Below are 72,089 nucleotides of genomic sequence, written 5' to 3'. Positions count from 1 at the left end.
ACTTTTCACACACAGAGCTATCATGCAGCTGCATTGCTCTGGGTTCCCTCTTTGGGCTGTTGTTTACACACATTCTGAGAGGTTCCCATGCTGTTGTTCATGAATGAACCACTGATGGCCTGCTTGTTTGTGGAGTGTATAGAAAAACTTTTTTCCAGCTGGTTCTATAGGTATTTGTCTGCTTAAAGAACAAGCCTGGGGCCTGTAGAAGTACTGCTGCTCTGGACTCACTAATGACAACAGCTGGGAAGGTGATGGCACCTTGTGACAAATTCTTGACAGTAATGTGTGTAGTCCCTGTTAATCATCTCTGCTTATTATGTCAATAATACCTTTTCACGGAAGAGCTTTCTTGGTATGTTACCAGCCTACATCCCCTGAATCTGTCAAATTCATCTCCTGTTTCTTGCTAACTTTGATAATGTCGTATCTTTTTCTAGTTGGTATTTTAATCTGAATACATCTAACAAGTAATATCCTTGAAATGAACAGAAGCTCGGTCAGTCAGGAGTAAGTGGCTTCACTTCCACTAACTTAGATGAGCTTGGTTGAGTGAAAGTGTTGGTTAAATATTTCTTTAGCACTGAATACAAAAAATGTAACCATCCATATGTGGGCAGAGAACACCCAGTTTGAAATTCTCAGGCAAAACTTTCTGGTTTTTTTTTTAACAGCATGCTTTTCAACAATCCAGACACGATCAATGTTTCAAAGTGATGAATCAGTTTGCAAAATGTGAGCCATAAAAACCTCATTTCCCAAAGAGCAGCAGAAAACTAATCAGAAAAAATATTTCTAAAAATTAGTATTTTCAAAGAACTGGCTAATATTTGCAATTGAAGGTTTTAGCCTAAATGTTGTGACATGTTTTCTTGTCTGTGTCTGTGCATGTGTTTTATCCTCATCCAACAACTGTTTTGATGCTATTAGGAATCTAAAAGAAATTAAGCTGTCCAGTCACTAAACCACACGTCCTCGCCACAGAAACATGAAGTCTTATGACTTAAAGTCTGAAAATTTACCTAGCCATGTTAGTATCTAAATCAGTGTTGGGCATCTCTTCCTTTTCCCAACCAGCTTTTCCTCAAACCCACAGAAAGTTTTCTATTCACTTAGGTAGGCACTGGATCAAGCCATGTCATGATTCCTGGTGTATGATAGTGCTGTCAGACAGGACTGAGTACTGTTGATATTGGATCTGAATCAATTCCCTAATTTCTAGTGGTTTAAAACCAGGTGGTAATTTTTTTATATAGCAGGAATGTGACCCTCTATGTAGGAATTTGGGATGAGATTTTAGAAACTTTTATTACAAGGACAGCTCTCTGAAAAATTTCTCATGGACCTACAGATCTCTTTCTTTTCATTGTATTAAGGCAGGGTGCACAAATGGGGTTTACAGAGGGTCACCAACAGTTGATTTTATGTGGTATATATGTACTTCTAGTGGCCATAGCTACTAGATGGGGCAAGCAAAGGTATTATGACTGTCCCATGCATGTAATTGCAACCACAAATTAGTTTTATGTGCCAGCATGACTCGCTTGTAGACAACAATATAATTGAGCTGATGACACATGTATTTCCAAATTCCACTCTTTGGCTTTTACCTCTTTCTTAAAATAATGGCAAGTCAGACATTCTGAATAGGGCAGAAGTCTTCAAAACAGAGCTTAGAAAAACTAGGCTTTATTTCAAAGTTAATATCCTGGCGAGACTTAAGGGAAGGCTTGACAGGGTTTGTGTGTCAGCTCAGCCAGCTCATGCTTCCAGATGGAAATTCTGTGAGATTGTTTTTGGTTTTATTTGATGACCTCGGACAGGTCAGTAGATAGTTTATCCATGTTTCACACTGTGTTCTGGTTTTACTCAAGCATGAGGCTGTCAAAGGCAGCAGATCTATGTAAAAAGAAAACAGAAGTACAGATATCTACAAACTGAGCCACCTTTATTGTCAAAATTCATGTATAAAGCTTGAAGAAATCAGCCCAAAATGTGGTAAAGACTGAACAGCCACAGCTCCATTTACTGCTCATCTTTTTACTGTACTTGTGACTACTGCAGCTGGGCATTACTAAGTACAAACAAGCGGAATGGATCTGTTCCAGTGTAATACTGGGAATTGAATCACTTGATCTGGGACATTTGTAACTTTACGGACATCATTTCCCCAGGAAGGTGACAGGATTTCAAACACAAATCTCAATATGTATTCCATGTCCTGGAGTGGATCATCCCGCTGTGGTGTGTTTTCAAGTAAGGAAATTAGGCCTTGGTAAAAAAGCAGGTTCCAGCTGCCATCATTCAGACTCTTATCCTTTAGATCTTTTCTTCTGCTTCCAGTTCCTCTTATATTAGAATGCTTTCTCAGTGGCAACTTAATAGTGCTTTTGGTTTTATTGATGAACAGTATCTCACTATTCATCTGGGACTATGGGAGGAGGATGGCATTTGACAAATTCTGAAATGAATAGCAACTCTGGCTCATGCATGTGTCGCACAGAGGACAATGACATTATCAGCAGCTACAGAAATAGAAAGAGACTTACTGGGGAAAACTTCTTGTTTTAGCCCAGAGTATAGGGTGAACCCACAAACTAGTGAATATCATTGTAATGTATCATAGAATCCTACGATTGTTTGGAAGAGATGATGTCATTCCAGCCTCCCTGGTATGGGCAGGGACAGCTTCCACTAGGCCAGGCTGGTCAGACCAGGTCACAGCCAACCTGGCCTTGAGCACTTCCAGGGATGGGGCATCCACAGCTTCTCTAGGAAACCTGTGCCACTGCCTCACCGCCCTCACAGGGAAGAGTTTCTTCCCAAAATCTAATTGAAACCTACCCTCTTTCACTTCAAAGCCATTACCTGGTGATTATCATCACTAGGACAAGGGGTAAGAAGTTTGTCTCCAGCTCTCTCGTAGCCCTGTCAGGCAGTAGAAGGCTTTTCTAAGGTCCCCCTGAAATCTTCTCTTCTCCCTGCTGAACAACCCCAACTCAGTCATATATTTTGTTTTGATGGGAAAATTCTGTGTATTTTCCTTAGAAGAGAGTATGAGAATTACTAAAATACACTGGGTTTTTAAACCACAAAAAAAATCCAGCACAAAAATGTGTTTAAATGAAAAAATAAAGTCCTATAAATCCACATGAAAGGGAAATGATGGCATATTTGGACCAGTGTAAAAAAATAGATCATGTGTAAAGAAACAATGTTCAAATTGCAGAGGTAGTAGCTGAGATATGAGAATTTTTCAGTTTTCCTAAGTCTTGATCCACTGACAGTCCTGCAGTGGAATGCTTCTCATTGCAAGAGACTCCTGATTTTTTCACAGATAAAGTGTCTTCTGTCATGTGAGCAAACTCTGCTTTCCTATCACACACTTTCTACAGATTCCCAGATTATACCATTTTTCTTTTTCTTTTTAAATCAGCAATTCCTTTTCTTTCTGAAAGGGTTGGGATAACCATGAGCATGGCTTGCCTGTTTACCTAACCTTATTTCCTTTCGCTTTTACGCAACAGTAAACTTCAAGGCTAATAGAATATTTTTGTATCTTCTCTCTCCTTGAATAAACAGTGAGCCCTTTTATAAAAATGTCCCACCTCTTCTCTCTTTCTCAAAAGGAATCTCCCTCGGTGTTTGTTCTTCTGTTTCCCTTTCCTACAAACTCTGTGGTTAGCTCTGCTCTGCCTTTGTTTGTGCCTCAGTTTGTGCAACTGGGGTTGCACAGTGTCAGATCCTGTATCTCCCCCATGTATTGGTTATTGGACTGGTTACATGGCCAGTTTAGTTTATTGGCTCTGTGATTTCCAGGGTCTGGGAGCAAAAGACACTGAATATGGAAATGTACAGCATAACAGAACTATGCAGAAAAACTGACAACAGCCTGGTATAATCAGCACAGGGTAGTCCTTAGAAGATACCTTTAACAATGAGTCTTCAAAAAGAGCCAATTTCAATCATCTGCTTGAAAAGCAACTGAACCGGGTATTAAAGGAGTTTTATACTGAGAGAAAGAAGAATATATGGACCGAAAGCAACAGATGTGCCTGACGCATGCATCAGTCTAATTCAGATTATCTTCAGGCATAGAAAGACGTCTTTTTTTAATTTGTAATTCTTCCTCAGGTAACACTTTTACTGAAGGAGACAGTAATACAATCTTTGAATGACTAAGAAGAAAACTCTTAGGCTGCAGATAGGTCTCCTGCTTACTATGATGCTTAAGCATTACTGCTTTTTACTTCCGTACCAGGGGAATAATCGCTTTGTAGCCTCAGAGCAATATTAGCTGAATCTGAAGCAGAATTGCCAGTCTGTAAGCAGCTCTTTGATTCCAGCTTGTTCTTTACACTTTTATTCACCTAGCGGGAAAACATCACTTTGATTTTGCTTTAATCCTATTTTTAGTAGGCCTGAGGATAGAAGAAGTGTTACCTATATTTGAATTGGAAAGAAAAAAAGATAGGAGACTCATGCCAGGTCTTCAACATTTTAATTAAGTTATGGTTGGTTTCTCTCTTTCTTTAAATTGTGTGCATTCGTCTGACCCCAGCAAGTGGTGTGACGTGCTTTCACCACACAACTTCTTAAACTAACAGTTGTCTTTGGCAGATAGCATAACTGCTCAGGCTCTTTTATATGTCTGGGGTTCTTACTGTGGTCAGCACTTCAAGTATAGCCCAACCTAAATGATCCGAGGAGAAAACATGGAAATGAAATTATTTTTTCCAGTTGTGAATGAATGGCCTTAGAAATTATTAATGTTTTACAAGCATTTAAGGCTTTTGTTTGAGCTTTGAAGCAGACCTGCTTGTTAATTGTTGATGTTTCCATTGTAAAAAAAAAATAGCCTTTAGAGTTTACTATTTGGCTCCTTGTAACCATATTCAAGTCCAAGCTCATTTCACATTTCATGTCTCTTGTAAAACTGTTCTATATATATTTTTACAGTGGCATTTGGGAATGATCTCAGAGTCTTTTGTTCCTACTGAAACTACATAACATTCATTTCAATTTTTGAAATATTAATCTTTGACGTATTTTAAAAATAGTTTTCTTTTTTTTAGTAAATGATTAGTTTATTTGTAACCAAAACACTGTAAAGCTTTTTATCCTGGCATTTTGGACAATGACATTAACTCCTTTTGAACTTCCTGCTATCATAAAGCCTGAAAGACAACCTTAGCCCTGGTGTATAATCTGGTTTTGTGAGTGCTGAGGATACTTAAAAACTTTCTCCAGGCCGTAAGTACACACTAAACACTTCTGATCAAACTACTGGATGTCCTTTACAGAGCAAAGCACATTACCATTAGCACTAGTGTCTTTGTCATGTAGCAGGAATGCACAGGCATGGTCTACCAGGTATCTTCCTGGTTTATTAAGTACAACTTCTCTTTCTGTGAACCTTGCAATGATCACTGCTAAGACTGGAAGTTTTTTTACTTCGTTTTCAAAATCCACATGAGACTTCTGTGAGAAGAGGAAGGAGAAACACCACAGGCTTAGCTGTCTCAGTGCCTGACCTTTCTGTCCGGCCAGCTCTGGCCACAGCAACAAGAGTGGGCTGCCCACAGAAAGCAAGGCAGACTAGAATGCAGCTTGCTCAGGAGCCGTGGGCTGGGGCACAATGCTCTGTGGTTTGCAGAGATAGGCTAGCACCGAGGACTAGAGTAAAAGAAAAGGAGGGGTCTTTGGTATGAAGTCCATAGGGTTTATTCTCTAGACGAGTCAGGGACCAAAAGACAAAATATTCAGGGCTACAGCAACTTATATACAGGGGAAGAGCAAATCATCAACCAATAGCAGGAACAAGGGGAGGGGTTTACAACACAGGGAGCAACCAGTGTGAGGGGGGTGGAGAGGATCACTCATATAGGCCAATGGGGCCTCGAGGGTCAGGAGATGGACAGGGAAGGGTCTAGAACAAAAGGCAGGGTTTACAATGAAGGACAACCAGGAACCTGGGGTGATTGGACAAGGGAGGGATTGACCTGGACCCTTCTGGAAATTAGGGAAGGGTCTTGGGGTGAGTGACACAGGAGAAAGGTGGGGAAAACTTAGGAGGAAACCACTCCATTTTGGGGTGTGGGGGGGAATATTCGGGGGCAACCATTGGCATAAACAAACAGTTAACAATAAAAGCACACCACCACACTCAGCTACCAACAACAGAATGATATCACCCTACTCTTTATCTTGTCCTTTGCTCATGTAATTATGTCAAATGCATCAGCAAAGGGCAGGGAATAGCCCTTCAGATGACTGTCTCAAGCGAGTTGAAAGCAACGCTTGGGAAGGTAAAAACACTTAGTGCTGTTTCCAATGTGCCTTGGGGCATTCAGCCTGCTACAGCCCAAAGCTTTTGCAGCGCCCTTCCCGACAAGTCTGGGTGACTGCCTTTCTCTGACCTTCTGCCTGAAGCTTTGTTCAGCGTGCAGGCCTGGCCACGGCAGCCACACTCACTGCGGGGCCTGTTCTGCATCAGCTGCGATGCTGATCCCGGGTTCAGGGGTAACGCGGCTCCTCACCTCTGGCTCTGCTGCTCTGACAGCCCCTTGTTTGCACCGTACTCACGCTCACAGCTGGGTCCTGCCTCGCTGGTGATGCCACTGCAAGCTTTTGGCTCTAATTCCAGTGACAATGGACAAAGTCTTACATCCTGAACTGCTTTCAGCCATTGCAGCAACTGCTTCTGTTAAAGCAATGCAGACCAAACTGAGGAGGAAGCTTGTGAAATTGGGAACAAATGTTCTGTGATATTCTAATTGGTAGATAATCCCTTCAAGCCTCAGCCAAGTACAGTGTTGATTGAGCTCACAAAATATCTTAATATCTTCATGTGTCTGTAAAGTCTTCACTACAAATACATGTGGGTTTGTTTGTTTGTTTGTATGACGACAAAAGTAAGGACTTGGAAACACAAAATGTTTTATTAAAACTGCTACTGCTGGTAAAGAAGTTAGAAAAGCTTATGGGTGGATCATCTTTCCTTCAGGCTCATTACTGAATGTTTTTATTTATTTTTCTCTTGCATTAGTTACTCATCATAAATTATCTTCTCATTGTGTTCAACCACACTTCTTGTTCCAAAAATGTGCCTGATTTTCACACCTCCCAACCTAACCTGCCTCAATTTACCTTCATTCCCAGTAGAAATGTTGCTAGTGTAACTCCTTTTCTTGTGCTGACACTTTTACCAGGTAGTTTAGTATTTCTTTTAGTTCTTTAATATTTTATTAGTTTTCCTTTAATAGGTATTGTTTTGAAAATGGCTTGCATAATTGGTGAGTTTTTAACCAGGAGCACTTATATTTCTTTCTTGATTTTAAAGGAAAAAGTTTCATAAAAAGAGATTTTTATTTAAGACTACTCTGAAATTTTTCACTTTCCAGATATTTAGATATGCATCTAAAAACATCTGAAACATAATATCAAAACACCCAGAAAACTGGTCAATGCAGCAGTTCCAATTTGTATTATAACGATAATGTATAATATATAATTGTAACCCAGTTCTGACCTGTGACTAGACTATGAAGAGATTTAGAAAAAGTTGTATGAGAGGGAATTCTCTGGCTACTTTAGAAACTAAAGTATGTATTTTTATTCGCTTTTAGAATGAAAAATATGAGAAAATCTGTAGCAAGACATAGGTTGAGGGGGCCTTAACCTCACAGAATCCCTGCAGAACCCTGTGGAGAATAATACAGTTTCCCAAGTGATTTATTTGGAGATCAAATTCTCTATTTAGTTATTTGCACAGATGAATGTGAGGCCATGAATTTAAGGGCAGAATTGTCTTGCAGAAACATTATCGCTCTTGATGAGTCACAAACAAGAAGTTAGCTTGATCTTTAGATCAGCTTGCATGAGAAGGGGCAATACTTAGAGAAGCCATCTTTTTGCTAAGACTAATACGTGACTCTGAGCCAAACTAAGCATGAATGTATAAAACCATGTTAAAGATCAAGAGGCAGTCACACTAAAGAGGTTTGGGGTTTTTTTTGACAGATACACTAAGAGGAAACTGTGACTACTCTAAGATTAATGAATTTATTTGAAATTTTGTAGAAATCACTGCCCTGTCCATACCAGATTCATATTTAACTCACTGCTTTCATGCAAAGGCCCCAAACCTGGCTTAATTCATTCTAAATCATGCTACTCTAAAGCAGAAAAATGAAGACATAACATGATTCAGTTTAATAACACTTCTGTCTTCCCAAATGTACTCATTTCTGTAGTCAAATGTGTAATAAGAGACCTGGCTGAGCTCCCAGGCTTGCTGAGCACCACAAGAACATGATACAAATCAGTCAATGCCATAACAAAGAAATGTATAATGATGCAGTGAATACCCTACAAACCTCCCACGGAGAACTTTTGCTTTGACTTAACTGAATTCCCAAACAAACGAAATACAGATCTTCAGAGGAAAAGCAGAGCCAAGTATCTCTGTGCAGTGTCTCCATCTCATCAACAGAATGACTCTGAGACAATTTCACTTAGAGTGCTTTTTAATATTTGGATTACTTTATTTAAATCAACAGGAAAAACTTCCATTATAAAGACCACACAGTGGTGTACATTGCCCTTCTCAAAGCATAAAATCCTGATGCAGAGGCTCAGGATCAGAGTCAAATTGTTTCCCTCTGCCATATTACTGAGCAGCTACCCCAGGTAAGTTTATATAATGGTTTTAGAAAGGTGTGTGTCAACCTAAGATTCATATTTCTTCATATCAGACATGAGAGGTGAGATAACATTTTTGAAAAGAAGAAAGAAAAAAAATTCTGTCAATTTGAGGGGGAAGGGGGTGCTTTCAGACTGAAAGTCTGAAAAAGCATTTAGGAGTCTAGTGTCTTAGGTATCTAAACTGAATGAGCGGATCCTAGGTCCCTAATTAAACACAAGGACCACTTGTTTACCACCAGTGAACTTAATCACCCAGTGTATTTCTCCTTGACTTACCCTAAGATGTTGTTGGTTAGTAGTGCCTAAATTATACTCAAAAGTGCACACTTGGATTTCCCAAAGAAGGCTATCCCTCAAGAAAGTTTTGTGAGTGATCTGACAGCAGGACTAGGCTGTTATCATGGCTCCTGCTTATCCACTGTTCACCAATGGCAACTCCCCACACCTTATCTGAAAACCTAAAACTAGTGAAGCTGGTTCCACCAGTCTTTGTGCTCTAAAACTTCATCTCACAACGCTCATTCAGGAACAGCATCATGTGGTTCAGCAATGCTCTGGATGTACTGCATATTTCCCATGAAAACCAAAATTTGTGGGCCCACTGTTTGCCAAAATGCAAATTAACTTTCTCCTAAGTGTAATAACAGTTCCAGGGAGTGTAGCCAATTGCAGGAAGTTATTTATGGACATTTTCGGATGCTTAGCACTGAGACTAGGACTCATGTTTCCTGCACATATACTCTCACTACTAGGCCATTACAAAAATGTAGCAGTACAGGACCTCTCCCCATCTTTTAAAAGAATAGTGTAACCAGGGTCCCACACCAAATGGAAAACTTAAGTCAGATATGGGTTTGAGACCGTTACCCACATTTTTATTCAAACATCTGATGTGGTGTTGCAGACAGTGCCCAGATAGCAGAATTCAACAGAATTCAACAGAATGACTACATTGGAAAAGACCTCCAAGACCATCGAGTCCAATCCATGCCCTAACACTTCAACTAGACCACGGCACAGGGTGCCACATCCAGTCTATTTTAAATACATCCAGGGATGATAACTCCACCATGACCCCAGGCAAACCATTCCAGTACTTTATAATTCTTTCCATGAAAAACCTTTTCCTAATATCCAACCTGTATTTCCCTTGGCACAGACTGTGTCCTCTCATTCTCTCAATTGTTGCCTGGAGAAAGAGACCAACTCCACCCGTCCACACCCACCTCTCAGGAGGTTGTAGAGAGTGATAAGGTCACCTCTGAGTCTCCTTTTCTCCAGGCTAAACAACCCCAGCTCCCTCAGTTGTTCCTCACAGGGTTTGTGTTCCAAGTCCCTCACCAGCCTCGTTGCTTCCTCTGGACGTGCTCAAGCGTCTCAACGTCCTTACTGAACTGAGGGGCCAGAACTGGACACAGAACTCAAGGTGCAGCCTCAGCCATGCTAAGTACAGGGGGAGAATGACCTCCCTGCTCCTGCTGGCCATGCTATTTCTGATCCAGGCCAGGATGCCCTTGGCCTTCTTGGCCACCAGAGCACACTGCTGGCTCATGTTCAGCCAGCTGTCACCAGTACCCACCCCCAGGTCCCTTTCCACCTAGGCACTGTCCAGCCATACCATCCCTAGACTACAGTGTTGCAGGGGGTTATTGTGGCCAAAATGCAGAACCTGGCACTTGGACTTATTAAACGTCATCCTAGGTCTAGAAGGAACGTGGCTCTTCTGACGTCTCTGTCCATCACTGCTCCTGCTGGCCTGTTCTTCTCTGTGAACACTGTCATTGTAACTCACAGAGGTTTTGATGTACTCTGCAATTAAAGGCTTCAAAGTCTGATTCCACCTAATTAAGTCACTTCAACCATAGATCAGCTGTTAAGTGCACAATAAAGGTCCCATGGTCATTACTAACTTTTGGCTTAATATTTTTGTCGTTTGGTGGTGGAAGATTTCTTTAGTCACCATTTCCAGGGACATGTGCTACTCTGGATGGTTGGGGTCCATCAGCTGTTACAAGGTGGGTCTAGAGAAGCACACAGTAACTTACCTAAATGCCCTGAATCTCTGACCTTAAATGCAGATCTGAAAGTCCCTGGAGAGTAGATGAGCACTAGAGAAGTCCAACTAATGGTGCTTTTTTGTTTAACAGGAAATACTGAAAGAATGAACTTTCTGTAAGAGTGGTTATGTATAATTCAGCTGCAAACAAGAGGATAATGTCAGGGAAATGAAAAATTGAAAGCAAACAGTAAAGTTTTCTTAATAAAGAAAATAGGGGGACTGGTCATACTTTCAGCAGTCCAAGGCAAATGTGTATTCTTTATTTAAACATCAAAGAATATATAAAATTTATCTACTATAAATGCTACTAAAGGTATTAAATGCTCTTTTTAAAAGAATGCTTCAGAATTCCTTTTCAGGTGTAACACTTGAGAGCGTAACATTCCTTTCTGTGGGACTACTCTGCTTAATTCTTTAAACATGTTTTAGACCAGCTATGATGCTGCTGCAAATGTGAACACAGCTGTGGGTGGTAAATGGTAGAGTTTTTTTCAGTTTATTGAAATATTTGACACTTTTTGTTAGCCTTGGGCCTCAACCCCCCAAAAGTGAGTGAAATGGATGATCTTAGTGTTTCTGACTCATATTTTCTATCCTCACCATAATAAAACAGAGTAAGAGCAAATATGGAGAAATTAAGAAATAACTTGGGACCAATTATAAACTGGGGTGCCTTCAAGAAAAACAATGATGTTAAAAAAGAAATAATTGTTTCATTTTAGAGTCTGCCTAGAGGGTGATTTTGAAAAGTCTTTCTCCTTAAGCCTAGCAGCCAATAAGAAGGTACCAGCTGGAGTATTTCTGAATAAATACTTTTAAGGGAATATAGACTCTTTAATCCTTGGGAAAGTAGTGCCTGCATCAGTGGGCAAAACACAATTTGTAAAAAAACACAATAAAATTGTATTGTTATGGGGATTATGAGGCCTGCCTTCTTTACGGAAAGACAGAGCACACTTCATAAGACACCATTCGTTACAGGCATTTGCTCAACACCTCGGAAGGGAGTGAAGCATGGAAGCACAGATCTGTATTAAAGTGCTTTTCCACTGCTTTCCAACTTCTGATGCTATCAGTAGTCATCTTCCAGGGAGGACTCTACATCAAAGCTAATCAAGTGATGCAGCTGATTTTCTGTGTTGAGAACCTCCCAGGATGGACATTCCAACTTTTCTCTGAGTACCCGTTGCAGAACTGTAATGCTGTCCCATAGATAAGTTTTTCTAATCTCCAGTGTGAACCCCTTAGAACTTAACCTGTGGCTGGCATCTTTGTTCTGAACCTTCCACTACACAAGAGAGAGTTCATCTCCATTACCTCTGTAACTTCTTTAAGTCATAATGGGCAGAAAGCATTTTACCTTCATTTTGGAAATCAGAATGAACAGATGATTTAGTCACTCTGGAACAACAAATGAAAAATGTCCCTTGAAGGTCCTTGAGCCTATTCTCTATGTTCATAGGTTCATCTATGTTATGAACCTAGAAGCAAGAAAAGACGAAGTGAAATATTTTGTTGTATTATCCCAGGAACAAGACCTAAAAATTAAAAGTTATGATGGATTTTTACTTCCTGCCTTGTGTGTCTAAAATGCATTTTCAGAGTAAGGACTGCTCTCAGTGATGCAACCAAATCTGTCTCTACAGACACCACAGAAGCACAAAGATACTGTGACATATTAGGATATCAGCAGTGCACAGCAATGCAGTACTTGAATCTGAGAACAATTTTGTCTCTCATACACTTTTTGATTATTTCCACTTGGCAGTTGTCATGGTTTAACTCCTGTCAGCAAATCCACACCACCACTCACTTATTTGCAAGGTGGGACATGGGAGAGATTTGGAAAGGTAAAACTGAGAAAACTCGTGGGTTGAGATAAAAACTGTTTAGTAGGTAAAGTGAAATCTATGCATGCAGCACTTCCCATGGGCAGGCAGGTGTTCAGCCATTCCTGGGACACCAGAGCTCCATCACAGATGGAATGGTGACTTGGAAAGACAACTTCCATCACTCCAAACATGCCCCTTTCCTCAGTCTTCCACCAGCTTTTTATGCTGACCACAGTGCCCTATAGTAAGCAATATCCCTTTGGTCAGCTGGGCCAGCTGTCCTGGCTGTGTCCTTCCCTAGCTTGTGGTGCACCCCCAGGCCCCTCACTGGTGGGTGGGGTGAGGAGCAGAAAAGGCCTTGGCTGTGTGAGCACTGCTCAACAGTAACTAAAATGTCTCTGTGTTATCAATGCTGTTTTCAGCACAAATCCAAAGCACAGCTCCTATACCTGCTACTGTGAAGAAAATTAACTCTATTCAGCCAAAACCAGCACAGGAATGGAACAGAATAATATCAGTTTCCATCCCACCAAGCGTAAATACATTGACTTTCAACTCAAACTGCAGAGTATGTAATTCTTCCTACCACTTTTTGGAAAGGGGTTCTGTTACACTGAGTGATGAGAGAATCCCAGCTTGAGGCAAAAGGTTTTGTGTTTTGGACATTGCTCCAGCTGTATGTATGCTGTTTATGTGTGCACATTTTCAAGAGAATAACCTTTGAGAAGGCATTTTAAGGGCTGTAAGACATTGTTGTAGTAGGGCCCATATACTGAATAGCAGCTCTGTGTACTCCAGGGAACTGTCATCTCCTCTTTACAAACCCATTACAGTCCATCTGCTAACACTGGCTCCTCTAAGATGTAAGGGAACAATTGACTCACTGAAAGGTCTATCCAACAAACCCCTAGCTGCACACACTGCATACAACAGACATCCCTCTGGGGCTAGCCATAAACTCTGTATCGTGTGGGCTGTGATATTCATGTTTATTCTGCTGCTCCCTCAGCCAATCTCTCATGTGCTCTTCACCAAACAATGCCTGATATCCCTCTTCCCCCCTGAAAGTATGATCCTGCAGAGAAAGGAAAACATAGTGAGAATTCATTCCCATCAAGCTTTCTATGATGATAATGAAGGCACAGGACAAAAAGCCTTTTCCTATTTGAAACATTTTTTCCAGTTTTAGTTGGGAGAGAATTCAGCAACCATCAAGGGAAGCAGACAGAATCCTTAGTGCCAAAGTGAAGTGTCTGTGTTCTCAAGATCTTAACACTCCTGAAGAGAGATGTGGAATAAGTCTTCTGGAGATGTCAGCAAGACCACAAATAGCTTGAGAAGAATTAAGTAAAATTAAAAAATAATAGACTACAGGTGGCCTGTGGAAAGACCCCCAGTACACAAGGAATATGTGCTTGGCTTATACCAAGAAGCCTTGCAGCTGTGTTTTCAATATAAGCTGAAGTCTGGGATGTAACAAAATTTAGTTAGATGGCATGTAAAATTGAATGATAGCAGTCACAGCATATAATTGTATGATTAATTCAGCAAACCTAGCTGCATTAGACACTTTTCCCCCACTGCACTGTTAATTCTCTGTAAGTAATGTAAGTCTAAACTTATAATATAATATCTATATTATGGGAAAAGGGTCATCTGAAATAGAGGAAGGATCAGATACCAAAACAGAGTAAAATGACAGATAATTTTAATCTCTGAATCCTAATTTTCAAAAGTTAAGATAATATGAAACTGAATTACAAGGGCTGAATATAATCAGTATATTTTATACAAACTGTCATATTTGATTCCAGTCTTCAGGAACAAGTAACACAAGCAAGGATTTCAAGTTTGGCAGCTGTGTGCTTTGTATTGATCCCCACAGGCCCCAGAAGGATAATTCTTAAACCTACAAACTGTCTCGTGCAGCCTTTTTTTTTTTTTTTTTTTTTTTTTCTGCCTCTAAGACTATCCAATTACTTAGTGCTGTGCTGGGAGTACCTGAGGAAATAGTAAAAGGAAATACAACTGAGAGCCACTGTGGTTTGACTCCTCTCCAGATACTTTGAAAGTATTTTGGCAAAAACAAGATTTTAAGTAAAACTGTTTCCTTTGGTAACATACCGAGGACTGCAGGTTTTACATTTTTGTACTTAGTGTGGAGGGCCAAAAAAAAAAAACCAACCCCTTGTGTGAGAAGGTTGTACACGTAGGAGTAATATTAGTGGAGAAGAAGGAAAGAGGAAAGCAGGGGTGAAGGAGGTGGGGAATTTGAACAAGATGCAGAAAGAGGATAAGGAGACAACAATACAAGTATCTTACTTTCTACTGATAAAACAAACTGCACAGTGCTGCAAGAAGGAAAATATCTCGGGTACTTGAGACTTTTAATGAGTGACATTGTGATGGTTTGTTCATCCAGGGATGACTGTAATGAAAGAGACAAACCCCATGATTTCCTCTACCTTGTTTGGTAATGCAGCAGTATTAATGAGGGAGCTCTTAAACTGGAAAGTGTAAGTTGTATTTCCTTTTCTAAAAGGAGATTCCTTGGAGTACTTACTCCTTTTTCTTTCTGAAGTTTTTATTAAGAATCAAAAGAAGTGCTGTGAAAAGCTTTCTAAAGGCACTGTCCATACCGAATTCTCTAAAGCCAAGTCCATCCCAGGCTGCATCCAGAGCCCCGTGGGCAGCAGGGGAGGGAGGGGATTCTGCCCCTCTGCTCTGCTCTGCTGAGACCCAGCTGGAGCATCCAGAGCTGGGGTCCCTGCACAGGAGGGACAGGGACCTGCTGGAGCCAGCACAGAGGAGGTCACTGGTGTGATGGAGCACATCTCCTGTGAAGACAGACTGAGAGAGTTGGGACTGTTCAGCCTAAAGAAGAGAGGGGTGACCAAGTTGTGGCCTTCCAGTAGCTGAGGGAGCTTGGAAGAATGGTAGAGAGGAAATATTTACAAGAGCATGGAGAGACACGACAAGGGGGAATGGCTTCAAACTGAAAGAGGGTGGGCTTAGATGAGATGTTAGGAAGAAATTCTTTACTGTGAAGGTGGTAAGTAACTGGGACAGGTTGCCCAGAGAAGCTGTGGATGCCCCATCTCTGGATGTGTCCAAGGCCAGACTGGATGTATCTCTGAGCTTGGTCTAGTGAAATGTGTCCCTGCCCACAAATGAGCTTTCCAAACCATATTTAAGAGGTCTGTGAACATTTTCAGAAATGTTTGTTTGGCTGCCACTGATGACAACATGCCCAAATCCCAGGTCTCTCACACTTGCTTCCATGCTGTCCTGCTCTGTACACATCACTCACATAACAACTGACATTCAAGAGAACAGCACTAAGTCATTCTTATTATTCATCAGCAAAATGCATAATTGTCATGGTAATGTAAACGCTTCTCTTCAGTTGTTCATTTCCAAATACAAAACATTACAACTCCTTATCACGGTCTTCAGGCAGATATATATTTATCTGTTTCTTTCAATTTTTTTGTTAAACTTATGAGAGGGTTTTTTAAGGCTGAATTGGTGTTTTTTTTCTGGTAGAAATGTTCACCTTGTCACAATGGGTCAAATTCTTTCTACTTTGGATGGAAATGCAGTGGGTTAATACCTTTTCACATCACAGCTTTTCCTCAGAGAAGTACTTTTTTTATTCCTTTGTCCTGAAGCCACTTATTACTGGGAAGGGCTGAAGGAAGGCATTCTTTAAAAATAGCTGTAGGATGGAAGTCATCTTCATTGGGATTACACAGGTGCTGACTTACATTTTTGCCAGCTGTACTGAAGTGGAAGTATTTTCTTCTAAGTTACCAAGCATATGAGGTGTGAGCTCAGAAGTTGTCAGAAGACAAGGCTGCAAATCCAAAAGAAAAGAGGAAGAAGGTGTAAGTAATGAGGGCATGGAGATGATGAGGATTGGACAGAATTGAGTTATTTCGGGGAGCAAGTCTCTGGAAAGGTTGTGTTAAGCAAGAGGTAGAAGGAGTACACTAATACAAGGCTTTAAAGATTTGTAATGGAGCTGAGTTTTGATACTTGAAAAGAAAGGGGAAAGGACCTATTAATTTCATGAATGCATTTGAAATCATTGATGTGATTTCTGCCTGAACAAAGAGTTTGGATTGATTTTTATTTAGCTGAACCAGTCATAACTACTACAAAATTAAATCTGAGGTGCTTTTCAGGGGGAGAAAAAAACAACAATGCATAATGTCCAGTAACTGGCAGCTTGCCTCTTTCCTGTACCGTGCTAAATCATTTTTCTCAGATGCTGAGCTTCATTGTTCTTTGTACCTTGTTAAATTCCTAAGTTATTACACACTGAAATCTAGTGTGTTTAACCATGTCTGTGTAGGCTACTAACAGTTCCGTAATATGCCGATTATAAACAAGTCTTTCTGCTATTTTAATCTCTTCAGCCTAAGTGCCTTCTTTTTTTCTGTTGTTTGTTTGCTTGTTTGTTTATAGCTCATTCCCCTGGGAACCCTGAACATGCTGTTAGAGACAAACTGTGTTTGTGAGGGGATATTAACCTCACATAAGTGACAGCACAGTAACATCTACTGGCACCATGCCCCTGGAGTGCAGTGCAGACTTTTCCTTTGGTAATCAGTGGAAGGAAGAAGGTTTTTGACATAATTATTCTGTGAAGGCTATCTTACATGAAACTAGGTGGACATCTTCTTCAGGTGTTTAGAAGTGAAATCCCCCTTCACACAGGTGTCTTTCAGGATGAAGTTACAAAACAGCCTCAAACTTTGAGCTGGCATTCTGTTTTCTGTTTCTGAGGCACTTGGACATGGACTAAGGCAAGTTGATTTTGTTGACAAGTACCTGAAGGAAAAAAATATACCCATTTGGTAGAGCAGCTCAGGGAATAGCACTAGTTCAAACAGAGAAGAGTTAATGTGTGAGAAAACACTGTGTTTTCAAAAATCCAGTACATGTGGGTCAGTTGTTCCATAAACGATGAGTGTGTTCCATTAAAGTGTTATGCCAGGAAGCTTTAATTTCTACACCTAATTCTTTCATGATCTGAAGCCAATTTTTAAAATGTTCATGTAGTGTCTTCAAAAACAAAGCTTTGATGGAGAAATTCTCTGAATTATTTCTGTAGTGATCTGTTCTAGTGGTTTGCAGCATGCTGTGGGGAACTGAGGGAATTCTTCCTGGAATTCCTTGAAGAAGTGTTTTTTTGTCATTTGTGTAACTAATCTGAAATTAAATGAGACTTGTAGCTCTTGTTATTGTAACTTAGATTACCTATCTCTTTGGAATTGTTCTAGAGGTACTTACAGTTATCATTCAGAGCAACAGTCTTTGTGTCCATTGAGGCTTCAGGTTGTCCTGGGGACTGGGCTCCTTCTCTACAGTGGCACTAAACTTTGAAAGTGAGACTCATGTCCTCACTGATGTTAGATCTGTGTGGTCACAGCACACAGTAAGTTATCCTCAGCTCAGTACCACACAGGGCATTCGCTAGAGCTGTGTTCTCCAAGTTACAGCTAATTTACTTCCATGACTTTTATTTTCTTTCTATCATGACCTTTTTTTCTTCCTATCCTCTTCGGCTTTGTCCCTTACCTTTTTTATCAAAAATATGAGCTATTTGGCCTCTGTTTATACAAATTTACGTCTATGAAGCTCTAGGCTTACCTTCATCATTCTAGCAGATACCCTCAGCTGATGGAAACTTTTCAACCACGGGCAATTTCAACATCTTGTCTGTGGAATCTCTTCAGCATCAGCCAATATCTCAAGATCAGTGACCTTCAACTCCTGCAGGCTGGCAGGTGTCCTCCATGAGGAAAGAGCTGAACTCACATTCACTCCCACTCACATTTGCCCTCAGACATCTTTTTAGCCCCCTAGAATGAGGAAATAGAGCAATGTATTAAATCCTTCACCATGCCTTCTTTCTACTTATTTTTCTGCTTACCTTCACTGCTTACTCCTCTTTTGCTTGTGTTCATTGTCTCTAGAGTTCCCTGCCCTCTGAGCTGTCCCAGTCACTGTCACCTGAGGAGTGACAGAAATGAAACTACTCAGAGAAGTTCATTATCCCTTTTCAGCCTCCCCACGGGGCACCTGCAGCTGTGACAGTGATGGGTCACTGTCGGTTGCACCTTTTTGAACCCAAAGGATTCCACGACTCCATGATTCCAGCTATGGGGTTCTCAATGCAAGAAAGATGTTAACCTGCTGGAATTGGGTCCAAAGGAGGGCCACAAACATGATCCAAGGGCTGGAACAACTAATGAAGGTAGGCTGAGAGAGCTGGAAGTAAAGAAGGCTCCAGGGAAATCTCACTGTCGCCATCCAGTACTTTAAGGGGGCTTAAAAAAGAAGGAGAGTGACTTTTTACATAAGCAGATAGCGACAGGACAAAGAAGAACAATTTTAAACTAAAAGAGGAGTTACTTAGATATTATAAAAAGAAGTATTTATGCTATTGGTTAGTAGAATCTTTTATTTCAGGCATTTTTCTTAAGGATTAGGACTAGACGGAAAAGTATTTTCATTCTGGTCATAATTCTGATAATTCTGATATTATTTCTTTTTCTTTGAATGAAAAAGTGCATTAAGATTATATGAAATTCAGAGCCACTGTTATTGTAGGTTTTTTCTTCTTTTGTGTCAACTCTGTTTTTCCTTATATCAATAATTGTGATGTGCTTCTGATTAATTACTGCTTAATCTGTTACATTAGTTCATAAATACCATGTAGACATTCAGGATGAAGATGCAGTAAATAATGTTGAATTAGTTACTGTAGTTTGACTGTCACATTAAAAAAAATCTTGTTTTACATTTTAAAATAATCTAGACAAACAAGATTCTTTGAATTTTTTTCAAAATCACTTGGACGTAGACATAGATTAGCAGGTGCAATGAAAAATGCTGGGCACCCTTTCACAGCAGTGTTCAAAGGGGGATTTTTGATCAGGGGAAAGAGGGAGAAGCTGACAGAGAGACATCTGCCGGTAACACAGGAGAGCAGTACTGAGTATTTGGGCTTCTGAGCTGAGCCTTTCCACCCTGATTAATGTATTTTATTTGACTTGGTGGTGCTCTTACTGCCCGGTGCGAGAAGCATAAAAAAAATAGTAAAAATTCATATGAAAATTGAAACATTCTCCACTCCAACACTGGACAACTTTTGTCTCAGTTTCAAAATAACAGAATTAAAACAGAATGTGTTACATTTCTTTAATGTAGGAATATGTGAGTAATTTCAAAACAAAAGTGAGAATAGTCCTAAAGTTAAGGAATCATTTTCACACTCGTGCATATCAACCCAGCTTTAGTTATACCAAGAAACAAGCTGAAATCTCTTGCAGTCTTCAGAGCACAGACACAAAGTAGTGAATGGTTCAAGCACCTTCTTGATACATAGCACTTCATTACTACAAGGAGTTTTATAAAAAAGAATATGCCATTTATGAAAAAAAAAGTTATATTTTGTGAATGTTAATGAGTAGCAGAAAATGGAGGCTAGTAACTGAGTTAATGGGATGTCTGGCTATGAAACAGTAATGCTTGAAACTTATTTGCTCTGACTCAGGCTGAAAAGGAAGTTCTTCAGACTAGGTACAGATTTATTTTAAGGGGTGGCACCTTGGTTAATCTGAGTCATGCTCAGTCTCAGTGGCTGGATAGACTCCCTCTTGTTATGAAAAAAACCTGATTTTTGTCTTGATAATATAATATTAATTTGGATTTGCCATTTTTACAGCAGAGGAGTACAAAAATTAAACTGACAGTGGGATACTCTGTCTGGGACTCTAAATGTGCATTGACTGTCAGAAATAATTGCTGGCAGACACTTCTGCTCCCACCAGCACTCTCTGTCCTATCTTATTTCCTTTTCACCTCACCTATTAAAGTCCACATGGGAGATGAAGTATCACGTCTACAATGTGCACAGGAATTATGACACACACTATCATGTCCTAGAGTATTGCTTTATTGATTTACTCCATTATTTTCATTCTCTACCTACTTGCAATCATGATAATCTCAAGACAAGTCAAGACAAAATGCAAATCAAAGTATCACTCGTGGTAGACAAAATAGCCAGCATCATTTAAAGTGCTTTAAGGACACAGCTGAAGAAATGGAAGAAAATCTGCAGCTGACCTACAAAGAAAGGCCTCTCCTACTAGCATCTGTCTGGCTGGTACCCTTCCATCTAGCTGGTATGTAAAGTTTCAGGCTATGCACATGCATTCCCTCTTCTTATTATGGAGTGTGCTCAGGGCTCCAGCTGGTCTTGCCTTTGCAGTTTACTACCTCTACAAATGTTTAATCCTTCTCCCTAAAATTCATTCTGCTCCCTCAGTAAGAGATAGTATGACCAATATCCTAAAAGTGTCCTTCACTGTAATAGATGTTCTCTGTTTGTTTATTAGAAATATGCATTGTGCAGTTGTTTAAAAAGGACAATTATGAAGTGTTCTAACTCCCAAATCACAGGTTTTATTAGCCAAAATTGTAGCACCCAAACACCTCATCTCCACAGTAAATTAACTTTTATGCCCATGTACTATCACCCACAATCCACTTCCTTTACAAGGAGGAACTCTTTCTCACTGTAAAGTCCCAGAAGTACCTAAAAGCCTGAAATGCTTTCTAAGCATATGTGTGCAGAGAATTATGTTCGTATTTTACCTGCAGGATTCATAGAAAATTAAGGTCTCTGAAGAAACAATTTTAAAAGCATAGTGATTATTCTGTCTTATGAACACTATAGAAAAATCTACACCTACACCCCTATTTTTTGGAAGAGTTATTTTAAATCTCAAAAAATAAATTCTGTTGCCAAAATTTGGAAGAAAATGTTTTAGCTCTTTGTTTTCCGAACTCAGTATACAAATGCTCCATTTTTTCCCTCTGATGATATCAATTTAAACTATAATTTTCTTACTGGATTTTGATTCATCTTTATCTATTTTTCAGTTTTCAAGGAACAGTAACTCAGAGCATCTTGATAAGCCATTTCCTATTTCAGTTGAGAGATGGCTTGTAAATAGGGATAAACCATGTAAGAATTGCCATGCTATCATGTCTGGGACAGAAAGCAGCAGTGAATTAGGAGGAATTTTTTCATAGAAAGGGTGATTAAACACTACTAGGAATGGGCTACCTAGGAGGGTGGTGGAGTCACTGTACCTGGAAGTGTTTAAGGAAAGACTGGACATGCCATGGTCTCAGTGAGATGGTTGTGTTCAGTCATAGGTTGGACTAGATGAAGTCTTTTGCAGTATCACTGATTTTGAGATTCTGAGAGTGTAAGAATAGTCTGCATAGACTGATCTTCCCTGAAGATTACTCTGTGCCTTTGAATTGTTGTGCTAAGGACTTCCTGAGTTAAATACTGTATCAATGAAGTTACCTGCTATTTTATCTGATTTATCTATATTTTCATGCCTTAATTTACACAGTATTCTGATCTTCATAGAAAAGTTCTTGTTGCCTCTCCTTCTCAGGGACTAGTTGAGGATGAGTAGGCTGTAGATTCTCCTTATTACCTTTCTTGAGCACAGGAGTGGTACTTTCTATGTCTCAAGAACCTTCTCAGATCACCATGGCTTTTCAAACACTGTTGAGAGTGACCTTACAATCACATCGACCTTCTGAGAAACTCAGTGAAGCTGGAGAGGACTTCACCTGCCAGTGGTCTGTGGATGAGTAACTGATGATCATGTTCTGGCAGCAGAATTCTGGAAGGCTGGGAAGCTTGTGTAATTCTGGATACAATTCAGAAGCCTGGCTGATACCATTTCTTTGGAAAGCCCCCTCAGAAACATGGTTCACCTGCTGTAAATACTGCTTCTATCTCCCTCCTTCTAGCTTACCTCATTTTTTGCAACAAATGAGGGAGAATCTCTTTGTGTCAAATGGAAAGCTTTTCAGTGAGGAAAGGTACAACGGGAAATCAGGATGCTCAGGCATGGGCAACTGACCATTTATTCCTTCTTGGAGGCTTTCCTGAAGCTATCAGGCTTTAGCTCACGTACAATACCCAGCCATGTGAGCATTTCTAACAGAACGGAATCTGGTCTACTTGCAGATGGTGAGGGCAAGGAGTGTTTACAATGCTTTGTCTAAACATGAGAGTTATAGGAGAATAGTGTCTCAGGGCAGGGGTGATCTTCCACAACTGAACCACGTGTCTAACCAAGTCCTGAGCTCTCATTCTCTCAGAATGTAATGTAAGAAATGCTGTTTCACAAGCTTTTGCACAATATTGTTAAATATAGAGTGACTGGAAATATTGTGATTATTTTGTCATCACCAAGAAAGAAAAATGCCAGAAAAAGAAAGGAGAAGCTGTGGAAATCACACCCTGGGGCTTTTTCTATGGTGGTAAAAAACATCTACTACTTGACAGCATTATTCCACTGAGTGGTTTTGCAGCACTGTCACAAATTACTGCTGCCCTGTGGGAATCTTCCCTGAAGGAATCTGTGATCTCTGAGCAAAAGTGGCCCTTTCCATGCTAAGCTTCATTGTAAGCTACAGTCTTACTGTGCACATGATCTTAATCCCTTCACCTTTTTTCTTTTCTTCTTCCTTGAACAGCTGCTGGCTGTTTTTTGTTTTCATATTAATTGTAACACTTCTGATGTGAGGCTCCAGGCTTGCTCAGAGATGTACTGAGAAAACAAACTCATTTTAATTCTGTATGTCTACTTTCATAGACATATTCTGGAGAAAGAGTAACAGATGTTTTTTAAAGCCACTGGAAGCTGGTCTTCTTACTTTTTTATTACTTCAAGCTTAGTTTTAAAAATAAAATTAATGAGTCTTAAAGCATGAATTAAACAAAACCCTAATTCAGATGGAAGGGAAGTGCCTTTCAAGATTTCTTATCTTACAAACCAACTTGATTCAGTCTGAGGCTGTGTACTGAAATGAACACACTACAGGCTTATTTTCTTCTCAGTAGTTTCCCTCTCATTCTTTTTGTCTTCTGTTCCATATAAGATGAAGACAAAAATGAGGAGTTTATTGCATGGCAGAAGGGCAATCTGAGACTGGCTATCTAGCTTTTTGTGGCCTGGAGTTTCTCCAGTAGCATCAGATGATGCTGGGCATGCTTTTGGTTACTTACTAGAGAAGCAGCCATGCAAGACCCTGCATCCCCAAGCAGAAGCTCAGACACCAGAGCTGAGTTTCAGCACTTTCTCTGTTCTCTTGCAGATTAAAGAGCTACTATGTTTTTTCAGCACAGTCTGTGCAGTTGATATAGTTGATATAGTTAATACAGCCCTGGATCCAATAGTGTTATCACTTTAATTGTCAGTTAATTTTTCTGTGTATATGTACTGTATGGGACAAGATTGATTTATTCATGTTAATCTAAAAGTAAACCATGAGCCATTTTATGTGCAGTGTGGTTAACTGTGGTATTCATGGCAGCTCCTCTGAATATTTTTGATGAGGTCTTTAAGTATGTGTAATAGCAAAAAACACATTCCCATTCATTAGGTCTCATGTAAGACGTTAAGCCCAACAGGGCAAACAGCTCCTAGAAAAATTCCATAAACATTAATCATATTTATGCCATAGCATTAAGTTTGGTCAATTTGAACCTTACTGTATTGTGGTATAAGAAGCATCTTGTTTGCTTTTATTTACCTTCTCACTAGTAAATGTATTTTGGTTAACCACAATGGCAAGCCCAGGCAAGACATTTGTGTCAACAGATCCTTCTTCTCAACAAAGTAACATTCTTAGTTTCTAGGGCAGCAGACTGGATTCTGAGTAATAAGGTTTTTATAAGTCTTGTTGTAAATCTGAAACCATAAACATGTCTACTTTTCTATTAAATCTACTGCTGTGTTTGAGGCACAATAAGTTCTCTTTTAAATTTGATGGTAGCAAGCATGTTGGTTTCCCAGTTTTGATTGCTGTTGATTTAACATTTGCCAGCGCCTCCTGCCAAGCTATTGACCTAAGTCATGGTCCCTGGTGATGTCATTAACAGTGCCTAGAATTTAATAGTTGATAGTACCTGCTGGTAAGCAGGAAAGTGTTTTATACATCCCCTGTTTTGTTGAAGGCATGTCTGGGAACAGTAGCAAGGGACTGTTTCTTTCCACAGCTAATCTCTAACTGGTTGTTTTTTGATAATAGATTCAACAAAGATTTGTGCCTGGTGAAGTTTTAATTGGGACATTTATTTGTTTTTTTTTATAATACAGGGTTTTAAATACAACTTGAACACCACTAACAATGAAAATTATTTCTGAAACATCTCTTGCATTCTTCAGCTGCTGCTGGGTACTTCCCTCCTACTGAGGACAACAGAGTTGTTCCCATGAGCAAAGTCTATTTACATCAGCAAAATCAAGAGGCTCCTTGCTGTATTCTTTTCCTTTGGGATGTATTAGGAGTTGTATGGTGAATTATTTCTTCTGAATGTTTCAATTAGCTGCACTGTGTTAAAAAATAGCTTTATTGTGCTGTGGAGAATGATACAAGATCACACCCTTGACCCTTGTTTGGGTTTGTTGATCAAACCCTTGTTTGGTGTGTTCCTGTCAGTTTCATGGGCTTCTGGAGGCTGCAGGAGTCTGCTCAGCTGGAAGCATTGTTTAGAATCCAGGTCTTATATTGACATTAAAGTCATATATGCACTTTCATATTCGAAGTTTACTGTAACAGTTAAATTAGAATCAGGAAGGAAGCATAATATTGCCTATGTTCCTCTATTATTTCTATCCTCATCTCAATGCCAACAGGTAGGAAGCAAATCTGTGCATTTATTTAAAATCATCATCAGGTGACCCAGCAAACGGAATTTTGCTGCTTCAATGTGTAAATGAAGGTTGGAACTGATCCAAGTTCCTTAATCTCTGTGGACAGCTGCAACTGCAAAACCAAAAATCAGTGTGTCCTGGGCAGGCCTCACATTTTCTTGAATATTTTTCTAAAACTGAATCAAGGGGTAACACATTCCATCTAAACCATGGTTAAGTGCCTCCATGGTGCTTGTAAATTATGCCTACACTCCCAAACTCCTGGATATTTTTTCCAGTTTCTGTATAATCAGTTTGCATAGTATTTCTCATGCATCAAGTTTCAGAGTTTCCCTAGACAGTCTGAATATGGTTATGAGACAATTTTAAGGTCTCACTTTCACACAAGATATCTTCTTAAAAATGCTGAAAATAGTAGAAGGCAAATTGGGAGAAATTATCCTTGTAAACAAGCATGGGCAAAACATTAAGAGAAGAATCCTGACTGGATGTACCCTCTTCTTAAATTTTAAACTACATTCTCTTAATAAATATGAATACTCAAAAGGTTTAATAAATGTATGTTGTGCATTCATATGCATATGTAAATGTGTATGCATGTGCATAAATGTATGTTATATGTGTATCTTACCTCCTGTTCTTTGAAATGTTCCTGAATCTTAATGTAAACTTTTGAGCTCTTTGGAGCTCTGTTCCAAATGTTTGCTTCAGTTTGACAGGTTTCACAAGGGAAACTTCCCAGCAAAGGATGGGAAAGGATCATATTCTTGATGAAATTTGTCTGCTTCTGACCATTTTGCAGGAATTGCAGGAACTGCAGCTTTTTGGAGCAGCTTGGAAAGGTCCCTTGTTTGAAGGGCACATCAATTTCAGGCCTTTGACCTGAAGTTTAAAACAGGAATTAACAATAAAGCTCTGTGCTATCACACCTGTCTCACACCCTTATCTTCTGCATCAGGAACCTGGGTGCTTTTGCTAAACTGAAATCCTTTGAGACCAGTGTTTCTGCCAAAATCGAATTCAAATCTGTTCCAAAAGACAACATTTGTGTGTCAAGGATCTGTATCAGCCACGTCTGAGCTAATCCTGCAGAACCAAGGTGACAAAACTCATCTGGATGGTCCTTCCTGCCTTTTTATAAGTGAAGGACAGAGTGCTCATGTGCCCCAGCACCAGCAGATTGGACTGCAAGGTCTTCTCTGCTTTCAGATTTGGTGAGGCAGCAGTTCAAAGACAGGAGAAAAACCACAGATACTAAAATACATTAATAAAGAATCGTTAGAATCACATAAAAACAGAATAAAGGAAGTTTTGCAGTGGAAACTAATGTCCTTTCTCTAGCTATCTGTACTTTTCTTCTCCACTGTAGGGCTTAAAAGTACCAAGGTGCTCTTTTATGGGCACTTCCCCTTCAAGGATATCTGCATTCATGAACCTTAAGGCTCTTTAGGTGGCAAAATGTGACAACTGGGATGGCTTGGACCAGAAAATATGGGACTCCAGTAAAACAGTACATGAGAAGGAAAAGAAAGGAAATGCATTAAGAGAGAATGGAATAATGGAAATAATGGAAAAAGGACATGCTGAAGCATGAAGGTGATTGAGGACAATAGGATAAGAGCAGAAAGCACAGCAAAATAAAAAAGACAAATTATCTCACAAAATTCTGACTGAATAGAAAGCACTCTTAAATTAACTTGTCAAACATGATAATAAATTGAATGGGTATTTGGACTGGTATTTTACATAAAGCAGCAAAATGCCAGGAGCAGTTCTGACTCATGTGTTTGTGAGTCAATTCTTCATCAGATAGCTGCTAGAACAAGAACTATTTAATGTGAAAATATATTTTTTGTGCTGATCTAAACAAATTGAAAACATTTTCATTTGTTTTTCATGAGCAACACAGATGTTGTTTGGCAACTTCCATACAAAACATCACAGATAAAAACCGTAACAGCACAGCGGAAATGGATGAATTCTATTTTTTTAGCAGAACCAAAGATCTCCAAAGTTTTTATATGCTTTTTGCCAGGGAATGAAGGAGATTAAATGAGTTTGGGGTCTCTGTGTTTGTGTAGTTTCATGCATTTCACATGTAAACAAAAGTAAAACTTAGGAGGTTTCTCCCTTATGCTGGAAAATCCAGTAGGCAGGATATTACATTCTTTTAAATCCACTGAGCAATTTAAATTTATTTACTTGTACTCTCTATGTTCTTTCTCCTGACGTAAACCAGTAACAGAAGGGCTAATACTGGAGTCTGCAGTGAATGTGTAACCTGCACAGAAACTTCCAATTTTTGAAAGCCAGATGCTGTAGTCCTTATACCAAACACTGTTTTTACAAGGATTGGGAGAGTTTACATTTATAAATCATACTGTTTGCCCACACAGAGTGTAAATTGTATGTCATTAACCACAAATTAATTTATGAGTGGAATTGCCTCTGCTGCCTGACTTTTTGCTCCCTGGCCTACATACATGTACTCTCAATAAACCTGCAGCAGATAACCTGGCAGTAAGACCAAAGACTAATGCTGTGTTACATAGTTGAGGGCCAGCCCTTTCTCAAACACTATCAGAGGAGACTATTTCATTAGCCACAACTAGATCCTCTCATTATCTCACTAAATAATTCATACGATTTTTCAGCCTCTTTGGCATTTAAGTTTTTGAATACTGTACTGACAGACCATTAATGTCTCCCTTTAGATATTTCATAGCCAAGTTATGTGTATATTTAGCTGCTTTATCTTTCCTCATAAATCCAGTCATTTAATAATTGTTTTGTTGGTAATTGAGTCTGTTCCAGTTTGGCACAATCACCCTTATAGTAAGTTGCTCAAAACCAAAAGTATTTTTAGCAATGGTCTCTCCAGAATCCTATAGACAGGGTTATGCAACCTCCCTTCCCCATAGCCTAATGCCCTGTAGTTTGTAAATAAATTTTTCTTGCTTTCATATTGCACTGAAAAGTGGTATTTTATATCTTATATCTGTCTTTTTTTTCCATGGTAACTCTATTTCTTTCTTTGTATGTGTTTCTCCTTTTGTCCTCATTTAGCAATAAGCAATTCCCTAGAATTGCTTACTCTGTATGTTTCTGGTTGTAATAGCAGAATGATGGCTTATGATACTAGTAAAAGATCTGAGAACCCTGTGTTTACATTCCAGCTCTGTGGAAAATGAGGCAATATAACTCTTCGTGACTAAACGGTGCTGTGAGCCTAAGTGCATTTCACCTCTGCAAAACACCTACATGTGCTGATAGTGAGGCTGTTTAAATGTTATAAAAAAGTCTTGCTTTGTTGTTATGTTTTCAATTTCAGTAAATATTTGAGTAGTATTTTCTGTCCTTTGCAGTATTTACTGCTCCTATTTATCCAGGATTTCATAAAATCTACTTGCATGTACTGGCCAAATAGCTGCCTAAGTTTAGCCAGACTCAAGATAGGTTGATACACACAAAAAAAAAAAAGGTGTGCCGACAAAGAGAAGAAATCCCCAAATGTCTATATCATGTCTGAATGTCTGAGCAATTGTTTCTCCAAATAAATGATTCTGAGAAGGACAGACTCACTAGCAACTGGTGCTGGTCTTGTGCAAAGCAGTAAAATTACACACACTGTCCTCCAGCTTGCTTGTACTTGGAGTTGGACCTGTTAGCCTTAAAAATGGCACAGTGGGTGAGCTGGCTATTCCCAACAACAATTGCCAAAGCATTCATTCTTGCTTCTATCAAACTGGAAAACATTCCTGCTGTTTATTAAGCTACACTCCTGTCCATGTCAATGATCTGATATGTGCAGTGTGTGCATCTCTGGCAGAGGAAATTTGGTTACCCAGGGTATGGAGAAGGCTGAGGTACTCAGCAGCTGTTTTACATCAGTCTCCAGCAAAAGCTTCAGCCAGACTGCCTGAGAAGGCAAAGGCAGGGACTGGGAGAAGGAGCAGACTGGGCATGAACAGACCCAGAGCAGCCCTGCCCAGAAGGACCTGGGGGTGCTGGTGGGTGAGAGGCTGGACATGACCCAGCCATGGCACTCACAGCCCAGAGGGCCAAACGTGTCCTGGGCTGCATCCAGAGCCCCGTGGGCAGCAGGGGAGGGAGGGGATTCTGCCCCTCTGCTCTGCTGAGACCCAGCTGGAGCATCCAGAGCTGGGGTCCCTGCACAGGAGGGACAGGGACCTGCTGGAGCCAGCACAGAGGAGGAACATGAAGATGGTCACAGAACTGGAGCACTTCTGCTAGGAAGACAGGCTGAGAGAATTGGGGTTGTTCAGCCTGGAGAAAGGAAGGCTACCATGTGACCTTACAGTAGCAGCACCTTACAGCACCTAAAAGGACTACAGGAGATTTGAAGAGAGACTTTGTTTATGAGCATGTAGTGATAGAACAAAGGTAAATGGCTTCAAAATGAAAGAGGGCAGGTTTAGGTTAGGTATTAGTAAGAAATTCTTTACTGTGAGGTGGTAAGGAACTGGAACAGGTTGTGCAGAGAAGCTGTGCATGCCCATCTCTGGAAGTGTCCAAGGCCAGGCTCTATGGGGCTCTGAGCAATGTGACATAGTGGAAGGGGGTTTGAAGGAAAAGACCCTTCCAACCGAAAGCATTCTATGATTCTGTGACCTTGGAAGAAAAAATTAAATCATGCATAAGATATACTAAAATCATGAAAAGGAAGAATCTTGATCTCTTGTAAGTCTTTCCTTTTCCAGTATTAAATGTTAATCCTTCCTAAGGTGAATTTTGCTACTGCATGAAATGAAATCTGCAGACACACACAGATAATCTCAGGAAATACACAGCAGTTCTCTGCACTGAGGAAGGACCATGGGTGGTTCTGCCCCTTATAGCACCAGTTTGTCATCACAGGAAGTTTTGCGCTGACTTCTTCAGTAAATAACTCTTATATTGTAAATCCAGAAATTTCATCATTACCATGTCAAGTACCTGCTGCAATGGTTAGTTATGCACATGGGAGATGTTTTTCCTGCTGTCAGGCTGGACAGTACAGTCACAAACAAGCTCTTGTGGGAGACCCAAGTGGCATATTTGAATGTAAAATATCCCTGGTTTTGTTTACGTCACCCACAGTCAACATCAGTTACTGTTTCTGCATTTGAACATAAATGTTTAATTTATCTATGTTTATGCTAGTAAAACAATGTTCATGAGTATAGTGATTTATGTGCATCTTAATGTTCTACCTCTCCCAGCAAGCAGGCTCTGGGGAGCTGTAGGTAAATGTGAGTAAATATAAGTAAAAATTCACCTTAAGCCTAGGACCAAAATATATGGGCGCATGGACAGATAAGTGTACTTGGCCCCCTAATCTAGTGAACCACTGAATTGCTATTTTAACTCTCAAAATGGATCCTGTTGCATGACTTTGACATGGGGACTGTTTAAAAATGCTGGACTTAATACACACCTCACATATAAAAAAGCCATCAAACAAGCTTCACTAAACTTTTCAGGATGTTGTGATACTAAACTTCTGCTCATGCATGTGTTAAAGGAATGCCCTGAGGTCTCAAATAATGAGATGAGTAATAATCTACCTTTTGTTGAAAATCAGAGGAAAAATCTCTATTGTATTCTTAGGAAATTTTTCTTTCATTATTTATGGGCTTGCACTGCAAATGTCTCTGTAAGATCTGTTAAACCAAGGCTCTCTGGCACAATGGCACAAGGTTTTAATTTGCTCAGAAGTTAAGCTGGCAGCTGTCAAAGGAAGACACTCTTACCTGTCTGAACCAATCCCTGTTTTTGACATATGGCATGGGCGGTTGCTTCATCTGGAAATACCACAAATGCTGTGTTTTGTAACTGACAGCCTAATTACTGTCTAGTGATTAGTGTTTGGCATAATGGACTGTCTCTTGGATCACTTTAGCTGTTAATGCTTTGCATGACCATTTCATAACTTAAGATTGTAAAATGGAAAGCTAAATTAATTAACAGGCATGAACAGACCTGAAAGTTTTTTACTTTGGCCACATTTTTACAGCTAGTTATCCATTCCCAGTAAGTCTCTCTTGTTAGAGCACGTGCACATACTTTAGAAAACGAAAGTTGTATCACCATTGCCGCTAAAACTTAAATGTCTGTGCCTACAGTGCATGACAAGTTTTAGGTAGGCAAAAGCCTCTTCCTCCCCACTTAGCCTTAAAAATGCTGTTTTGTCTCAAGTTGTGTAACACCTTCAGCAGCAACAGAGGTGCCAAGAGCCCGGCTTTGGCTGGGATGGGTTTTCTTTGTATGGGTTACAGAGCCCTGCCAATGTCTCACTCCACGGGCTGCCAGGGGCTGTTGCTCCCCGCGGGCAGCAGCTCCTCTCTCTCAGCTGCTGATGCTGGTCCTCTTGTTCCAGCTGTGCTCATGGCCTTGGATGGACAGGCCTGATGCTTCCAGCTGCTCCCACACCTCAGCACCACTGGCTCCTGCAGGAGCAGATGCTGGCTGAGGAAGAGAGCAGCCAGCAAAAGGGACCGAGTGGTGGCTGTGAGAAGAGCGAGGCTGTCAGATGTCTCAGTGAATGCATGCTGGCAGAGACCATGGAGGGTTCAGAGCTGAAAGGAAAGACAAGGGGGGCCCAGTAAAGAGAAGAGGACTACAAATCCTCTGGGATCATCAAGGTTAGATAGCAAGTTCTGTGGTGTTTTTTCATGGGATGACTAGTTTTGACATCAAGAGCAGTGATTTGTTGTCAGTTCTTTGGGATAGTGGTGTTCTGGAGAAAACCATGTCAAAAATCACTGTGCAGCTAATATTCTCAACCTCAAAACTTGTCCACAAAATATTTTATCTCTCTGCTCTCCCAGCAAACTCAACAAGCTACATTTTCTTCAGGGTGTCAGCCCAGAAGCACAAGATTAAAGAGCAAAAGTGACAGAATGACTGCTCAGAACTACTCATGAAGAAAGACCTCATGAGATTATGTCTGCAGTGACTACTTTTCTGAATTTCAGAAGTGAAAGCAAGGAATGTGTCAGAAACATTTTCTTCTATCTTCAGAATGTTGTGGTGATTCAAGTCTCCAGAAGCTGGAGCACTAGTCTAATGACTGTTTCCTGGATAAATCCCTTGCAACCATAATACCAACAAACCTAAAGAGAAACTGTTGGCCCAGAAAACATGACTACCTTTCTAAATTAATTAATATCACATTATTAATTAGACTGGGCACACCTACTTCATGGATGTGAAGAGCTCTTTGCAGCTGTGCAACCATTACCCACTCCAACCAAGCAGTTTTGACATGGAGTATTTACCCATTTAGGCACTACAATTCCAGGGTAGCCTGATCAGGACACCTGACTCCACCAAATGGACAAAAACAGGCCTGGAGTTGAGCCATTAGTTTTGTATGAGGCTGATGTGTGTGCAAAATGATTTCTTTTTTAAACTTGTATTATTGAACTTCCAGAAGAAAAAAAAAATTAAAAAATTGAACACTTCTAACCTAAGACTTCTGTTCCCTGTGAATGTTTTCCATAAGAACTCCAGTTAAAGGAAATTATCCTGAATTCCTGCGAAATAATGGAGGAATCCTTGAGCCTTTTTGCTTCAGGAGTTGATCACCTTTTCACACAGCTCCAAGGACCTGCCAGCCTGAACATTCAAAGCAGATGAGAGAACTGAGCAAGTAAACAGATTTCTACTGCTCTGTTGTGATTTTACTCAAATATTGCAAAATAGAAGCACCAACGAACAACTATCAGAACCTGGACCTTTACCCTAGTTTTTTGTAGGCTGGACCATTCTGAAATCTGTCTCTAAGGAGTGTTTATTTGTGGTGCAGAATTGTCCCAGGTTGCCAACACATCAAAAAGGAAACAGAGCAATAGAAGTTGGGCTATTTTTGTTTGTTTTGTTTACCCTGCATCATAGAGAGGGAAGTAGCTGGCTAATTAAATTATATAAACCTATTATATGAATCCCTACATAAATATAAAATCCAAGTTCAGTTTGCAGAGTGGCATGTAGGGAATTACAACATTATTGGATTGTGATCATGATTATTTGGACAACTTTCCTCTCTTTTAGAGAATGCAAATAAATCATAGAGGAGTTGTGGATTCTAGCACAAATGATTAATGATGGCAGAAATCTGATCTCTCATCCTCCCAGGTTTTTCTTCAAGGGAACAGGAATACTCTGTGCAAAATATTCCTGTCCTGTATTTCCTGTAATTTACCATGGGCAATGATTGGGCCACCCAAAGATGCCCGGGTTCCACTGAATTGGGATTCACTGGCATTCAAAAATGGAGTAGGTCTGTGTAAGTAGAGAAGCTTTTAGATGCTGACTGGGCAAGGAACACATCACTCCCCTATCAGAGTTAGGGAAAGAGTCACACTGAGGTCTGGCCATGGTAGTGAGACCAGGCACTGCCCCTCTTTCCAGGCTAAATTTCCTTCCTGTTTCCCAACACAAGATTCAGACAACCAAACAGAAAACTAAAAAGAAAGATCTATTGAGGATACTCTAGAAATTGTTTAGCAAAACCCTTTTTAATCCTTTGAAAAAGAATGGGTACATTAAAAATGAATGAGAATCTGATGGGGCACACCAACTGTTACCTTGTACACAAGCCACAGTGCAACTGATGGTAACTAATACAGAGCGCAAGCACACCTCTCCACTACAACAACCTCAAAGCTTGAAATCCCGCTTGAACGGGTTCCTAGGACATAGAAAAGATGTGTCAGTAGTTTTCAAATAAACCAGCTGATGCAAACATTAAGAGTCTTGTGCCCTGTGGGAGACTACTTAACCTAAGTACCTGAGAGCTGCTGGGAGGTAGCCAGTGCCTCTTTCTCAAGAAGCTGAGAAATCGCTCATCACTCCTTCTGTGTGTCTAGATACCATGGAGGTGGGAAAATCATACATAGCCTGGATCCAGCAGGCAAATAAAGTCATTAAGGACAGTCATCTTCTTCATCCTTCAGGATTAAGGTATGGAAAGGGAAAGGCCCTGAATTTTAAGCTGTGGATATAGCTTGTATTAGGCAAAGAGCACTGCACCCAGACATGCTTGGGACCATGAAGAATCAATCAGCCTCTTCCACAGCACAAAAACAAACTCTGCTGTAGCACAGCTATTGCTAATAGCATTGCTTATCAGGTTTACTGGCAACTTGTTAAAGCATCAAGAATTTAAGAAATGTTCTGCACTGGGTTCTGAGCTTGGTAACACCAGTGTGAATTACATCAGAGTATAACTCTGTGCTTCCAGCAGATCTGAGTGTACATTTGAAATAGCTATCATTTATATTGGTTTCTTACCATTATGGCTTTTGATCACAAAAACAACTCAGCCACACTGATTTGAGGAAACCTTTCCTCTCCCTGTAGTTGTTATGTAGGTAAATATTGTGGTTCAAGTGCTAAAATGCACACAGCTGAAAAATAATTATCGATAATGTTAGCCAAGAAAAACTTGGCAAGCACTCTAATGCCATAGGGCTGGAAATAGAGCTGCCATAAAGCACCTTTATTTTCCTAAATAAGTAGGATTAGATAAAATATGTCAATAAAAGAGACATTTTCAATAAGAATTAGGTAAAATTATCTCTGTTTTTGTTCTTAAAAGAATGAAGATTTTCTTTGAATTGTGAACTGAATTAAACATTCATATATTTCTTTTGTTTTCTTCTGACTTTTCTCCCAAGGAATCGTGTTTTAAGGAGTAATAACTAAGAACTAACTAGAGCAAATTAAAAAAACAAAGGAAAATTAATTCCTGTATATGCTGAAACAATTGGACCATAACTGTTATTTTCTAGTTCCATTTAAATGTAAGCAAACTCAGATTTAAAGTGTGTATAAATATTTATTATGGTTATTTAAAAATAAGATGGGCATTCGATCACTTTGATACTAGTATTAAATACTTACTATACCATCCTCATTGACAAATTCCCCTGGGTTCAAAAATGTTTTGAATTTGAATAGTTTCACAATTTTGGAATGATTTTCAATGGATGCATTCCTGAAAATAGCAGTCTTTGAACAACAAACTGTAAAATAGAAAATAAAATAATAAAATTCAGCTAGTGATTTGTTCACTGCAATTCTCTCTCCATTATAATAAAGATTCATTTTACTCTAGGTATTAAATGACCACTTGTTTTTAAATGACACAGCAATTTATCGAGATGTTAAGAGTAAAGGTGTGTATCTTTCACATAAAAAACATTCACCATTTGCCTTTCAGTCTTGATATCAGTGTTGGAAGTGATTAAGAGATTTCCCAATATCACGCACAAAAAATTTATATAGAATTTTCTTTACCTTAATGAAGGGCTTTGTTCCATGTACACTGTAAAGCAAATAGGATTCATTCCTAGGCAAACTTAGCCAAGTAAAAATGTTTTTGTACTTTATGGAAGAAAGGGGTTACTTTATCACTATCAAAAGCTAAGTGTCTCCAGTTTGTTATCAGTGCACAGTGAATGTTTGCCTTAAGATGAACTTAATATCAGGAGCCTTACAAATGAGGAAATAAAAACCAGACACCGATAAAAATGTGCTGAAAGTGTTCCTGTTGTCAAACGTGACGAAGGTGCACTGTGCCTCGTGCTCTCCTTCATTCTGGGGCTGGGCAGGATGACTCCATTGGCAGTTTGTTCTATTTCAATTTCCTGGGACCCACTGGCCACCTGGGAAGACTCAAGTTCTGGTGACAGATGCTAGAGGTCTGTTATCTTTAAATGAAGAGTTTTCAGGCCATTCCAACATGAATTTCTGTCTTTTGGTTAAGCTCAGAGGAGATCCATCTGATGTTCTGGCAGCACAAATCTGCTATTATTGCCTCCTCCATGGGCTACAGCACTGGCTCAGATAGTGCACCTGTAGGATTGAGAGAGAATTTCCCCCATCCCATCCCACCCCACCCCACTCATTTACTTTCAAACTTGACCTATCTTGTTCTGTTGAGTTTGCCAATAAAAGACTTAAATCATGGTAGTGGTATTTTTTATCTTTGTGCAACTGAGAATAAAATTGAAGCTACGAATTAGTTCTATATGCAGCCTGGAACAGTCATTAAATTTTGACAGGCTTTGTCCTTTCCAGTTCAACTCAGTGATCTAAAGCCAAACTGTTATGTTTCTCAATACTAATTCCATCATCCCAGGAAAAGTAGTTTTCTCCAGCTGTTTTACTGAGAAATTATAAAACAGAGTGGAAAAACAAGAAAATATTGGGATTTGTTTTCCTTTGAATTTAGGCTTTGAAAGAGTTAAACCAAAATCTGACATTAGAATTTTTTAACCAGCTTCCCAATACAGTATGCCTGCTCTCGAAATTTAATTGATTTCTATTGATCAGCATCTGCCTAGGCTGGATGGATCATAAATGCATTTCTGGATCCTGAGCTCTTTTCCTTGGTGCTTTTGGAGGTTACACACTCAGTCTGTTCCCCCCACACTCTCCCTACATCCTAATGCTGTTTGTTTACACTCCTCTATTGTAATACAGATGGGACATCATCTCCTGGACATATTCTTATATGTCCAGGATTCTTACCTCCTTAGATATTCTTCTAAGAAGTTCCAATAAGGAAAAAATAATTTTAACTGTCATGGTAACTCTTTTCAGTTTTGTGCTGAATTTAGGGTAATACTGCAGAACTTCAAAATTCAATTAAATTTCATTAAAATAAAACTATTAAAAAACCCCCTGCAACCCAAAGTCTTTTTCATGAGAAGCAATATTTTCTTGACCTGATTTTGATAGCATAAAGCAAAAGAGATCAATAAGTGGAAGTGACCTGTCACTGACCCGTGTGACCAGACAGAGAATCAGCTCTCCCCCTGTAAATCCTGAAGAGAAGCAGACCCAGCAAAGGCCAAGGTGAGGGAAAAGCCCTCCTGAGATGCAAGTTGCTGGCAGATGCCAGCAGGGCATGCAGGGATGTGCAGGAATGGTGCTCCTAACTTCTGACTGCCACCTCTCCAAAGTGTCCTGTCCCATATGGATTGATCATGCTGGTCAAAACCAAACCACAGAGTGGTTCTGTCTCATGAGCAATGTGGCTCTTTGGGGGCTTTCCCACTAACCTGGTTTCACATTCACTGGACATCTTAAACTCCCAGAGACCTTTTAAAAATCTTAAGTGTAATCAGAATGAAAAATACAGACTATTTTTCAAATAGTTAAGTTCTGTGAATCCTTCATGGTGGAGAAATGTCACTCCCTTGCACTGGTGCCTATCAGATGACATGACCCTATACCTCCATCTGTCATTTGATGCAGCCAGGAAGAACAGGGTCATTCAGAGGGTTGCTTTCCTGGGGCAGAGTCTGCAGCTTTGAAAATAAACATCTCAGCTTTTTCTTGACGTTTTGTTTTGATAGTGACTTGAATGCTCTTTGGCATTTGTCTAGTAACAGGAGATAATTGCAGCAGGGTGGGATGGTCTCAGAGGGCCCTTCTATTACACTTCTGGAGTTCCTGTTGGGATCAGTTGCTGCCTCTTGATCTTCTTAGTGCTCTGCCATTCTGTGAAGTATCAGGCAGCACAACAGATGCAAACAATCTACATTCACCAAAGAACTCAGTTGGAATAATATTTTCTTTTTGAAATTTGTTCGATCCATAAATCTTTTATACAGAATATTTAAAAATGAAAAAGGACAATCAACAACCAAATAAAGCTAATATGACAACTTAAGCACCTTTTATTTTATTACAAGTTTTACATCTGACTGCTACAATACAAAAGTAAGCAAACTTACAAAACCACACCAAGCTAAGTCTGTACTTTCTGTATATACTGCTATGGTTTTTTGCATCATCAAATATGGCATAGAGACCGAGCAAAGCTCTACTACCTGTATTTATCATGCTGTTTGTCAGAACAGCAGCCTTATCATATTACTGCTTTTTTAAAGGATAGATTGCTGGTCTACCACTCAACTCCTATCCTGTTAGGCAGCTTTTTTGTCTGGATTTAGGTCATTAATCTCTCCAGCTATATAGGTTTCCAGGAAGTTAAGTCTTAATGGACTTCAGAACTTTCCTGTTGCTCCAATATGTTAAGGAAGTGTCTCCAGGGAAAATGCTGTGTTTGTGTTGTACTGTACTACCTCTTGAAGACTTCCCTATCCTTACAATTATGTGGTTATGACCAGACCATCACCTAACCTCCACTTTGTTCTTAGCTTCCTCTGTTTGAAAATTCATTCCATATGAGAGTGGGAAGAGAGAAAAGGTCTGAATTAACTTCAGTGTCTGGCTGTTCCTGGGTCAGGTTAAAAAGGCACATGTGCTATGTTTAGTTCTTTTCCTTTTCCTTCCATGGGATCCTAGCAAGACTCCTTGATGCCAGCACTGCAAGGAAATCTTGGCTCCCTACTGATTTTGCTGATACGCTTTAAAAATAAGAAGCGGAACAAAAGATTATACACTCTTAAGTAGGTGTCTATAATGCTCTACTGACAGTGTGATCTTTATTAACAGCTTGCTGCCTGGTTTAACATAACAAGCCTGCAATGTGAGGTAGAGGTGTTCACAGCTTTGGTAGGTGGGTTGGCACTGTTTTTTTGGAGCCTGCAGGGGTGTAATGAGGTGACATATCCAAAGGCTTTATACTCAGGTTTGGCTTCCATATGGATTTAAAATGTATTCAAACATCTTGAATAAATTGAGAGAGCAGCCTTCCTTGAGACATTTGGCACTTTAAGATGCAATTAGAAACCAAAAGTGGAAAAGGCTTATTGAAATACTTTTAAACTTCAAAAAAATAGTGCACTTTGGAGGTAGTTGTAGGACTTGGGGAGGGTTCAAGGATTATAGTATATATAAAAACATTTTTGCATGTAACCATACAGTTCAAACCTCTGTATACTAAATCCTTTCACCACTTTAGCCAGCTTTGTTATCTTACTTCATGCAGAACACTCAGAAGACTTAGAAAACCAAGTTTTATTCATCTTGTCCTTTATTAATATCAACATTAGGTTTAGATGAATCAAAAGTTATTAATCTGCCAAGAACAGAGTTCTGGATTTCTTCTGCAACAGCAGGTAATTTTGCTCACACTTCAAGCATATTCTCTATTTTAAATATTAGTTTTTCATACAGTAGAAATTCAGAGACATGTAGCTAGGTTCTGACAAAATAAGCAAGGGTGTTGACTGGCAGAAATTTGAATTTAAAATCCAAGTATTCTGAATTTGCTCCTGTGTTTCTCACTGTCAAACCCCAAATGACACCCTGTCATTAGGGAAGCAAGGACATGGATTTAAGCTGTGTGTCTCAAGCGTGTTCCTGGAGTTGAATGGAATGTGCAAGTCTATCCATATTGGACTGAATCTGATCTCACACTGGGGTAGGTCAGAGGTAACTGTACTGCAGTCAGTGGAACAGACCCCAACCTTGTAACTTTTGTACCATTGAATTTCACTTCAACAAAGTTGGTTTTGATATGCACTGATTGAAAGACCCTCATGTTAAAGACCTTGTGTTAAAGTCATTGTTTTTCTTTTGACTTCAGTAAAAATCCCAACTCAGCAACACAATAATTAGATGAGATTTTTTCTGCTAAAAGTGCTGGTTAAATTTCTTTAAAATAAACACATGAAAAGTTTTGTATTGTCTTTATAAAGAAGTGCATGCTGCTAGCTAAAAAAGAGAAGAAATATTTTGCATTACATAATTTTTTACAGTTCAATCTTCTGGAAGATTTCCATGTGTCATATTTACACTCACTTCTTATGTAATGCAATACAGATTTTTTTACATGCATCAACCTTGAAAGAAAATAACATATGGAGTTATTGTATATAACATATGGAGGCTATGTAGTTATTCTTTTAATGAATTTGCATGCTTTTGTTTTACGAAAGAATTTTAATGGGGAGAGTGCAATACCCTGAAACGTGACTGTGTTTCATTAAATCAACTTTTTTTGCATTTCCAGTGCCCAGCTCAAACTGTGACATAGACCAAGAAAATGTAGAGGTTTCATGTGTTCCATCCAAATCAAAGATTTATCAATTCAGTAATCACAATGAATGAACATGAAGTTATAGAATCATAGAAAGGTTGGCAAAGATCTTTCGGTTCACCATGTCCAACCACTAACCCAGCACTGCCAAACCCATCGCTAAACCATGTCCCTGATTGCCACATGCACGTCTTTTAAAAACCTCCAGGGACAGTGACTCCACCACTTCCATGGGCAGCCTGTTCCAATGTCTGACCACCATTTCAGTGAAGAAATTTTTCCAAATACCCAACTTAAACCTCTCCTGGCACAGCATGAGGCTGTTTTTCTTGTCCTGCCACTTGTTGCTTGAGAGAAGAGACTGACCCCCCTCCTCTCAGGTCATTATCAAGAGTGATAAGGTCTCCCCTGAGCCTCCTTTTCTCCAGGATAAACACTCCCAGCTCCCTCAGTCACTCCTCATCAGACTTGTGCTCCTGACAGTTCCCCATCTCCACTGCCCTTCTCTGGACATGCTGTAGCACCTCAATGTCTTTCTCATAGTGAGGGACACAGGATGCAGCCTCAGCAGAGAGGTGTGTTTGAAAACTTGATATTCAAACTTGAATATCCTGAAATGCTCTTTAATGGGCATTGTGCTGGCCTTAAAAATTCAAGACACATAAATTCCAGTTAAAAATTCTTCCTGGTCATTAACTGCTACTTCTGTAACTTAGAATCTGTAAATGTTGGGTTTCTGAGCATGGTTCAGTCACTTTGATGGTTAAAATGTGCAGGAGTGGATGAATCTCTGAGCTTCTAAAAAAACCTTTGGGGCCATATTCCACCCTAGTTAGGCTATACAATTCTATTGGATTGTATAAATCAATATTTAGCCTGTAGACTTCTACTTTATATTCAGCCACCTTGAGCTGATGGAACTATTGTAGACCCACATTAGAAATTTAAAATGCAAGGAATGAAAATAAAGCTGTAAAACGGAATGTTACAAACAAATTAGCTCTGTAAGTCTACCACCATATTCAGATCTGCTGGAAATAAGTGCAGCTCCAATGGAAACACCTGAGTAGCATTCAGCATGGCTCACAGGAAGCAAGCAGGGCAGAAGAAGAGAGAGCCTGCATTTCTAGTCTTGGATCCCAGGCTATAATGGGGTCCGTCTGGAGATGCACCAGTAGCCTTTCAGGATGGTGCACTAGAAGAAGCTTGGTAGAATAACAGATTTCTGTGTTTTCAGGGGACTGGGGAGTGGAAGGCGAAGTTTTGTGCTCAGCACCCTGTCTGGCACTAGTCACTACATCATCAAAAAGTGTTCCTTTATTTGTTGCTGACTGTTTAGGCAAAAAGACTGGTTTTCACAAATGAGAAAGTTATGAAAGATCCCTTCCAGTGCCCTGTTTCTTCACTGGAATAGCACTTACCTGCAAGCAAAATGTGCTGAAATGCTTAAATGTGAGAACAGCTAATCATGAAAGAAGACTGTGATTCCATCAGACTTTGGGGAATGGTATCTCCCAGCATTTGCTGTTGGATTTGCCATCCTGGACAAAACCCAGACTAGAGGGAACGCAGAAACAAGCTTCAAACACATTGCTGTACTTGATGTAGCAAGGCAAACATATTTGCACTCCACTTACTCTCCCTTAAATAATAAAGAAAATGTTTTTCTGTTCTGTTTGAATAGTATTGAACAAAGACCAATGCTGAGTAAAAGACCAATTGCTGGGTCACCACTACAATTGGCACATGTTACTCATGGCTTGGAGGGAAACTTTGTGCCTCTGGTCCCCATAACCCTCAGGGCCAGAACAGACACCTACACTGCTCTGGGGGAAGGACAGCTGGCATCTGGAAGCAGGCAAACAGTGTAGCCCTGGCACCACATCTGCTTCACACCTTGCAAGGATTGACAAGAGCCAAGCTGATTGATATGCCTGGATTTGCACTGTGCTAAGCTGCACTGAGTGGGTTTTTTGTCTCAGGCTCCAAACACATAGTAATTTCCTAAGCATCCTTTTTGTTGTGTGGTGTAAGTACAGCCTAGGTAGAATGCTACTCTTGCATGTTTGCTACATTCATCAGACAGCATTTCTCCTCCAAGAGGGCTTCCCACATTCTTAATTTTTAAGTTCTTTTTCAACAAAAAATCTTCTTCAAGCTCATTGACTTGATTGTCATTGTGCATCAAAATGCTGTTTTCAGCTAAGTCAGTCAGTCTTGAAACATTTGGAAATACAGTTCCTGACCTGAGTAAACATAGCCTCACAAAGTCCGAGGTAATTTGCTACCAAATGTTTCGTGTGAGGCTTAAGATTCCACATCCTCTTCCTTAACAACCAACAAATCACTATTTATTGTTTGCATGATTGTACCAGTGAAGACGTACTAAAGAACGAACACAAACTTTATTTATCTGGACACTGCTATCTGCTACCTATGTCAGTATCACTGCAGATTATGAGCAGTCACTTGGCACTGCCTGCTACTGTTGATAGGATGTGGTCTTTGCTCCAGTCCCCATATTCTGCATGCAAGCAGCTAATCAGTCTGACCATTTGCTGAGTGACTTGACAACTGCAAGAACCAGATGTTAAGTACCAGAATTTATTTTTCCAGTAGGGTCATTTAGGTCTCTGATTTGTTTCCTAGCTAGCTCTTCTTAAGTCTTTTATCTGCCTTCTTGGCTGATTTCCATCAAAACAATAAAGCATTTATAAGTCTCAGTTTCCGCATAATCATCATCTCCAACTGCAGTTCCAAGAAGTCCCCTGTGTAATGATATGAAGGTTTTATTTTCCTTGTGAAAGCTGTGAATGAGGTACAGATTTTGTTATGTCAGATACAGTATTCGTATCTTGTTTATAACTGCTCAAAAGAACACATTGTGAAGCTTCTTTCACAGAATTGACATTTTAAATTTATGAGAACAGGATTTACACTGATGTTGCTACAACTACAAAAGTTATCTCTGATGGGTGGAGGAACAAGTTTGTTTTGGGTGGAGTGAATCCCTTCAAGTCTCCATAGGGAGCAAAGAAAGGACAAGAAAACCTGGGAATAGCCTCTGCAATCATACTGATAACAAACAGTCATCCTGAAAACACTAGGGAAAAATAAATTAAACACTACACGTTTTTCTGGTAAGGGTTTGCTTACTTGCATTGAGAGATTCATATTACATCAAACAAATGTGCAATATTTATATACACACTATATATATACACTATATATATGTCTATATAAACATTTTTAAGAGAGTGCAGTTTTCAAACTCCATATATTTTAGTTTTTCATGAAGGAAAGCATGAAAAAAGAAAATATTGCTTGATATGTGAACACTCATTAATCAATATGTAACAGAATCATACTTGCACCTGTAAATTGCTGCCTCCTCTTTAGCAGATGTGATTTGGATTTGGATTACAATTCTCTCTCTCTTTTGCTGTTCTGCTATGAAGGAGTAACTGGTTCTAACAATCACCTAAATTACTTTAATTACTTTTCAAGTCTTCTTATTTACATGGTGATACTACCCTAATGTACAAGTAGTACCCAAAAATACATTACTAGTTCTTCTAAGCAACCAGACTTTGGATGAATTCGCTGGTTCAAATGCAAATCCTGGCTCAGAAAGTCCATTTGCAGAATGCCAGCAGACAGGGTGTACTACAGAAGAACCTTGTTAACACCTCACCTCCTACAAAACACTTCCCCTTGGCTTCATGTTGCTGTTTACTGTCATGGATGAGCTACTGGATAGAGCCTGCCTTGATCTGTTTAACTCCACTGTCACTGAAGGACATGAAATGATTCACATGAACGCTTCTCAGTGTTAGAACAGGAAAGAGCCACCTTTATTCTCTGACTCCAGTATTTACAGATTCTCGACATTGACCAGGGATTGGATAATTAAGTTACCACCTTCCCAAGCACACTGGTCATGTGAAACGTCCATCAAAAGGCGTTTCTTAGAAGGAATGTGTAAACAACTTATGTTTATAGAACTTTCATGGGAAAGTAACTAAAACTATGAAAACATTATCAGAAGGTTTTAGTTTTCAGGGCAACACTCCGCTGGTACTCATGTCAAATTTTTTGCTTTGCAATGCTACTCTGTTAACATTGTCGACCTCCATTTGCACTGCTGGGTTGACAAACCTGGATTTGGCAAAAGTATACAAACCCAAGTCATCCACTCACAGCAGTATCCAAAATTAATAATTGTGCCATCCTCAAGCAAAGGTGTAGTCCTGGTTTTACAAAGCTCAGAAGACACTGTAGTTACTACCCCAAAGAAATGAAATCCAAGGAGTTGAATCCTTCTCCTTTTAGTCATGATAAGTGGAATTTTTTCTTCACTCTAATTAAGGACTTAGGTGACACTTTACTTGAGTAATCACAAGATCACTGAATCATAAAGTTGGGTTTATATAGAGTGACATGCAGTATCATTTTCTCTAAAATATGCTTTCAAAGGCCAGGGGGCTTCTCTTCTATTAATAGCATAAGCTAACCCCTTCTGTTGGCAGAAATTCATGAGCATCATGGTTTTTCAAGCCTTGTTAGAGGTTGTTATTTTTCTACATTCATGGCTACTGTAAATGTGCTGTTTGAGCAGTGTTGTTGGCACACCTAATTAATGTCCTTGAAGAGGTTGTCCTTTCTCTATGGATGAAAATATTAAAAGAATTTGAAGGGGAGAAAGCAAGTAACGGTGATGAAGTATTTGAGTAATGGGTAAAAAATTCAAAATTACAATTGCAGCCACCTGACTCTGAAATATATCACAATAATTGATTAATAGCATCTTTTCATGCAAGGAGGTGCTGTGAAAACAAACACAAGAGAGACTCTGGATGTTTCTGGCACAGTTCTGGTAATGTTCAGTCACTTGTTTAGTATTTAAGGGAATTCACAAACTACTGTTTGTTTCACTCTTGCCAGGTGTGACTGTCAAAGGGGCCCCCAATGTCAACAGCCAGATGATGAGGTTTTCAAAACTCAGTTTGAATTCTCCCCAGCTGATTACTTCCCTCTGTTGTGTTTGGGCAGGATGGCTTCCAAGGAATTGATTCCTTAAGCTTCAATTTTCATCTCTTTGTTTCCCTCTGTTTTCTCTTTCTAGATAAAGAATCAGTTACTACATTTAAAACACCTGGGTTTAAGATTCCACCATTTCACATCTGGAAATCATATGGATCATATGTATAAAACTCGCATGACTTTTCTTCCTGTGTATATCTTGAACATTTCTTCTTCTAGTGATGTCAGCATCTTTCTAATCTTCCTGTGTATATCAGGAACATTTCTTCTTCTAGTGATGTTAGCATCTTTCTAATCCTCAGTGCTGAAACAGAAAGAAAGTGGTTTTACCTGCACCCTCTTCTAACATGCAAGTGTTAAGGAAGCTCCATGATCCTCCGTGCTGTTGTTTGGTAGTGCACAGGGTGTCTTGGTGGGCCAGCACAAAAAGGCAGTGCTCCTCTGATGCCTATTCTTCCCAAACATGGGCATGTCTTTGTAAGGAAATTTTCACCTGTGAGTGAAAACAAAGGTCTCTCCTCCATTCTGAACATCTAACAGAACACTCAGGCAGATCCCCCTTTCCTGTGGTTGTCCATGGGAGCTCTGGGGACAGTGAGCTCACTGAAAGCTCTTCCAGTCTCTCACCTCTTCTGGGCCTGCTCAAATTAACACCTCCTGTGAAACAGAGAATGCCTAGCTCAGCCTTCTGGATTTCATTTCAGGAGCATGCATGTGTGCCCCTGCTGGGTCTAGGTTTCCTCCAGGCCTGGAGAAGGTCCTGTAGCAGAGGTGTGCACTGCACTGGCAGATTTCTGTCATGGCAAATTTCCTGGTCCTGGGAAACACTGTACTGGATGCTGCTAAAATTTGTTTGTGTGGCTCTGGTTGCATCTCTGCTTGGGTCTTTGCTGGCATATTTTTCTGTTTCCAGTTCATAAGGCATTCCAAGCTGAGGCATCCAGACATCAGGTGAAATTTTCCCCAGCAAAGAGCTTTGCTTTGCAGCCAGCTCAATATGCCAGCAAAACTTTGAAGTTCAGATGATACGTAAACTTTACTGTAGGGGTTTTTGTTATATATCAGAAATATAATACCATCAATTATTCTTTAAAAACTGAATACTATGTAAAAATTCTTAGTATACTAGATAGTAGTATATCTATCCATGCTAATGGATATGTCATATACTCACTTTTGCTTAATAAAACAACCTATTTAGCAATTAAATAATTTGACAAAAGTTTTAAGGCAAATCCAGGTGCATACAAAGTCGTGACTGCAGGGGTCAAAGGTCGTGACTTCACTAAGAATGAGATCAATCTCTCAGTTCAATAAGCCTTCAGAAAAGAAATAGTCTTGTAAATGCTCTATTTTAAAAAGTATTTTATAAGTAGTATTTTACAGTATCAACAAATATATAAATCTAAGTATTACCATTTCATCAGTCTGGTTTTATCTAGAATCTTACTTTGTGTATTTGTAAAACTTGACAAAAAGGAACCATGACTGAATTTATGTTGTTCAGCCTTGGTGACAAGGCAAGAAGTATTTCCTAAATTCTGCAAAGTAAGAAAGAGACAGAGAGAACATCTAGAATGGCTTTTATTTCAGAGTAGCATGCTGGTATAGTTCTGAAGATCATGGTAAGTACTTCTTCATTAATTTTTAATGGATTGATCAATCTTTCCCACCCATTGCTGCCTCTTAGCCATCAAACTGGTAAGCATGAGCAGGCCTGTGACTGATGCTCCTCTTTGTCAGCATGACTTCACAGAGGAAAGGGAAAAGGTTTCCCATCTCTGTTCATCTTACCTTCACAAAGAGAGCTCAGTGTGAATGTATCAACTTAAATATGGTAGATACACATGACACGGAAAGACTAGGGCAGACTTATTTTTTTAACATGTAAGTGGCCTGTTTGCATTGTGAGGTATAGTCATCTTTCATAAGAGCTGTTTCTGTCTGTTCCTGATCTGGATTATGCAGAAATATCTATCTGCCTTTTCTCCTTTTCCAAAGTGGCCTGTATGCAAATGCCAATTGTTAGACAGTGTAAAAGTTCCACTTTAAATTAAAAAATTTACCAATTGTCTTAGAGATTTTCTTCTGCTCTGTGGATGTTAACATGTGCTCTATTCTGTGAGGAGGGACAGATTCTGCATAACAAATGTGGCCAGACCTGTGACTGAGTTCAGTTGGGGGGCAATTCAAAGAATCACAGTTAAATTCAGCTCTGCAGCAGATAAAAAATTTCATATGCTTTTCTAAGGTATGTTAAAGAAGAACCTTTTGTAAATCTGTAAAATAGACACAAATCTTGTAAGAAAGCTTTCTTTTTTTATCTGCAAGATATCCAGTAATTGTTCCTAGATGGTTATATTTGTGTGTAAAGAACTGCCATGTATAAAGAACTACCATATGTTTTTAATTAACATTATTTTGATTTTAGATTAAAACAACAAAATAAGGAATAATGCAAAGCTTTCATGAAAGACCACAATATCTGTATTTCTTTATCTTTTGTGAATTCTGAAAGAAAGTGGGTGCCTCTGCCTTTTCCTTGCTTAAATAAGAAAAATGGTAGAAACAATCCAAAAGCTTAAATATTTGCTTTGACTTTGCAACTTAGGTAATAAAAAATTTCAGGCTGCAGCTATCTGCCTTCCTGAACTCATTCATTCTACCATATTCAAACTCTGTGGTGTAAGTCTTAAAAACAGGAGATAAATTAGTTTTCTGGAAGTTGTGACAGCTATTTCTTTCAGTTGTTTGAAGGTAAAGGGGTCATGTTAGGCATATAAATCGTCATTTTTATACCTTTGTGAGAATGCTAACAAGAATTTATAGCCTTAATTCTGCCTAAAAGGGATAGATTGCAATTTGAATGTTTTCACCTTCTGTCTTTGCCAGGTGTGGATGTCATAGGAAGAAAATTAAATGAGACTGGTGTTATTTTATGCCCTGATTATGCCACTTTACATGACAGATTTTAGAACTCTTTTTCCAGACAGCAAAACTCTTTTCGTCAGAGAGAAAAAACTGCTACAGGAGCCAATTAAAGGATCAAATTGCTTTCTTAAAATATATGAGGCACTTCACAAAGTGCACCAAAACATGATTTTCAGAAGGACATGAAGAGTTGTTACTTGAAATGCCAAATAAACAACCAAAAGTTTGTCATCCTGTTATAACATTCTTCCAAATTGAAGTTGATGATCCACTGGGGTATAATCTTCATTTATTTATGAATGGCAAGATGTGATTAATAGCCACAATGGTATCCATTTAGGTAGAAAGCTGCTTTGTTTGAACCAATAGGAACCACAAAATAAATACATGCTTTCTTCAAGGGTTTCTGTACAACTGTACAGCTATTGCAGACATTGCTCTGCTGCCCTAGATTGCATCTTACAAAGAATAGCAGTACCCACACCTACAGAACAAAATAATAGCTTTGAATTTTAAACTACTTTGTAAATGCAAATAATATACAGCTTTTACTGACCAGAATATCTTGCAATATCCCAGAATAATTATCTGATCTAGGAAGAAGGTCTGCTTGGTTTTTTTTTTATTTTTCTTTATCCACTGTGCTGTGGTGGATGATGGACCTCAGCCATGCTTTTAGAGGAAGGTAATATCTTTTCTTTAAGAGCAGCTTCTATGAGTAGAAGAAGCATTCAATGCTTTGAGCATGCAGTTGAGTTTTGACTAACTTGCATACAAGAGTTGTTATGTTCATTAAGGAATTGATCCAAAGCCCAGTGAAGTTGAAGGACACTGTTTTAAGCCAAATTAATGATTGAGAACTGCATCAAGCTTGAAGTGGTCTAAATAAAATCCAGTATTTCTGAAAAAAAATATTGTGCTTGCTTCCTAGATTCCTATCAGAAGACCATCTGAATATGTCTTTGTAATCTGTTTTACTATCACAGATACTTCTATTTATCACTGGGCTTTTAAACTTCCAGAAAACATAGTAATTTTAGGCAGTAACAGTGTAAGTTATTTGCTTTCTTTAGTTATTTTTATGTGACTCTCCTAACTCTAAGCTCTTTCATAGTTAAAAATTCATAGCTGCAGTCACAAAGCTTCTTCTATCCATTTACTCAACGACCATATTAGAGTGCCTATTAAAAGCAATAAAACTAATACTGCAGACCTTGAGACTCCATCTTCACTATGCTCTTGTCTGTATTTTTACTGGTTATGAGCCCATACTTCTCCCAAAAACACTTCAAAAATTGTAGCTTTTCATATTCAGTTGAACACACTAAACTTGATAGGACTGAGTCCTCACTAAAATAAACAGGAGGAGTTTGCACTATAACTTTTTATTCACACCTAGAAAGCTTCCAAACCACCTCAAACCTAATGACTGATCCATGTGCTTAAGAATTGCTGCAGTATAGGAAGATTACATTAATGGATGAACCAGGATAGATTTTCTTCATGTTTGTTGTGAAGGTCTTCTTGTCCATACATGATTCTTGCATTATGCAAGGTGAAGCTCTGTCTACTTCTTTTTCTGTGGCTGTGAAAAAAAGGCATAAATTGAGAGCTTATTCCTACACATATATAAAAGGAAGACCATGCCAATTAAGTCATGGCAGACAAGTGACTGACACAGCGTTTTTGAGACACGGGTTAATTTCTTTTCTTCTACTTTGTGAGTTTGAAAAAGCTATAATATCCCTCTGTACTTCAAGTATCTTCCAAAAACTAGGAACTTAGGAAATAGGCATATAGCAGTAAGAACTTAGATATCCATCTTGCACGTAAATGCCTGTATTTAGACATCTAAATACCAACAGGTTATTGTAAAAAATTCTTTCTATATTCAAATCCAATCCTATGTAGGAAAAGCAATTTCTGTAGGTGTATTCCAAGCAGAAAAATGAAGTGGGATTGCTGTTACAGAAGATGCAAACACTCTCCAAGTCATCATAAGAGACTGTCTGAGCTAACAAAGCTTCATTAAGGTTTAAGACATTATGGGTAAGGTAGGTAGAAATGTAGAGGGTTAGTTTGCATTGTTGTAAAGGCAGCATCAGAATGTGATTTTAAGCAGATTTTCTACTGAGAATTAAGTGCTACTGTGGCCTCCAACCTCTCCAGATAAGTAATCAAGGCTAAAAGAAAATGCATTTTCCTGCACAGCAAATAATAACTATAGTACTTAGTCATGCTGTGCTGTTTATTCTCCCGTGAAAGTGACAAACTGCTGGCCCACCTTCTGTTCTGTGCCTGCTGCTTGACATAATTCAGGCTTTCAAATTTAAGTCCTACTGGCATCCTTTGAAAATAAAATTACACCCTTTACAACATGAGCTTCTGAGTAATTCTGCTGTCATACCTCAGACTGAACATAGGTAGAGCTAAGGGGAAAACAATATTAAGACACTGTCAGAAAATGTGCATCAGAAGTAGAAGGAGCTTTAAAAATTCTGGCAAAAACTGACTAGGATGTGATACATTTTGTCAGGAAGGCCTTTAGATTTACATTTTATACCTTCAAGATGCTCAGTCACATTGAATAAAGGTATGCTTAATACAGAGTTACTCTCTTTTCTGTTATATATGAATTAATATATGAGGTTCATTTGTTCATCAATAGATTTGAATCACAAATGAACTAATTGTGAATAAAAATATTAAAATATTTTTTTAAAAGGGAAAATAAAAAGAAAGCATGAAACTATATGATTCCTGGGCTGGCTAGGAAATCAGTAAATTTTGTTTTCTTTAAACAAAAGGGTAGAGTTGATCTATCTGTTTGTTACTCTGAGCAAACACTAATTACAAGCATGGCAGTGGGGCAATATTCTTCTGATTTAGACAAATGTAATCCCACAGAGCACAGCTGAGCTCATTCCATAAGGACAATTATGTACTCACTAGCAGGTTGGAGTTGTCACATAGCCCAGATTTACTGACTCCCAAGAATTTTAAAGCATGAGGGATACCGGTTTTGATTTTTATGAGACATTATCAGTTCAATGCACACTTCCTAAAGGATTGCTATTCCTATTGCTATAGTCTGATTTTTCTGAGTTTTTGTTCCAGATTGCTGTGAATTTGAAGGAATGTCAAGATGGAGAATTTCATCTCATGAGACTGAGACACATCCAGAGCTAACTTCCAGAAGTTAGAACTGGACTCAAGCCTGTTCAAGAATTTAAAAAAATCCATTTGTTGATGGGCAGTGGACATTTTGAGAGCTGGCAGAGAGGCAGAGGCAGACTTAGGAACAGTAGTGTCTGTGCAGAACTTTGGGCAATGGGCCCACACGCAGAGCCAGGCACTGGGGATACTCCAGGGGACAATTATGGAAGAGCTGAGAAGCCATGCAAAGGAAATCATGCATGGATATCCATGAGAAAGACTGGAGCATCCAGTGATGTCTCAGGTAGGATATCTGCCCAGACAGAACCTTCTAATGAGCAAGGTACATATCAGCCAGTTATCCAGGTTTCCTTGGGAGATGATGGAGAGAAAAGGGCAGTTTACTGCTGAAGCTGCCTTCAGGAAGGTGTCCATGTAAGCTGGACAACCACCTCTCCTGAGTGCCATTGTCTGTGTGTTGGATAAGGGAACATAGACAGCCAGCTCAGATCACAGAGCTTTCACTGGAGACCCCTAAAGTTGGACTTAGCATCTGATAAAGCTGGGCTGGTGTTTCAAAGGGACTGTGAATGATGTGCAGGGCATGTTGAGGTCATGGTGTGGGAAGAAGTGGCAGTGCCCAGTATCTGTCTGTGTATGCCAGGGAAAAAATGCAGTCCAGACTTTGAGGGAATGAGAGAAATTAAATGGGTTTTCTGAAGATAATTTCATTTTTCATTTCATTTTTCTCAAATGTCTAGAAATGTATTAAATTTTCTAGAAAGAGAAAATAAAAGACACTTTGTGAGCACTTGGTGTTTCTGTCTCCTCTGACATGCTAAGCAGTCTATGACCTGGTAATGCAACCCCTCTGAGTATAGAAAGCTGCACACTTTTACTCCATACCATTCACTTTTTCTATTAGTTGAAGGTTGAAAGGGATGAATGATTATGTGCAGACACTGTTCCTGTGGTAATTATCTTAACACTCGTGTACCTATCACATTAGGATATTTCCTTCTCATTTAGCCTTCTAATTCAGAAGAGAGTGCCAGTTGTTGCTAGTGAGATGCTATGCAAATGTAGCATAAATGACTGCAAACTTCTTTAACATTCAATTCAACAGCCTTCTGCTCTGCCTCATAGCTTACTATTTTCTGAAACCCACTGACAGCCTGTGTTTTTTGGTCTATGAGTACACTGAACCTAAGGAGCTTGCGTCCTTCTACCTGGTTGTTTGTGCTCTATCTGGATACACAGTGATTCCACATAAACAGTACAGCATTTTCTTTTGTCTGTGCTCTCTCTGCCAGGAGAAACCCTCACATCTTTTAAAAAGGTTAAGCACACGCCACTAGCCATTTCACACAGTCCTCCTTGCCCTTCCAGTGGGAAGATCTGTCACGTCCACACTCTGCAGTTACTGATAACAGTAACTTTCAGGTTGAACTAGAAAAAGTAGTAAATATTTGTATTTGTTTGTTTTGGCCATGCCATCACTGAAATCTCTCTCTAATCCTTACAGAGTTTCCCCTGACCGCAGAAACTCATTACTTTTGATACACTGAACAATACACATTAACTCCCACTGCTCAGTATAGAGTTACATTTGGAAACTATTATTGTTTCAACAGTTTTCCTGTCAGATGTACATTCACTAGAAATTTTCTATCAGGAGTGTTGATAAATAGGCTGGAAAATTTTTTTATAAACTTATTTAGACTACACATTCATAAGGTATTTGGGTTAACCTCTCTTGATCATGAATCATTCCTAAATAAATCAAAATCTCTACAAATGTATTAAATATTCACAGAATGCCCACAAAAGGGAGGATGAACAGCTTGTCTGTTCCTGTAACACAGTGTGGATTGTTCTTTATAACTTACAAATTAATAATGACAAAATGCAGGTTCAATATAAGAGTGTCCTCTAAAAAGGCCTACAATACCAGAATAGTATTCTTGAATGAGCTTGAGAAAAAAGTTGTATTTTTAAATACAGAAAATAATTACAACTTCTTTCACTGATGTGTACCACAGCTATACTTCTTTTAGACTACAGAGATTCCCAAATTACATTAAAATTAAGCAATCCAGTCTTTGCAGTCTATATTTCACAGTGTAAAATTCCAGACACAGGCTCTTTAGAGCTGACAGTTCTCATCAGTCAATTAAAAGCATCCTCACAAGGATTAATTTTTCCTAACGCTGTCACATTTCAGCAATTTGATCCCACTGAACATATTCTGACTGCTGGAGAAAGGTTTTAGGAACCTTAGTTCTTCTCCCTGGGCTCCTACTGCAGTGTTGCTACCTCTCCAGCTGCACTCAGCATCACAGCTTCCCCACACAGCTTTTTGTATGGGATCACAAATATTTTGTCAGTATCTTTAATTCAAAAAATGTAATGGGAAGGTAGCCTTTGATATATGGGCAAAAAGTTGTTTACAAAATCTTAATGGACATTTATCCAAATACTGTTATTTGTACACGTCTATGAAGAAAAAGCCTGTCTTAGTCAAAGGGAAGGAGGAGATGATTTACAAATTAATGTAATATCTCTCATTAGACTACCTAGGGTAAGTGGAAAAAAGCAGCCAAGCTCATGGGCAGAGCAGTCATTCTTAAAGTTTTGGGAAGAAAGATGATACAAAAACAGCCTGTACTTGTAATTATTTTAACACTTATTTCTATAACTCAGGATTTTGCCTTCCATTTGCTTTGTATCTAGTCTGAAAATCTCGTGTTTATGAAGACATAAGCCCCATGAAACACTTTGACACTCTCTGTTTCCTTCATCAAAGCAGCAGCATTACCATCTAAAGTAAATGGGCTGCCTGGCCAAGGAAGGAAACACAAGGAGTGCTTTTGCCTGTGTTTCTGCCAGGGACTCCAAGGTGAGAGCAAGAGGGGAAGTGAGGCAGGGCTCACTCAGTGGATGCTGCTGGAACAGCCAGTGTCCAGCCAGATACAGCTGCATAAATTTGACAAACATAAAGGGGAGACAAAGGGGTGAGGGCAAAACTGTGTTTATGCCAGTAGAGATTTAAAAAAAAAAGAGCTGCCTGGCACAACTTGTGTTGAGGCTGCGGGTTATGGCTTGTGTGCCGAAGAAACATGTGCATTCTCACATGCTTTTTGTATTCCTTTGAGATACAGGGTGACTGCACTTAGAAATAAGTACACAATGTACCCTGAACGTTGTCCTTTCCACAAGACAAATGTTTGTGTTCCCCTCTGAGGACCCAGTTTTAGTCCATAGTCACAGATTCTTCCGTAACATTAAACTCTTGATTAGTATGTTTACTAGGAGATTTTCATTAAATCTGAATTTGGAAATTCAGTCATCCCCTGGCATATCCTACATTCTTACCAAATTTCTGTTTTAGAGCCTGCAAATAGTGCATTACTGTGGCCACTTATCTACCATTACTTTTGGGAGAAAGAGCAGCAGCATTGACCCACTACAGAAAAAGGGAAACAGAGGCACAGAGTATTAGCTAGACTGCCCAGCATTGTATCCTTCCACTTCATCCTCATTCAGCATTTCCCTTCCTGTTACTAAGGTCCCCTCCTCCCTAGCAAAGGCAAAATCTTGCTGTCTTTTCTATGGAACTCCCTAACACAGTCCTGCTTAAAGCTTGCTCTGTCTTCCAGTTGGTTTGTCCCATATGAGCTGCAGAAACAGGTTCTGGAGTTCTTACACTTTAGTCAGCCTGAAAAACTGAAATGGACAGCTTGTTCTCTATCCTTAGGCTTGCAGAATCACACAGTTCTTATCTTTTCCTTTTGTTTTCTTCCATTAACACTACTCATTCCCACACAAGGTCAAAAGTTGATACCTTTTTGGCTTTTCTTTGGTTATTTTATTAGTACCCTACTCCATAAGAATCAATTATTACTGATTATCTTCAAACAAAGTAAGTTCAGGAACCTTACTCACAACCCTGACGAGTAAAGCCAGTCTCAACAATAGAAAACACATTATGTAAAATAGCTTCCTAGATTTCTTGCAGAAACATCAATTCAGGTCAGTGGTTTCAGCAGTTGGTACTGCAGCAAAAACAACAACAACCAGCAGGCAAAGTAAAAGTAATCTTACCCCAGCGTGGCACTTTGGGAACCTGTTTCCTTGCTCTTCTTGCGTCTGGCCTCAGGCAGCACTGAGGTTCCATTTAATGCACAGTGGACCAGTTAATATCTGCTGGGTTTTCTAGGGCAAAAACATATAAATTTAAAAATATTTGTCAGACCTGTACCTGTACAGTGATTCCAAATTCTTCTGCTGTATTCTAAAAATTAATGTCAGGTGATACTAGTGAAACTGGTATCTAATTTGCTTCCCTTCCTGTCCTTCTGTCCACATGTAAACCTGGGGCTGAGACAGAGAGACAGATATTTAGGTCCTTGCATACACATTGTTATCTGTTTGGTGCTGAATGTTTCATTTTCCTCACTTGCTTTTAACTTCTTTTAGCAGACTGATTTTCAAGTGTGCAAAGAACAGATTTTTGGGCCAAGCAGAATGGACACAATAAATATTTTAATAACCATCTGTGTCCTTTTTAGTATTTGAGCTCCATTAGCTAATATATATGAGTTCTTTAGGTGAGCTGTTGTACTCACTGTACTCACTGATGAATATATTATGAGTTTAAGAAGAGAAAATTTCAACATAAAAGCACTGAGATTAGCCATAATCCATCACACAGGTAGCTAAATATTTGCTGAATATGGATATTTGAAATGCAAAACTAAAATTAATACAGCGTTGGGGTGCAGTGTAATAACCATACAAGAATACTAAAGCCAGAAGAAAAGTTTTAAACCATACAACAACACAGGAAAAATAAAAAAGGCAAGCACAGTAAATAGTGTAGAAACTACAGCTCTTCTTTATCTTCTTTAGGTGTTTCTGTCCTGTGCTACTCCATCAGTGAATCAATCTGTGCTTGGCTTCCACACAGTGCTTTCAAGCCTGCCTTGATTCAGTATAGTCCTTTACAAACTACCACAGAAAATGTATAAGAGTATTACATTCGTTCTTAAGTCCTCCTCCTCCCTCCCCAGTAGCATTAAGTAAACTACAGAAATCAACAGAATGCTGGTAACTGAGTAAGCACTGATAAAGCAAATCACTACTGCTTCAAGTGGATGTCAGGAGAATCAGAAATACTTTGCTGAGCAGCTCATCACTGAGTGTGTGTGTGTGTGTATTTGATTGCAGCTCCCCTGCACTCCTATTATTTGTTACAGCCCTTTCACATCCTATCTGAATAAACTCTGTAAATTCTCTTATGGGGCAGGGAACATACCTTCCTTCCCCTGTGCTGGTAATGGTATGTTGGTTCTGTGCCCTGTTTCATCCCTCCCTTTCTTAAAGGGAACTAAAGGAGTGAAAATATTTCCTGTACCCAACTCTGTGCCAGTGCTAGCTTGACTTTGAATCTGTTGTAGTTTGTTATTGGAAAACAAATATCAGAACTGAAGGCTAACCTCAAGCAAGTGAAGCATCTGCATTCCACTGGCACACGTGCACACCTTGGTTCTGGAATACTGCAAATCAGACCTGCCTCAGGTTACTGGAGGACAAGGTACACTGATCTCTAGATAAATGAGCTCTGCTGAGCCGTGCTCCCTGCAGCTACAGTGCTGCTGCTATCTCTGCCCTACACTACAGACAAGTAGGAAGTTACCTAAAGGCCACAAAGGGTTATCCAGTCAGTCTCCCAGAAGGCAGAAACCATAGAATCAAAGAGTAATTTTGGTTCTAAGGCTGGAAGAAATCTCAGGAGGTCATCTTGTGCAACCCCCTGCTCAAAGTGGGACCAGTTTAGATTAAGTTGCACAGGGCCAAAAATTAATTCCCATGTCAGAGGAAATTATCTGACTTCAAAAAATTCTGGGAATTGAGAATCCACTATGAATCCACAACTCTTTCTGTAATCAGTAATTACACCAATGATGTTTTTGTTGTTGGTTTTAATTTGGTTTGGTTTTTTTCCCCCAAAGACTCATTTTCAGCCTTTATTTGTCTAGCTTTAGCATCCTCTCTTAGCTCTGATTTCTTGTTTTGAAAGTGCCTGGCAGAGGCTGTCATCACATAACCCTTTGAATCAGACCAAGCTTCATGAATTTTTTACTGCGTTATGTTTTTCGTGTTCCAATTGCTTTTGCAACCCTGCTCTGAGCTTTCTTTAATTTATCAACACACAGATTACAAGAGAAACTGTCCAGATAACAAGATCAACTGTCCAGTCTCAGGCAAGAGAGCTGGACAGAATTTTCACAGTTGCAGCACCAAATACAGAACTAATCTGTGCCTTCTCTATCTATGGTAAATTTTCCCTTTTATATTTATCCATGGGTTACAATAGCAGTTTTGGAAATGGCATCGTGGTGGTAGTTCATATCCAAGTTAGCTATCCACCATGAGCCCCAAGTTACTCTTCCCCAGGAATGCCATCCACATGCTACAGGAACATTTCTAGGTATAAGACTGCCCATTTTGATAGATTGATCCAGTGATTCCATGGATTTGTTTGTGATTTCCTTGTGAAATTATTCAATTATACTAAGCAGTTCATTCATTACATTACTTACATGTTTTTTGTGGCATCTGCAATATTGGTCAGCAGAGATTTCAAGTTTTTCTCAGATCATCTATAAAATTTTATAATTATCTCAGCACCAGAAAAGGGCTTTTGGAGTATCACTAAACACCTACCATTGCTGATTCTCAATTCTCTATAGTTCAAGAACTAATACTTGCTCTTATTATATTTAGTACGTGCAATATTGGTACTTTAAATTTTATCTTTTCTTAATCAAAATGCCAGCAGGTACTAGATGAAATGTTTTAAAAACCCTGAACCATATTGCACTCATATTGCACTAATTTGGTGGTCACACGTAAATGTCAGAGCTGGGGCTACACATGTGACAGAGCTGTCTCTCCACAAACTAGCAATGTGAACTTTCCTTTGAAAACCTGATTAGAAGAGAGTTTTGTCCCTGAGAATTTTTCAATTGCTCGGGATAGAAGCCTTTACAATATGTACAATTATTCTCCAGTAATGACTTTCCATATGGACTGCTTTCTTGCACAAATACTAAAAGCTGCACATATTTGAAATACATTGAGGTATTTAACTGCTTATAAAGAAGGAGAGAAGATACTTTTTGTGTGTGTGTGTGTGTTTGCTTGGTGTTTTGCTTAAAAGTTTATCTTAAGTGAAGGAAGAGAAATATTTACAATTGCAATGGAACAATGGCCTGGAACTAAGGAAGGGAAAGTTTAGGTTAGGCTGAAGTAAGAAGTTCTTGACTGAAATAAGCTTCAACTCCAAAAGAAGTTTCTTGAGACAGCATCATGGAAGATTTCCATTAACTGTGAAGGTGAGCCACACTGGAGAAATACTTTATAAAGAGCACAGTCTGGTGAAAGTTGAATACTAGACAATCATCACCTTTTAATATAATCTTTCTTTCTTTATGATTCTTTATCTCTAATTTTATTAGTGACACAAAGGAGATTTAAATTTGAAGCAAATTTTAAAACCTGACATACTTAAGAGAAATATCCACCACAGCACAGATTCTATTGAGAATGACAGCTCAGTGAAAAAAAAACAGATCCAGTTTTTTATTCTTTATGTTTACAATTAAAGAGGAACATTCAGATGCTGGATTATTGAAAATCTCACCTGAGTAGTACAGCCCCTCCAGAGTGCCCTAAGGATACACTGGCCTTTAGAACTGCCAGCACACCAAAGGTTAAATAAAAGTGTGAGGGGAGATTAAGGTGAGAATTTTTATAATTTTTAGAAAAAGACAAGAGGCAGTACCAGACAAGGCAGAAGTTCTCACTTTACTCTTTCTAATTCTCTGCACAAAACATCTAAGTGAGGAAAAGTTTCATTCACTTTGGTACTTAATTCTATTCATGTATTCCAAGAAGTAAGGGAAGTTTATTTAACAAACTAATCAAGTGTCCTTTCAAACCTTTCAAAATTTTAATGTGTTCTGTTGCATGAAACTCAGTTTTCCTAGTTGTACCATTTAAAATAAGCAGGAGGCTGGATAGCACCTGTTCTAAGCAAGTCCATTTTATGTGGTGAAAATGCTGCAGATTTATGCTAGCAGAAAACTGTTCAATCTAGTCTGCCTAATGATATCTGAAATTATCAATTTCAGTATTATGAGGATTCATTTCTTCTCTCCTGTCACATTCATATTTAACAATTGCAGTTCTCTGCCAGAGAAACATCAGAGCTGAAGGGAAAAAAGTTATACATCAGATAACTTTGAGATATTAAGTTACTTTCTGATTTTAGAAGACAAAGAGCAATGATATTTGGCCTGCTACATGCAGGATCCACTACTAGCAGTGCCAAAAGAACTTATTCCTTGAAGCTGCACTGTCTTCTTTGACTGTGACATATGTCCAGGATCGAAGAAAGAGTAAAACTTGTCCCCCTAGTGTACTGTTGTTGTAAAATATTTAGCTCTCTAACATGCTGGAGTTTGTCTAAGGGTTCATTGTGACCTCTTCTGTATCTTCTGTGTGTTTTTACTGCATTGAGCACAACTCCTGGTGAAGGTCACTTCCCTTGGACAATTTTCTTATGACTCTAGGTTTCTGGGACAGAACTGATTACACCTGGTAATGCAGTTCCTATAGAATGCAAGATAAAATTAGAATTGGATAATATTTTGCTTCTGTTTATCAAAGCTTGTAAAAACTATCTTAGCATTTATTCATGCTATTATCTGTATTTTTGTTTTAAAATTTAATTTAAAATCTGTGTATATACATCAGTTTTCATGATATATTTGTAAATAGCATTTCCATTGCTTTGGAATACTCAGTTAAAAAAGAGGTCAGATGAGATAGGCAAAAATTATTGAATTATGAAATTATGAATAATGAAATTATTAATTAATCAATATTTTCTTCCGGGATATGGCTCTTAAATAACTTATAGTCAATATTAATCTGGTATTATTATGGTATTGGAGATATATTGCCTAAATTACATTTATAGTAAGTTATGATATTGTTCCCAGAGCATCAAAGACAATTTAGTTGTTTTATGCAAATGCATTGAACACAATACTGAAAAATATTCTTGACTATTCACTGACAAGCCTCACTAAGCCTTGAAGGGAGGCTGTGAGGAACATGTAAACGAGTGAGTTCCAAATCAGATGCAAATTTGGAAATTTACAACAGATATTTAGCAAAAGAAGTTTGACTAGAATGGCCACATGCAGCATTAGTATTGCAGAAAATATTTAGCATTTATTTGGAATATAGCCTATGAGTCTGTGTCTGGGAGTTGTTTGTGTAGGGGACTGTGGAATAATCTACACTGAGAAACACATCCTTATGAATCTACAGGGAAGGTGGAAGGGTTTTGTTACTTTTCTGGCTGAGGTTGGTGTTTGGCCTAGGAAGGGAGTGATGAGGAGAAACAGGAGCATGTGCAGAGTAATGCAGCATCGTGGTGTGGCAGCCAGCTCCTCACCCCTGCAGCCACCTCAGACTGCTCTGCTGCACCCAGGGATGCTGGTCTGCACCTCAGCCTTCCCCTGAAAGGGTGGAAGGAAAAGGTTTATGCCTAGGACACCAGATTACGGGCTGTGAACAGGTCCCTCATACCCCCAGGAAGTCCGTCCACTAAGTTTAGGTATAACTTGGTTGGGGAAACATCACCTTCACATCTACTTTGGAAAAATTCAGCTGTTTTGGACAGATTTTGAATGAGCCCAGTCTTGACAGGCTCACCCTCAGAAGACCCTCAGACTGGTTCTCCAGCAGGGAGGTTAAAGAACACCTCACTGGTAAATCCCAGCAGGCTGAAGTCATAAGTTAAACAGGAGCTTTTCACAAGTGCCACACACAAGAGGAAAAAGGTGCTTCCAGAAATTTCTTCTGAAAGTCTGAGCATCCTACAGACTTCGCAATCTTACACATGCTGTAGTAAATTGGAATTTTGTGGTTTGCCATTTAGGCATCTAATCCTCCTGTCACTTACAGTCCTGATCAAACCAACTAAATCTTACCATAAATTTGAAACAATACTTACGTAAGTACCCCTTGCATGCTGTTGCAGTGAAGAATCTCCACTGCTTTTCACACACTGAATTACAATCAGTGTATATCCTCATTTGAATCAGGAATTTAGGAAAAACAGTTTAGAATAAAGAATATGATGGAGCACAGATGTGGGTCTTGCCTAGAAAGGACACCTACAAGGACAACTTTAAAAACAGGTAATTTGCAGCCCTTCACTTATTATCTGTTAATTGTAGTTTCATAGCAGTATTTATTCAAGCATATCTGACAAATATTAAAGCATATATGACATATATTATTTATATATATATATATTACATTTATTATGTATCATATATATGGCATATATATATATAAAATATTATATTCAATCATATATGAAAAATATTAAAAAGATTTTTAAAAACTGGCCACTTTCAGGATGTTCTCTCTGTATTCACATTGTGCATTAGCTTGGGCAAAAATCTATACATGAAGCACTTGATATGATGGCACATAAAAGATATTTTCTCTGGGACACAGTTAAGGAACACTTATTAAATAAACAGGTAGAAAAATCCTAATGCTATTTATGTTTGTTTTCTCAAGATTAATTTGTTCAGATTAAATGGCAATTTATTCCCAGTAATTTATTTGTAGATATATACAATATATTTATATAAATATATAAAAACTAATAGCTTTGGTTTTTAGAGCATGGTGCTAATAAATACCAAGGTTGTGGGTTCTATCTGCATATGGGCCATTCACTTAAGAGCTGGATTCAGTGATCCCTTTGGGTCCCTTCCAATGCAGAATATCCTGTGAAATCCTGTGAAAATCCTGTGAAAATGCCATGTCCTCCCTGGAAGATGGAGTAGATTTGGATTTAGATCTCACAGCATCTCATTCTACCTGCTTGTCTCTATTAGATTATAAATGGGAATTCCAACCACCTCAAACTGTTCTTAGAAGAATATTTTAACTCAAAACCCTTTCAAATATGCTTGAGCCGTGTACCATTTCTACCAGCAGCCTTTTTCCCTAAGCCACCCAAAATTCCTGTCTTCACATATAGAAAGTGGCACATGAAGGATTTGGCACAGTCACCTTCAGGATAGATGGTGTCTGCCCACTTAGCCCTCTAAGTTCACCCTAGGCAGCAAAGCTCAGCTCACTGTGTGTGTACACAGACTCTGAGCTCCATCTTGGATGTGTTTCAGATAACTCCCATGGAATCCCAAGCAGTCTTCCTGGCAGAAGATTTTCCAGTGAAGAATCAAATCCATCATGTAAGGGGAGGACATTTTCAAAGCTGAGGGTACATTTCAGCAAACAAGGTTGTCAGCCCTGCCCTCAAGGTCGAGCCTTAATTTTTCAGCCTAGTGATAGTGATTGTTTGATTAGAAGAAACTCTGCATGCCAGCTCCTCAGAGAAGAATAACTGAAATTTCCTTGCTTCGTATGTTACCCAACAATCCTTTGCATCAAATGGTGCTACACTGTTTGCTCTGATACTGTGCCAAATCCTTGGCTATTATAAATCATTCTTATCAAATTAATCTATTTTTGTCATTTGAGGTTCTGACTCTTCTGACTTATGCTCTCCTCCTATTTAAGGTTAAGAAAATATCTCTCCAAGCTCAAAAATTTATGTCTTTTGAAAACAAAGGTGATAAACTCCCCCTGTTAGACCAACAAGGCAATGGCTGGAAGAGAAATAAAAACATTTTTAAGGAACTATTAAATGAAACCCTGGGTAGCTGGTTTACAGACTTTCCTCTTAACCAATTTCATGAGTATCTGAATAAAAACTTGTTTTTACTTCTTAGAGGCAAGCAGGACATAACTAAAGGAACATTCAACCTGAGCATGGTATAGATCATATCAGGACAGAGTGAGCAACAAACTCCTTAGAGAATTCTCCTTCTCAGCTGGTGTTTGTGGCTAAACTGAAATGAATGTGATGCAGAAGTATAATACAAAGAGTAACTGTGTGAAAATAGAGAAGCATGTGTGACAGATTGCACATAACCCTGTAGAAAAGACACACATTGAATTTGATTTTTAATCACTTCCCTGTGAACCTGCTGAACCCTCTAGGGTTGCCTGGGGATAAGTGAAATACAAACCTGATCCATTTGGTTTGCTACAGCTTCTGGCAGTCTAAATGTAATTTCAACCAAATCAGAACAGAAGCAGTTTATCCTTAGCCGGCACAGATGCAAGAGATGACTCAAGAAGAAATGAACCAGTAAGACATTTTGGAGCAAGAGGATATCTTTGGCTGTTTTTGAATTCCAAAACAAAAAGGAATGTAATTTGCTCCCCATTTTGTAGCAGCTGAGGGCTGTTTTCCATGTGAAAACAGTAGCTGTAAAAGGGACATCTTGCTACATTATGCATTTTCTTTCTTTGCTACAGGAATCACTGATATGGCTCCAAAAACTGGAAATTCAAGTTCCGGTTTATTGAATTCTTCTACTCTTCTGTTGGAGCCCAAGAGCAGCCTTGATGCCTATTCACTGGTCATGGAATTCCTTTAACTGGGAAACAGGTTCTGCTCTGAAAGAGCAAGTGGGACAAACACTGGATTGTACCCTTGCACATGCTGGGCCTCTGCTCTCTGTGGCCCTAAGACAGAAACACAAAGGGCCAAGAGGAAGAAGCAAAAGAAACAAAAAGGGCCTGGACAGAGCCCGAGGAATTCTTTCAGCTAGATCTCCCAGCTCCCACACTTCATTTGCCTCTAATCAGCAAATACACTTTCACATGCTGATGTCAGTACATTAGAAATTAAGCAATCTGGAATCAATGCTGGTTTTAAACCAAAATGTTTGCTGTGGATGTATCAAGAAAAAACTGCTGAACTACTGCCAGCTCGTGTGCTCTGTGCTGAATTTACCTGGCTGGCAGACACGTGCACGGAAAGAATCTTGTTATTGCTTATCAAGAAGGTGAGAGAACTGCTGCTGCAGGCATGAAGGCGAGAGGACAGAAACACAGCAAGATTGGAAATGCAGCTGCTGAGCTTTAAGAACAGAAATGGTTGCCTGAAAGTAACTCAAGGGGCGAGTTGATCTATTGTTTAAAGTGACGGAAAGTACTGTTCAGACAGGATTCAGAAATATTTCTTCCTGTTTTCTTGGGAGGCACAATAATTACTTTAGTTCTCAGTTTGGAAGAAACAGCTAATTCTTTGGAAGAACCATATGATGTATGTCATATCTGATTTTTAGTTCAATCCAGTGGAAATAAATCAATTCCAAAATGTCAGTATTGGATCTCCTTCCACATATTTTATTAATAAAATAGAATAACTCTAATATAGAGATTCCTTAAAAAATGGATTTTATTTTGAGAAAAATAATTTAATGTAAATGGGAATATCTGAGTTTCACCAGAACTTGAAATACCTTTTATAAAGAGCATAGAAATATACTTATGACATATTTCGTAATTTTTCTCTCGCTTGGCTCTTTCCCAGACCTTTTTTTTAATTAGCAGGTATTTGACTAGAAATCAAAGTAGAAGGGCAGTACCTAACATGACTCCCACTTGTGTTACCACAGACTGTAATGTAAAATTGCATATTACAGAGATGAACAAAGGGTTAGGGCTTAGGAAGAGAAGCTGAAAGACTTTTAGAGGGTGGTAATCATCTAATTTGGTGTTTTCTATTTGCTTTTGAATCCAGGAAAAGGAAAAGAAAATTTTTTCTCCAGGTTTGTTATGAAATCCGTATAGGTTTGGGTTAATTCCTCTGACTTTTGGAGTATCCATGAGGTACCTAAGATACCAGCTCATTTGCTCCAGATTCTGTCTATATTTAATAGACAGGTAGATGACGGGAAATTTTCAAAGGTGATTTTGGCTTAAAGGTGGCTGACTAATTTGCAGTGCCTTTCCCTCCATTGATCCGAGAACAGACTGAGGAAAAAGGTGTCTTTAGTAGTGGGCCACTCAAATAAGCACTTATAGTTAAGTGAAATCAATCCAGGCTTACAGGGTTTTGTTTTACCACTGAACCTATCTCCCCCACACTTCTTTTTTGTATACAGCTCATGTTTGAAACTAAACTTGTATTGAACTTGAAACTAAAATATGTAAAGTTACATATTTTAGGACTGCCAGACTTAAATTTCACTACCAATTTATTCAAGCATAGCTTTTGTTTTTCTCAATGTTCCTTCAGGCAGTGACACTTAAACTGAAAATGCACATTTTTGACAGTATGCTCAAAATTTGTACACCCATTTTATAAACAAAACTTATACATGTAAATCATATTTCCTGATGCAACTACATTTCAACAATCTATTGAAACTTAGATCTGTCCAAGGTACATATGTAAATCTGCAGTCCCCTTAAAAGCCACAGTACTTTTTCTGTGTTCACAGAAAAATGCTGTAAAAGAAATTTAGAAGTGGATTATGTCCACTTAATAGCCTTAGAGTGACTTTTTCTGAATGCATGCCTAATTAATATAAAAGGTTCAATATTTCTTCCTGTTTGGTCCAGGATGATAAAGCATGTGTTAATGGGTGGAACATAAAAAGTAAACCATGATTCTGCCATTCTGCTCCCTAGTGGCTCATAAAATTGCTGTCATCTGAAGCAAATGACTTCAAAATGTGTTAGACTTGTAAAGGTGAACTCTATAAATTAAGATTTTACAACTCAATTTTCATAAAAAGTGGCTAAGAAAGAGATGTTGTTGCACATCAGTCAGTGGAGATCTTGAGCTTTACTATATTCCTTCAAACAAACCCCCCCATTCTGGTGTTCTGGGTACCTAAGCTTTGTCTTAGTTTGCCACCTGTTCTCTCCCTGCATATTTCCACAACTCTAGGTTAATATTTCAACTGATTTCAGGCTAAAATTTGTCCTTTTCTTCTTCTTGGGGTGTGCCTTTTGGACTGAACACTAACTGCTCATGGCTCTGCAAATCTAATCTGCAGCTCTGCGTGCCTTTGAACAGGACTATACATCACCAAGCAGCTTTCTAAACAGAAAGGGGTTCTTCTCTACACAGAAAGCTGAGATATGATACCAAGCAAAGTTCTATTTTACCCTAGAGCCTTTCTAACCCTTGGAGGACAGTAGGGGCTGCCTAGTTCAGAAGAGTTTTGTAGGGCAGCCTGACCCATCCCTGATAATTTGGCCTCCCACTTCTTCTGAATTTGAGGTGGGGAGGAAGAGAAAGGCAGAAGTACACATTTATGTGCTTACCAGGTTTGAACAAAGGTAAATTTTGATGCAACCACAGTCTTTCACCTTGGCTTAATAGATGGAAACCAAACTTTTTCCACCCTTTGGTTCTCCCCTACATAAATATTCAAAATATTTAATTTTCCAGGAGTCCTTTAATCTAAATTTACAGATCTTGACTTTTCTTAATTGAAAATAGGGGGACATCTAGATGCAAAATCATAAAAAGTTAGTAGTTTTAGTATCATTCTCACTCTTAAATATTAGTTGATATTTGGCTCTCTCCTTCTAGTCTGCATCAGTCCCACACACCTGAGTAACTGACACATTCCACAATGCCAGGAAAATACAGCAACTTGATATCCATCATAGCTTCAGATTCCTGTTTATCATTACTCTACACTAGATCCTTAACAAATAAAAAGGAAAACATCCTGTCTTGAAGAGTTTTGCAACATAGAAACATCAGGAAGAGTCCAAGAGCAGATGGCAGAGGATGCAGGGTACAAAGGAGGAAATCAGAATTCTAGTGCACGCTACAGACGGCAAAATTCAGGGTCAGACTGGACAGGGTTCTCAGTAATCTGATCTAGCTGAAGATGTCACTGCTTGTTGCAGGGGGGCTGGACTAGAATACCCTGTAGGTCCTTTCCAACCCAAACTGTTCTGTGATTCTGTGCCCTTGTGAAACCTTTTCACGAGCACAGACTGGGGCACTGCAGTGACCCTAGGAAAGAGAAGCAGGGTAAAAAGGTGAAAGCAAAGAGTCTTGCACTGAGCTCAGCTGAGTAAAGCACATTCCTGGAGATCACACAGCAGGACTTGCGAAAGGCTTTTTAAAGTTCCATGCATTTTTCAGCTGGGTTTTTTCCTAGCGGTGTGACGCACTTCCAAAAGCACCTGTTGTCGACAGGAGCATTTTTTTTCCTTATTGCAAGTGTATGAAACAGAAGATTTCTTTGTTACAGGGGGACTCTGTTGAGAAGAGAAAACAAATCAGAGTCGAGGGATGCAGTCCAAACCAAAGGTTCCCATCCCTTTGCTCACCATCTGTGTAGTCAAAGATAGCAAAGGCTTCCTTGCCATTGAGTAATGCAAACTTGGGGACTTCCTTGACGTCATTGTGAAGGGTGGGTGGTCTGTGTGACACAGCTGGCAGCATGCCAGTGATCAAACACATTAAAAGATCTTCTGTGTAAAGCATAAAAGGTAGTTCATGAAGAAACTGTGCAAGTCTCTGTGCCAACATGTATGATCCTTACTTTCTTTAAGAATATTTTACTCAGATTTACTACTTTTCAAATAAATGAACTCCCTCATGCCAATCTGTAAAGCTGTGCAGAAAATGCTTTAAACACCAAACAGGCATCCAGAGAATAAGATCTAGAACATCATATAGATAGGTATAAAAAAGATTTGTTTCTGAGTTTCTCTGAGCTATCAAAGCTGCTAAAACAATGAGGGAAATGCTGGAAGAATTGCAGCTGTCTTCCTGTTCCAATTCCAGGCACAAATTCTGTGAGGAAGAATGATATTTTATAGATCATTTCCTGCTCCTTTGCAGAAACAATGCAAGTACTTGGAAGTTCAATATTTCCTAAAGCCCCAAGTGACCTCAGAGAATGAATTTAGAAAATGGACTTTTTTTTTTTCTAAGCTGGTGAGCACCAAGATGGCATTGAATGCAAAATCAACAAAAAGTAACTGAGGCATCTTTTCAGGGTTACAATGGTTTTATCTGGCATATGATTCAGCATTTCTAGAAGTCAGGGTAAAGGTTTTCCATTATGTGGGAGTTAAAAGAGATTCTTCCATTAGGTTCACCTGCTGACAGAGTCTCCTTTACTTTGGTGCTGGACAGTCCAAAATTAATCCTCATTCACACCAACAGTTTCAAGTAATATTGTTTCCTTTCTCTTCCTTCAATTGCTTTCAGATTTCACCTCATAAAAACAGGGAGATGAGGCAAAAATGGACACAGAGCAAAAGCAGAAATGGGAGGGAAGAAAAGAGAATGAGATTCCTGTGCTCCAGCCCTTTCCTTCCTGAAAGGAACCCACCAATTAACAAAATATTGCTTTCAGGGATCCATCATCTTTGGTGGAAACTTGACCGAGGAATTACCCTAGATCTACAGCTTTTCCCCATAGAGTAAGATTAAGACTATAGGCCAGGTTATTTTTACAGGTAAAAGCTGTCAGGTCTGTTCTCCACAGCTTGATAATGCTGTGCTCAGAAGCACCATGAGGTACCAGCTGTTCCTAGAAGAAGTTTATGAATGGCTCAGAGGCTTTATTGGTAGTGACTAAAAAATTCAATACGGAAGGAGAATCAATTTTTAACTCAGCATAGAAAATACAGATGTCTATTTACAGAGTTTATAGACATACATATATAGGTACGTCATAAATGCAACAAATGAGGCAGAATGCCTGTAAGTAAGGTTACCATGTGATAATTATGAGTATCTCAAGTGCTTGCTAAGGATGGTGTCCAAAACCAGTGCAAGTTACTTCCAGCAGCTGGTATCAGCACTAATAACTTCTGTGCCTTTGTAGTTCTCTTTAGTGTCAGCTAAACATGTCAGATGGTCAGTAAGACCATCCCTGAACACGTGCATGCATCATTGTCATCCTTTTCCACTGCTCACCTGAAGCTGATCTTAATGTGAATGTCATGGCAAATACAGAATACTCGTGCTGCTCTCACAACCATTTGCAAATCAGCCTTCATATCAGGGCAGATCGAAGCAGCCTTAAGCCATCCATGATCACATAGCTGTGATTTGTGACTGCACACAGCCCATGTCTCAGCCCCCTCAAGGCACAAATCTGAGATGCAGTAATATCATCGCCACCTTTGCTGATCTTCAGATAACTTGCATCTTTAAAGGTCAGGTCTTGAGCAGAAGACATTACTGTCTAATACACTGAGTTTTCTGAAATTATAGTGAATTTCAGAAGGAAGAAGATTTTAAGATGCATGAAAAACCAGAAAGGGGTCAAATAATATTCCTTAAACCGTAATGAATAACTCAGATATCGGCATCTTTACAGGAATGTGACATATTTCAATCCAAGTATCATTCTAAATAGTTTGTGGTGTACAGAAATATGTTTAAAACACATCTTAGAAACATGCAGTTCAAAGATGTAGAATGATATGTAAATCCCTTGGCATTTTTTTTTATTCATCCCAACCTTACAGCCTCCTGTTTCAGAGCTAAAAATCCTACTCTTCATCTTTCAGTGACAATGAGTGTCACCAAAAAAGTCATAATTCACTATGCCCTAGGATTTGTCCTCTGCTTTTGCCAGCCTTAGTGGAAGAAAAAAATGGAGAAAAAGACATCTATGCTATCAGACCACAACCTACTTTCCAAGAACTGCTGTGAGACATACATCTCCCTTGACATCACTGCTATTTATCCTAACAATATAACAAAATAGCAATGCAGCAATATTTCATACCTCTGTGGTGCCGTTTAGATGTTGAGACCAAATGTTTCACAGTTAGACAGTACTTGCAATAGCAGTAGCTTAAAATAATGAAAAGCATGGATTTAATATTGGCAGTGCAAAGAGGTCGTGTGTTGGGTGCAAATAATGATTTATTTGCACTTTGAAATATCTGGAATGGCAGAACACTTCTTTTTCACCAGAAGTTATCAGATGTTAAAGTGACTGACTCTGGATAGAAGAGCAGAAGATGGTCCTGAAAAACCTAGCAACCACATAAAGACAGATTTTACAGTGGTTTCTCAGGGGGGGAAAGCCCCAGACCTCAAGCAGTGTTTGGAAAGTCACTTCATTTAACGTGGGAGGTATGAAATGATACATTCATGTAGTAGAACTGACAGAAAAGTATTGTATAAATAACAATCAACAAAAAGAAGATGAGAGAAGGAAAAGTACATTATCTCTACTTCACATTTCTAAGATTAGAGAGCTTAAGGCTCTTACCCAATGAACTAAACCCTGGATTTTAGCCAACAATCTTGAATGAACAATATTTTATTCCCTTGTCTCTGTTAATGTTCTTGTCTTTGTTGTACCACCAAGAAACTCAGAAATTGGTGGTGTTTTTCTATATGGAAATTGATAGGTCTGCAGCATTGCATCTTCTGAGCTCCAAGACTGAAGTGTAGAGGTTTAAAAGTTCGTCTTAGATCACACAGCAGACCAGCGAAACTGTGGCATTCTAATTACTAATGTCCTGCACTAACTGAGCCCTTAGGACATCATTCCTGGCTGCTACATCACGTCATGTCCAGAGCTGCTGCTGGGTCAGGATAGTGAACAGCACACGTAACCCAGATGGTTACATAGTGCAATTCATCATCTCATTAAAGACTACACAATATTAAAATAAGGCAAATACTAGAAAAAACAGATTTAAAAATAGCCTAAAAAATTAGAGTGAAATTGAGCAAATTTTACGTATGTAAAAATAAACAGACAAAACTTTCAAATTCTTACTGTAAATTCTTTCTGAAAGTAGAGAACTTAATCCTGTCAAAAGTATCTGCTTTGGATATGAAGCTGAACACCATTTTGAATGTCAGTATTCCTTTAAATTTCGAGACTTTCTAGTAACCCTCACACTGCTTTCTGCCTGTTCTTTATTGTCCTTCACATCCCAGAGTAAGTGACCATGTATTGAGCTAAACCTTGTAAAGACAATGACTGCAGTGCACAGTCTCCTTCAGCAAATCTGTAAGGATGAATTATGCTTTTCTGTTGAATAAATACTACAGCAGTAAAAGAAACCAACAGAAAACACAAACACAGCAAATACAAACAGCAACTCAATGGAATTGACTCCAAACCAGCTCAGAAAATTCCCTCACAAGAACACAACACCAAACGTAACAAGAAACTATGCAATCAGGTTTGGGGACTTACAGGTGGATGTCATGGGACTCTCTACAGCAAAGAAAGTATCATCTCATCTCTCGTTCAGGAAAACACTCATTGCAAATAAAAACACTTGAATCTATTGTCCAATTTTCCTTGTAGCTGGAAGAGCTCACAGGTCTCTGCGAAACGTTTGGGGCAGAGAGCAAAAAACAAGCAGAAAGATAAAATTCCTTTAGTGCAAAAGGGCTGAGGCAGGAGGGGAGGAGAGTGAGCCCGTGGTTTTAATGTTAACTGTGATGAGGAACTGCAGAGCAGGCACTTTTTCACTCGTGACCTGACCAGCAGCTCCTCTTGCACAGCTGCTAAGCCTGGAAGAGCAATACTGGTATTTTACTGATAAAATAGTAAAGCGCTCACATAAAGACTCTAGAAATTCTTTGAGACATTCCTCTAGAAAAACCACAACAAAAATGGAAGAGCGTTTAGATTGAGCTT

General features: G+C 39.0%; 1 long non-coding RNA gene across 1 annotated transcript; it reads right to left on the bottom strand.

Moving 5' to 3' along the window:
- Positions 1–48,824: 48,824 nt before the first annotated feature.
- On the bottom strand, positions 48,825–71,776 carry LOC148184525 (uncharacterized). The gene is made up of 3 exons (XR_015772421.1): positions 71,640–71,776; positions 55,567–55,677; positions 48,825–49,891 (listed from the first exon to the last, which is right to left on the bottom strand). It is a non-coding gene; the product is annotated as an uncharacterized LOC148184525 (long non-coding RNA).
- Positions 71,777–72,089: the final 313 nt, after the last annotated feature.

Source organism: Pseudopodoces humilis, chromosome 4 (genome assembly GCF_049639895.1).
Source record: "Pseudopodoces humilis isolate 2021_Gansu_Grassland_sample_001 chromosome 4, ASM4963989v1, whole genome shotgun sequence".
NCBI classification, from domain to species: Eukaryota; Metazoa; Chordata; class Aves; order Passeriformes; family Paridae; genus Pseudopodoces; species Pseudopodoces humilis.
The sequence above is the reverse complement of the archived record's forward strand: the minus strand, read 5'-3'. Positions and strand labels throughout refer to the sequence as shown.